The sequence below is a fragment of the Eleginops maclovinus genome, chromosome 13 (assembly GCF_036324505.1).
Source record: "Eleginops maclovinus isolate JMC-PN-2008 ecotype Puerto Natales chromosome 13, JC_Emac_rtc_rv5, whole genome shotgun sequence".
Classification (NCBI taxonomy): Eukaryota; Metazoa; Chordata; class Actinopteri; order Perciformes; family Eleginopidae; genus Eleginops; species Eleginops maclovinus.
The window spans coordinates 17027603-17098280 of NC_086361.1; the positions used below are offsets into that span (position 1 = coordinate 17027603).

Genomic DNA, 70678 nt, shown 5'->3' on the forward strand with positions numbered 1-70678 from the left:
ATTCTCTCGACTGGGCAAATAATTAGTCGCATAGGATATATATTTAATACCGATGTCAACCATCAATCATTGCTCCAGTCTGCTCAAGTATGTCTGACATTTTGAAGCAACTGTCAAAACAGGTTTTGATGGTTTAGTAAATCAACTCCCTGACTTGTTTTTATATTTGATCTACAATCTGATAAAATTGTGATCAAATAGACACACCGAAGTACATTTCTTCAAACAATGAATCTTTAATAGCACAATTATACAATACAATCAACATGCCCTCCCCCAACTGTACTTTTATGTTTCACAGATGATAACTCTGGATAAACTATTTACAATTTTCTGGCACAGACTTTAAGCAGTTGTGACTGTAGCTGATAAATGAGGAGGAGGGGGTTGACTATATGTGGTGGCTCATAAAGGTAAAAGGAGCGGAGGCAGGGTGGTAATTTTGTGTAGGAGGGTATGTAGTGACGGGTGTGTAGAGGTCAGAATGTCAGCAGGGCAGCAGTGAGGTTGAGCCAACACTAGTGAAAGCATCACCACATTGATGGGTCATATCTGGTGAGAGAGAAGCAAAGGGCAAGGTCAGATTCATGTGAGAGTTACATCAATGTAGAGCTTTCACACATACAGTTTTACACACACCTCGACTGTGGGAGCGTGTCTGTGCTTTCCTTCAACAGCAGCTCTGAGACCAGTGTGTCCAGAATCTCAGGACTGGAGCGCTTTCCATACCTGAAACACAGAAAGGGAAAGACCGAGAATTAAATGGCTTTGCTCACCTTGACCTTTTGGCTGGCATATTAAAAAAAACATCACAGAGAAAAAGTTATTTATATGCTTGTCATTCATTCATAAGTCTAGTTAAGATTGAACACAGTAAGACTCAGACCCCGCAGGGGCAGAGAGGAGTTGCATTGCAGGGGGCCACATTTCATTTACTGTCCCTTAGATGATAAGCTGTGCCGGCACGCTTGTCCCCCCTAGGTGGCTAAACGCCTGCAGCTGGCATTCAAGCCACTGACATTCAGAAGAAAGCCATAAACAGTGGGGGATTGAACTGCCATGAAGTCACAGTCACTTTTAGATAGCTTGTTTTTTGTAGGTGGTAAAAGGGCAGAGAGTGTTCCCTGTTCTAGTCAGCCAAACTCCAACATACAAAACTAAGACTTTTTTGTCGCCCCCTGGTATGTTTGATGTCAAAAAAATTGGGCTTTATCATAAGATTAACATATGTCAAGATCCTAACTGATAAGTAAAACATTTGTGGAAAGCTTCTCTTTAGACCACTGTTGAATCTGAGAGCAAACACAATTTGACGTTATGTAAAAACATGTTTTTCTGCAGCCATGATGATAATTAACCAGCCAAAATAAAAACGTATATTCCTGCTCATTGGAAATTGTACAAAATTAAAGGCTATTAGAGAAAATCGCTCACAATAGGACCATACTGTAGCATCACTTAAGAAACAACCATATTTTATATTATAGTAGTCATTTCATTATATTAAGTGGTACACATTCTTAGAATTGGACAGAACATAATTAAATATAATACAAAATCCCAGCGATAGGACAACAATGCCTAACCCAGCCAGAAAAATGCAAAGTGCTCCTAATCAGTTTAAATAAAATAGACTCCAGCTCTGTTAATGAATGCGTTCTCTTCTATACTGTTCATGCAGAGAGGTGCGATTAGTCCGCCTACCTCTGTCTTGTGATGAGGTTGATGTAGTGTCTCAGGGCTGAGTAGTACTTGGCCAGCTCCTCCGCCGGGGCGTCCTCCCCGGGGTTCTCCGGTTTCACTGGGTATCCCTCCGTCAGGGCGCTAAGGCACAGCAGCGCCCACAGCAGGAAGCCCAGAGTCCCCAGCCAGCTCACCAAGTTAGGATGCATCTGACAGCGAAATAATACAAAAACGTAAAACGTTTAGTCTATCACTGGCCACTTCATCCACTGTGTTTAAAATGTCCCCTTTCTGTTTTTAAATAAGGCTTCACTGATATAATTAATTGAAGATTCAAAGCTAGAGCCAATGCTTAAGAGTTTAAAAGGTAGAAGTAAAAATACGCACATTATTGGTAATAGATTTTCATTAATAATGCAGCTACAAAACAATCATCAAAAGTCATGTCGTAAGACTTTGAGTAAGTTTCACAACAATAAGAGTCAAGGTTTTTGCAAATCAAATATCAAGGCACTTACTTTGACCAGAGTTTTGAGGGATGTTCTCGTGCTGTTCCTGAGGCTCTCTTCTGCTCTTCTGGGTGCTTGGTGCACGCTGGGTTTTATATCTGTGTGCGGCACACGCGCTAGAGAAAAACGCGTCAGAGCTGCGTTTAGCGAGTCTTTCTTCACGTGAACGTCACCGGTGATGCTGTCATTAGAGTGCTTTAAAGCAAAGCTGTTTACACACATTTAAACGTTAAAAAAACTATGTAAACTAAAAATAGAATCAGTTAATAACATTTTTTTGCAATCATTCAAGAGAGATTAGTGAGGAAGTCGTTTTTTAAAGAGTAGGACCAATAACATTTAAGGATACTAATCAAACAGATTAAAGCCCAATTGATATTGCAGTAATTATATTATAACAAATCTGAGGAGTTCACTACAAAGTCACAAATGAGCCCTGATGCACAATATTCCATTTGGAAATATTAATATGTAGTTCATGTAACAAATATTATATAGGTGTGTGCACGCATTTGGCACACAGTCTCTTAAAATCTGTGGCATTCAAACACACACTGCCAAAGAGATTGATACACACATGCTGAGTTTGATGTTTGGGTGTTTATGAGGCTTTTTTATGAGGAAGAAGGTGATCAATTATTTCACAATCAAGTAGTGATTCTTTTTCATAAGGAGATCAATAATCCCATCTGAAGTCCCGCAAAAAAATGGCAGTGATGTGACTCCTTGGGCGAACATCAAATGAATCTTTCTTAGCCTACCAAAGGATGCTCCAATGAGGACGCTTCGGGTGATCTGGAAAAAACAAGATCTCAGAAAGACTCACATATACATGAGCCCTTTTTATTCTGTTCAACTGAATCAGTCAACTAATTTCGCTTTGCAGTTCAATCCATCAGGAAAGAGAGACTGGCACACTGAATGTGAACAAAAGGCCTAAATATGAATCAAGGCTTGTCAGTCAAAGAAGAGCCCAATCTCCAACTTAATAAAAAAAAAAACCAAATAGCACTTTAAATGAATATCACCAAGTGCTTCATTTACTTCCTATTCATAAACCTTTTGTATACTGGCTCGCAGCCATATAATCTATCAAAACCCGTATTCTTCAGCACTGCTGCTTTTTAAGTTGCGAAAAGGATGCGTTAAGGGCTTTTTGTGTAGCACAGGATGTTGAGAGGCAGATGAGGAATGAGACACGAGTGTGAGAACATGGAGCACAAAGTCATGACTGAATCATGATGATCGCAGGCAGGAATCAGAACTTCTAGTCCTCCTCGGGGGATATACACACTCAGGGGCTCACTTCAATAGGTATCACACCTTTTTCAAGGAAACAGCTTGTGTAAGTGTCTGACATGTGAATGAAGCTGATGTATAAAGCATTAAAACTAAGTTAAGAGGTCAGTAAATGTTTGCTTAAACGTGACCAAACCCAATGAGATTATTTCGAAAAGATGCATCTGCTCAGCGTTAAAGAGATGACAAATAAAAATTTGGCTAAATGATCATCCTTTGAATGCAAAAGTCATCTATCCTTGAAGCAGATAAAGCTAATATGGAAGAGGCTAGTTAAGGTTAGCTAAAAACAAACAACACTAAGACTCTTCACTCATGCCAGCAGCTTTGTGAGGCTGTGCTTACAGCAGTGCATTGAGCTAAATGCTAACGGTATCTTGGCAACATGCTTAAAATGAGGACCTGATGCTGGCATGCTGATGTCAAGCAGGCAAGCTATGATGTTACCCATAGTCCCCATTTTAGAATAGAATTTAGTAATTAGAGAATTAGTACTAAGTACCAAGAATGCCCTTCATTAAGCAGGTATTTGGCCAGAAACTACATTTAATTGTGGACCTGCTGATGGCATTATATAAAAATGTAGACGATAATCAAAGTTATTAAAGTTAATACTGAAGGAAATATGAATGTTTTAAAATCCATCCTGCAAAAGTGGAGATATTGAGGGAGACTGGGGGCAATTTGGTGTTATGATGGCATTACTCGAAGACCTCTTTGACTAGTATCAAGTTTTATGTAGACTTGTTTTTTCAGTTTGAATTTTTATTCATCAAATGTTTTTACAAGCAATGTTAAAGTTACAATATTGATCGAGGAATTACATCTCAAATGTCACATCTGCCCCCTCTTGCCTCTTCTAAAAACACACACATAGTCCCTTCAAATAAATACCAAGGCCAACAATTAACTCCCAATAATTCAGACGTAGTTAAACTATTTAATATTCCTTGAACAATTAATTACTTTCATTCATCAAATCCACGAGGGGGACGTATTTTAACTTTTTGAACAGCATGCATCTTACCAGTCAAACAGCCTTTAGAACGTCAAAATGGGAAGTAGATAAAAAATGATGAACAAAGGAAGAAATAACTCTTGATGTCAGTGCTGCTTCTGGAGATGAAACATTTTAACTTAACATCAATGAATCACCACGTTCATTGTGGGACATTAGTGAAATTTCCTTCGATGCACAATGACATCCAGACTCAGCGTTGGTCTTACGCTTTAAATTTCACACTGATATTGAGTTAAACATAAGCAAACTAATACAAGGTAATCAAAAAAAGTCAGGACCATGCAGTTAGAAGACATTTCATTTGGTTGTTTGCAGCTTTATTATCAGTGCACATAAAGTGTATTGATTCATGCTTAGGGTGGTATCAGTCTAATTGATGAAGAAGCTCCTGTAGACCAAAGGCAGATGTGACAGGTGCAGATGGAGTTCAGGGGAATTATGGTCATTAATATTAATCAACATCCGCTCTAACAATCAATGCTATTAAAAAGAGTGCTGCCAATCATCTCCACTACGGTTGTTTATGCTAACTAGACCAATTTAAATAATCACAATTAATGTAACAATGATGTATCGCTTCTCTAATGGTAGCACCTTCAAGATAAGGTAAAATACACCTTTATTAAGGGGAATTCAGGTGTCAAAGAAGCAAAAGCATAAGAGTGGAATACAAGTAAGAGTTCACACCACAAAAGGATAACAAGAATAAAACATGAAAGGATAAGTATTACTAAAAATAAGGACAATAGGGTTTGATAAGCTAAATGCTGCCTACAGGAGGTATTTTCTTTTGAACTTTATTCGTCGTAACCAGAAACAATTTCTTTAATGAATGAGAACTTAAGAGAGCGAGCTGCTTAAATTCAAATGTGTTTCTCCCTCTTCCCATCAGGCGCCTGGTTTGGACAAGAAGTTCTCTTTCGAGATTTGTTGAAGATGAAAAGGCCTGTAATCTTCTGCTGCCGTGAGTCTCAATTTTCACAACTGTAAAAGAAAATACAGACAAGAAGGGTGCTCTATCGGGCAATTTACAGAAAAACTGGAAAAAACAAGTGAGAAAAGGGCAAATTTGCTGTAACACCTGTTATATACAGACGTCTGACATGTAAATTGCTGCTTCTACCACGCTATTGTGCTATGGTGACAATGTGTTACTTCTGGTAAGCAAGCACTACTATTACTAAGAGCATCGGCAGCTCCCTGTATGGAAACGTGGGCCGAAGCTTCAATGGTTATTTAAGTAAAGAGGTCTTTATACTGTATAAGGTTCATATTGTGGTTTTAAGGGTCACTATCATTGTTTAAATCAACTGAAATTACACTATTACCTAACTTTATTAAAGAAAACCTAATGTTTTTTTAGCTAAGTTGCTTTGTCAAATCAAGTAGAAAATGCACATCTTTTAGATTGCATTACTGGTTCAACGTTATTTGCATAAATTATAACTATAATTGGCTTGTTTTTACAGAATTGGTCTTCAACCCAAGGAGTATAATTTCTGCAATCCACTTTGCAGAGCCGTTTGCTATCAAGCAGCAATTCCCTAAATTGCACTCCGTTGTTTTGGATTTGACATTAGTTGACAGCCTTCAAAAGAAATTACTGAACCTTATGAAATCTTGGAGAGCTCATGCTTTTTACCACTCTCAGTTCAGAGCAAAAAACATTCTGACAACTGCTAAATGAGGAAATATCAAGAAATTATGTCTTTTGTCATACTCTCCTTTATTCTGTTATTGCTCTAATTAAGCCCTGTCTGCAGTTTGAATCATCTTATGGTGTCACCTGTTTTTTTCATCTTCTCTCAATATCCCTTGCTGTTTTTCTGTGATCTGTTTGTCTGTCTCTGTGTGTTTGTGTGAATGTGTCTTTGCCACATCTGCTCCTGGGGAGAATGTGACATCATGAAAGGTCTTGTGATTGACAGATGAACAAAAGGTCAAGCCACCACGCCGCGACAGGTTTGCTTGGCTCAGGTGTGCAGGTCATAGTCCTGAGACCCTGATATGAAGAAACCTGATGAACGTTGTTGCTGTGTCAAAGGCCACTAAACTTTAGTTAAATAACTCCTGTGATCTATGTGAGACCAAAATAGTCTGGATACATCACTGTGATGTCAGGTAGTGTGTATTTATTGAACCCCTAAGACATTTAATATTCATAAACATGAATTCAAATGCGAATCAAGCTCACATTGCCTATCAGGAACACATCCTAGATACCTTTTATGTTTTAATTCAGTGGTGTTTCTTGCAATAGGATGCATTGCTTTAAATGAATCTACTAAGTTTAAATTACTGAAATCCTCCAGTCAACAATAACAGTTTCCTAAAAACTACAAAATAGTTTAAATTGCTTAACCTACTTAAGAAGTTATAGCAGGTTATGGCAATTTTTTTACTTAGTTTTTATTTCAGTTCCAGCAAATACAAACATCTTCCCACTTCTACATACACTTTTGCATATTGTTTTTCCATTTTTTCAACAACTGTATCAGCATATTTTATACAAGTAGTTACGGCAATTTTGATTTAAGAAGCAGACCTTAATCTACAAAATGCAAGTAGGAAAACCCATCAAGACACTTAAACGTTTAATGGGGAATTAATGTAATTGAACACAAGACAAATGAAGGATGTCACGATGCCCAAATCACGTCACCGTTTTGGTTTAACATTCTAAAATGTCTGCTGAATAACATTTTGACAGCCCCTTTTCAGCTATTTAACATATTCAAAGTCTGAAAAGTTAATTTGATAACCACCCGCGCTGCCAAGTTACATTTATTACCAGCATGTTAGACAGCATACGAGATGCATTCCTCACCGGATAATGGAGGGGAAATGTACGACTGAAGCAGTCCACCTAATGCATTAGAAAACTGTTCATAAAGGAACACATTTCTCCACATGGTTGTCAATCAGCCGTTGAGTGTGTTCAAATACTTATGCTGCAAATTAAAAAACATTTCCAAATGTAATGTTATTATTCACATGCATAATGATGAATTTCTGTGAGCACGAGCAGTTGCACTCAAGGAGCACACTACACTCTCACACTGAAGCAACAGCTACAGATACATTTTAAAAGCAAGTGCAGAATTGTTATTAGAAGGAGCGTTTATCTCCAATTTCAAGTGATGCATATGTGCTTTACTGATCAGTAATTGTACTGTGTTTAAAGGAGATACACAGAAAGCTGTGATATGGATCATTTGACCCTCTAATAAAATAATATTAACTTGATTTTATCACGGCTTATTGTCTACTACCCTTTGTAATTGACTTGGTACTTTTAAAAATAACTATAACTTATACGCCCCTTTACTAGTGCCTTACAAGCTGCACTGATAACACTGCCGATTTCAAGCAGGAATTATTAGCAGAAATGCATCTCTGTCAAACAAACAGTATGCCATGTGTGTTTCTGCTCATATGCACTCTCTTAATGTGTATACGTTTATGTGCTGCATGTCTTTAAACACACTCTTTAGCCAAACATGACTATTGATTTAACCCAGCTGTACAGCATCCCATTCTGTGTGTTATCAATTTGCTTTGTGAAAAAGCCAAATCTATTTCTCACGACTTGCTCTCCAACCCCCTCTCGGAGTCTGTCGGCACCGGAGGGGATTGAAGCAGAGCCTCTATGAAGTCGCTACACTGTCAATTTCCCACTGTTTCTACCACAAAAGAGAAGGCAGCACATACACATGTCCAATGTGTCAAAGTCACACATAGGATTGTGCTTCGCTTTTAGGAGATTGTGATGGGTTTTTTGTTCTTTTTAGAAACAGAACAAGCTGTAATTTGTTCAAGTCAGCTCTGTCCTAAATGGAAAAAAGATTGATTAGTCTGTTGGTGTGGTACTTGGAGGAGATAGGAATATTCAGAAACTGTGAAAACCGGATCTAATGATGTTTGGAATTAGCAGGGAGGTCCAATGTTGAAAGATTGGATATGAGGTATATCTTGTAGCGATGTTTGTGAAGATGATGAAGAAGTCTCTGGAGACACCAACTTGTATATGATAAGGTTTATTACAACAGCATAGTATCATACACCAACACGGGCAATACGAGGTTCCCAGAGCCAATTGTGGAAGTCCTCCTGAACTGTCTTTGTGCATGCAATTTATAGGAAAAAATGTGTGTGTGTGTCCAAAGTGTTTGTGCTCAAAGGGGGTAGTCAATAACAATGCATGCCCCCCAAAGTGACATGTGTCTGTTCATAGGGGACCCATAACATATTCCAGATGTTGTTTTTCACCCAACATTCCTCTTACCCATCCTATGACCTCAGAGAGTATCTACCTTTGTATATGTCCAGATTTAATACACCACAGCTACTACAGAAAGCTGTTGGGAAAAGACATATGTAAATGCAAAGGCTGCTCATATAAGTAATGGTGTTTAACAAATAAATACATTCTGCTTTCCTTATATTTTCAAACTGACTATTGAGATTTTTAGTGCTGCTACTGAGAAGGCTCTTTCTCCAAAACGTTTTCGGCGTGGTGGTGGGAACAGATGTTGATCTGTAGATCTGAGGGACCAAGCTGTACTGTATGAGGATAGATTTTCTGAAATACATCTCGAGGCGAGGTGATACAGGGTTTTAGAAACAAACCTAAAAATCTTGCAGAGAATTCAATACGAATCGGGAGCCAGTGAAAGATGCCTGTACAGGCATAATATGTTTCCTGTTTTTTAAGGTTTGCACAGGAGTCTCAGCCAGGCAACATACCAGTTGTTGCCTGGCTGATACCAAAATAAGGGAAGTTGCAACGATCGACCCTTACAGATATTAGAGCATGGACATGTTTTTCTAAATATTGAGATGATAATGAGATCCTTATCTTGGATGTAACTAGTGCTGGGGTGATGGGTTAGCCGGCCTCATGGTCCATCTGTTCACTTTCTTTTAACTCTGTTTTGGGTCTCCACCACCTACTGAGGGACTGGTTAGGCTCTTTAACTGCTGAATACCATGCTACATTAACCAGCTAGCCCGTTAATCTCTACTGCCTAATGTTTCGTGCTCGGCAAGTAGCGATCAGTGTGTTTGTTGCTTATTTTTGCTTTTATACTGAGGGAGTTAGTAAGAGTCAACACTAAAAATTGTATATTTGCAAGATGGAAATAATTAGAAGCTCACCAGATTTCGTTGACTCCCAAGCTATTTGTTGCAGTTTGTACATCCAGATGGGCAATGAAAGCTATGGTCTCTTTTTATGAAGTTGCGAAAATTAGGTTTTTGCATTTTGAAAATCTTCAGTTTTAATTTATCTTGATGAGAACATTCTGGTTTGATCTGATTTGTCAGTACCTATCAGTCTTTAGTGAATCCTGTGCACCTGAGTTTTTGTCACCTCTCTCTCTGTCTTTGGGGAAATTAGGGAAGTGTGTTCTTTGCTTCAGTGTGTGCTCGTGGTAAATATCACTGAGGTGATTAAGTGCATCCTTGCGCAGTAATTGCCAATTTATCCTTCTGTGTTTGTGTCCTGATTTGTAGTGTTGCATCTGTCAGTCAAGCTGGGCATGGTTTCCATGGGGATAAGGGAAGCGGAGTAGTCATTCCCTTCAACCGATGGTCAAGGTAAATCACCTTCAGTTGCCCAAGTTGCTATGGAGAGGCAAATACCCTAAATTGTAATGTGCCAGACTAATGAGTCAGGCCTTTACCTCTTAAATTGATTGGGTTTTTGTCTCTGAGAAAAAATGTTGAAGGGTAAGCAGTAGAAACAGGTCAAGTGTTTTTTTTAAAGCGTGCTTGATTTTAGAAGTCAATTAAGGTCTATTTGGTAGTGAATGGGGAACATCATTGGTTAAAAGTGAGTATGCGACTGCGAATGTGTGTTTACATACTTTATCTGCCAGCAACCGGATGCCATGGTCATTGTAGATCTGAAGGGTTGGCAATCAGATGGGACCCCTTCCTCTTGTTTCCTACTCAGCATCCAGCTGCATGCAGAGACCCAGGTGCATCTATTCCCTTTTTCTGATGTAGCCCTACTTCCTTTCCCTCGTCACCACCTGTTCAACTCACTAGCAAACACACACACACACACACACACACACACACACACACACACACACACACACACACACACACACACACACACACACACACACACACACACACACACACACACACACACACTCACACTCACACTCACACACATACACCAAGTTCCCTCAGGTAGTATTTAGATGAAGACACCGGTGACTTCAGATGAACTGGTCAGCAACAGTGTAGAGGCTGATCCATTTTGACTTGTCGTCTTCACAGTGGAAACATGAGTGGGAGTAAATTCTCATTTAGATCCATGTTCTTAGTTAAAGACTTTAGAAAGTGGGCCGCCAATGGAGAATACATGACCCCCTTCATTTCCATTCAATGCGTGGATTAAATTAACTCTCTTCGCTGCTGATCTGCCGTGAGAAATGGGATTAATCAATTGAAGACAGTACATCGCTCTGTAAATTAAAAAAGGACGCTCTTCACTGAACACACAGATCTATGGTTCCAATGTTATTTTGGTGACATGGTGAGTGGGCGTCTTTCTTTCAGCAAGAGAACATCAATCACACAAACCTCAGATGTGTAAAATGACCGGCTTTGGGAATGTGTATCAAGAGAGAAATACAAAGCGTTGCTTAATAAAATGGAATCGATAAAATATAGGTTAGTTCATATCAAAATGCAGAAATACATGTTCCTTTATTGAACTGTGTATAAACAATACATTTACAATTTCTGGGTTAATTAAAGAATCCTGAAAAGTGAAATGTTTAAAAGAATGCAAAAATAAAAAAGACTGTCCATCTTACTTTTTAAAAAGACTTTGAACACACATACAGATGGGTTTTTTGGGGTTACTTTGACTGATTAGACCTCTGTTTAGGTTGAAGGTAAGTGGAGAGGCCAATAGCAGGTGCAAAAATAAGACTTGGTAAGATGTCAATCAATTCCAGTCAAGCCCACAGTCCTGAGAAGAGGCAGATTAACTGGAAACACACATGCTCTGTGGCTTTAATGGAAGTTCATTGTTTTGGTTAGCAATCAAGGAAACTGATATCATGATGAAGACTTGTAGCTTAAAAGCATCTTGGTTGAACAATGATTGATATTTAACTTACAATCAGAATGATCACATGTTTTCAGACTGCCAACCAAACCATAGACATTCAACAAAAAGTCAATGATTTTTTGTTCTTACTCGACTACTTGCCCTATTAATAAAGAGCACCTGATTTTGACGCCTCCATGCTGGCGGTATGCGAGACCTGAGGCATTATGTTTTCCGGTTACCCATCCATCTCACACATTCTAGTGAACAAGATCTCTCAGCAACGCCTGTAAGGAACTTCTCCAGTTTGGAACAAACGTGTATTCAGTCTCCAATTGAACTGATTCGTTTCGGTGGTTCACTGTGACCTAACGTCTGTATATTACTAATGACTCAAGGATTAACTGGTTAAAATTTGGTGGACAAAGATCAAGGTAACTTTGACCCCTCAAAAACTGATTTGGCCATAATGTAAGAATTCATATGCTAAATATGAAAATTTCACACAAATGTCTAATATGATATGATGATTACATGTTGGATGTACATTGATGTAAACTGATCCATGTCTAAACTGAGGCATACCACAGCATATTTCTTTTAATCAGGGCAGGACTTTTTTACACTGAAAGATTATTTTTAATTCTAAATATCATATGAACACTGTTTATCTCACAGACATACATGTGAGTTTAAGCATTTCTGAAGCTCACAAGGAAGCTAACATGTATAAAATTACCCAGATTAGATGTCCTAATCTAGTTTTACATCCAAATGTGGTAAATCCACCATTATTTCTCCTTGAGTTTGTATTTCAAAGTATTTAGGCTCTGTGAAACTGTATGGTCTTAAACATGTTCACAAATAACTGTCACACTTGTGAATATGACCCAGTAAAGCTCCACACACATGGGATCAATATGTTGTCAGTTCATTGTTTAGTTGTGGGATGGGATTTAATCACGACTATTACTCAATTGTTTTACGCCCCTGAAAAACACAGACACTTCACTGCAAAAGAAAACAGTTATCTGTGAAACAAACAAAATGTTCTCAAGATTTATTTAGAAAAAAATGTAATTGTATAAATCAGAAGATGTGTATGATTTATTCGTCAAGGTTAATATTGTCCAGCATTTAATGAACAGTTTCCCAAATGGACTATGAGAAGAGTTGCATTTCAATGTGTGTTGGTCTCTCCTTACAGTGAATAGAGCCAGATGCTCCAGTAGATGTTTTTTTTATCCTTGAGGCAGCGCATCTCTGCTGGCAGCCATCTTCTGTTTCTGGATCTGAAAACCATAGACAGCATAGATTATGAAAATCATGTGATGAGTACCTGCAGCGGATGTTGTGTACCTCACAGGTATGAACTGTATTTAAAAGAGACGTTTTGTGTATTTACTGTACCACGATTTGAAGGAAAGATGTTGTTTAAAGTAAAAGCTTGTATTCAATCTGCATTGCCTGATGATTATATAATCAATCAACCATACATTGCATTATTACTTTAACATGAGATTTTAAACTCTTAACTTAGGACCTTTGTTTTAGATAAGTAAATGCAAACATTGTGGAGTAATAAGTCAAAAGCTAATTTTATCACACATGGTAAACATTCAATTATAAATTACATTTCCAGGTTTTGAGGTTAAAGTTAAGTCTTATATAATTTTTAAGCTTAACTCAGCATGGAAAAGAGCCATTGATTACTCGGTTAAATTATATTAGATGTTCTCCTGACATCTAAATTCATGCAATAGAGATCTTTGTGCGATTTCTTCTACTGAAAATACACCTTAAATAGAGGAATTCTTAATCAACATCCCAGCATTAAGGCATGAATGTTTGCCTCCTCCACAGATACACAGATACTGGGTAAATGTAATGAGGTAATGAGAATGCTATACACTTTTGACCTGAACAAATCTCTAGTCTGCAGACTTCAACACTGATGCTGTGCTGCTCTTTGCTGCCCTCAGATGACTCTAAAAGGTACTTTCTTTACAATTAATGCAATGCATCAATCTATTCTCCTCAATGCTCTACATTTTAACAAAGGCTGGGTCACCAAAACATTGACTCCACTGGCTGAAAAATCACAAAAATGACTGGTATCTGTTCTAGCTATAGGGTAAATAGTCACTTCAAATGCATGGAATGTTGTTCCAGACTAACCAAACCAGAAGTAAAGAGTAGAGTACCTCTCACAAACTATGCATTCTCATAAACAAGTTTACAAATGGATCAATGGATTAACATTGCACATAAAATCAGTACATAGGCTTTGTACCTGAGCCACTGGCTTCCAAAGCGAGGTAACCATCCAACAGGGAGCTGTACCCCGTTAACCCCCCCATGGCAGCATAAGGGACATCTTTGCCTATAGGCTGACCACGAGCCTCCCTCTCTAGTTTTGTCTCAACCTGCGAAAAGGGATTTAATTTCAAGGTGTAAATCTTTATGTCTGTGGACAAATGGTAACACTATTGTTGATATATACCTAGCATTTTATCTAGTTTTTACACAAATGTTTTTGATGTTAACTCTACTCACCAGGGTCTGATGGGCAGAACTAGGCTGGCCACACCCACAGGTGTATGAGCTGTTGAACCCAGAACATGAGCTACCTGAAAAACAAATAATTAGGATACATGTTTGTGACAATCCTGTTGAACACTAGCTATATATATGACTTCTTATGCACAAGATGCTAAGCAGTTCCTGTGCTAGAATGTAACAAATTGTCTTAATGTTTAATTTTTTACTCACATTTATTGCACAAGTGGTCTGTAGCTTCACTGTGATCCTGGGGAAAGTGTTTACACCTGCAGCGGACAGGTATCAGCCCAATCTGGGGAACATACTGGTAAGCAGAACAATGACATCCTCTGACCTGGCATGGTAGGACCAGGGGTCGCTGAGAGGGAACCACTTCAAAGTCGGTCTTATGTTGCTTGTACCTGGACAAAATTATATTATTCACATATGTTTTTATTTATATTTGTTTACATCTCCAGTAGAGGAGAAGGATGTTTTTTTTGTCTTGTGTTATTGTGTAGTGTATTACCTATGTGTGCAGAAGCACTGAGTCTCAGGACCAATGAGTTTGCAGTCGATACCTCCTGGAACCCCAAAGCTCACATACAGCCTGTTATTCAGCCGCTGAGGGAGTAGTTTCCTCTTGTACTCCTCATATTCCTCTGGAGTGAACAGTTTCCCTCCATCATCATCACCCACAAGTCTTGAAAAGACAGTAAAAAAAGTAAAAACTGTTTATAACCAGTGTTGAAGAAATATTCAGATTCTTTACTTCAGTACAAATTCAATACAAAAATAATCCACTACAAGTAAAAGTCCTGATTTCAAAATGTTACTTAAGTACAAAAGTATTTGCATCCACATGCACTTAAAGTACCAAAAGTAAAAGTACTCATTCTAAACAATGACCCAATCCAGAATCATATAAAGTACAGAAGTATTATCACATAAATGTAGTTCAAGTATCAACAGTAAGTACCTGTTATACAGAATGGAACTTTTCATAGTATTATATTTTTATGATATTATCTTGTTTTTATACATGAGCATTTTAGTATTGTAGTTTTTCAATGTGGACCAAATGTAGATGCTTGAAATACTGTGTGGATTAGTAGAACAGTACTGCATTGTACTATATCAGCATATTATGTGTTTTACATGTATAAAGTAACTGTGAGTGTCAAATAATACAAAGTAAAGTACGAGATTTCCCTCTTAAGTGTACCAGAGTAGAAGTATAAAGTAGCTTTAAATGCAAATACTCAAGTAAAGTACAAATATGTAAAAACAGTACTTGAGTAAGTGTACTTACTTTCCACCACCTACAACAAAGGCTCATTGTGTTATCTTAGCATAGGACTTGTTCTACCATTTAGTTGGGTAGCATTAGTTGTGTCACTATCAGTTTGCAATGTATAAAACCCCTCTAGAGCCAAGTCAAAAACACAAGCATATAGTGTTACATTGAGACTAACCTTCTGTACTCACAGTAGTCATCCACTGCTTGTAAAGCTGATTTATCGACACAGATTCTCTCCATTGTCAAAAATGATAGCTTTGGATTTAAGTATCGCACAACTAGTGTTTACTAGATTAGTTGCCATGGAAATGTCTCTAGATGACCCTCTAACGGTCTAAACGTGAATTGCAACACAGATACACAAAGATAGAGAGAACAGAAGAGAAGTTCATATCTATACTACTTAATTATTAGAAAGCTAGCTAACTTTAATATTAGCAGACATGTAACTTAGCTAAGATCCCGAAGGCCATGCTTCCACAAACATAACTAGAGTGTATTGGGGGCTCTTTGTATATTTGTATTTGTATTGTATTTATGAGTGTATTCCACATATGGCAATTATTATAAAACAAAACATGTACACTTTATAAAACAAAACATGTACACTTTATAAAACAAAACATGTACACTTTACTTAGTTGTTGTGGCCCATGATGGAAAAGAGCAGGGATAAATAATCTTATTTTACCTGCCCCTTATTGTTTATATTTTATAATTAAGAAAATATAAAGGTTTGGTTGAACAGTTAACATTTACTGTATCTTACTATGTATGTTTTCTTTCCTCATCTTGGATCAAATTGAGAGCGAACAAGCAGTTACAGAAGAAACTACATTTCCCATAATGCCATAGTAATGACGCAGGCCGTAAACGTTCGGGGGATCCATGACAGTCTGCACAGTCGCATGCTTAAAATTCTAGCTACCGACTTTTGCTTGCTAGGACCTCGTCGTCTTCGGGACAGCATTAGAAGCCGAAATGACTGAAAGAGTGAGCTGACACCTTAACATGGAGCTCGACAGCTAACCTTATTACCGGAGACAGATATTCCTCCAGATATTTTCCCCAGCGACAACAGCGACAGCCCAGGATTGCCAAACAAAAACCATCATTCAGTGTCAGCCAGAGGAAGCAGCTGGAGCTCTCAGGCGCATCGTCCCTGTTCATTCGTGCTAAAGGTAGCTTCTCTGACAACGCACTGGGGTAACTATTCGGTTTTTTTTGGGTGTAATTTGCAAATAAAACGTAGCCTTTTTGTTGAATTTTAGTTTTGCGACGTAATATGTCGAGCTAATATGAGAGTGGATTTTGCAATAGCTTCAATTTAGCCTGAGCTGCTGCTTACATTTATTTAAAAATCAAAACTATTGTAGGTAGTAAAGCCTTGAACTAAGTATACTAAAGTAGTCCCTTTGTCAGTTTTGTCATTTATTCTGTTAGTTAACTTTTCAGTGCTGTAAAGTTATCAAGTACATTTACTCAAGCACTGTATTAAAGAAAATGAAATACTCTGCCTGAGTATTTTCATGTTGTGCTACTCTGTAATTTCACTCTTCTACATTTTGGAGGCAAATGTCTAATGTTTTTACAGATTTGGTTACTTTGCAGACTTAGATTGCTAATGCACAATATTAATTAACTAATACATTATTATATTTTGCTACCCAGTAGTATTCAAAGTAAATTAAATAAACCCCACCTTTGCCAAATGTATCATTGACGTGATGAACACATTAATGCATCAATAACTATAGTACAATAAAGAAAAACATATGGTGCATAAATGGGCCATCCTGCATAAGGAGTACTTTTACCTTTTGGTTCTTTAAGTATATTTTGATGCCTGTACAATTTTTTTAATGCATTACTTTTACTTGTAAGTGAGTATTTTTTATTTAGTATTGCTATCTTACTTAACTTAACAATTTGATTACTTCTTTCATCACTGCTTTCGATATGTGTAACTTGAAATTGTGTATTCACTGTAACTGGTTAAGTAAGTCAACAGTTGGGAAGTTGTCAGTCTGTGGTTTTGTACTCTGCTTGTGAAGTTGCTGTAACGTAGCTTGCATTATATCTTATATTAATTTCCTCTCCACCCTAACACTGTTGACACTTCAGTTTTTACTTAATACTGTTTACACTGATTAAATCTTGCCTAGGCGGCTTTCTGTTGAAACACACGTGACAGCTGTTGTGGTGAATATTTAACCCCTAGATTAGGTATTTTGACTGACGTGTGCCTTATCAGTTCTAAACAGTTCTCTATTGGAAGTGGAACATTAATTGTCTGAAGCACTGGCCTAAATGGTGTATCTTTACATGGAACAATGATTGTGATTTGCCTGACGTGACGGTAAGGACCGAATACTAAAACTGTTATAGATGGTGTCAACTTTAGGATTAAGCCACAAAGGTTGTATCTGTTTCCGGACATACGGAGGGCATACAGAACATTTTCCGGATGGTTTATTTTCCCTGGGGCGGGAATAGCTCACATAATTTTCTACCATGGCACAGATAAGTCACCCTTGTTTCATATAATCATATAATGAAAACAGAGTTCTCACTTTTCATGTTGTGAATGTTAAAACATTGCACAGCTGCGTACTGGGACTAGAAACTAAGCGTTGCAACAACTAAACTGGGTAGCTTAGCTTTCCAATTATTTGTCACAATGTGTTTTGCTTCATGGCATTTTCAACTGTTACTTTGATCATCTTTCTACACCTGGCTTTCTATTTCCTCTTTTGGCTGCTTATTCACAGTAACATGCAGGTAATTGAAAGGACATGTGTGCGGATAGATACAGGGATGCATTGCTGAACGTATTCCGTTACCTTTCTTTTCATAATTTATTCCCTCAGTCACTGTCCCTTCTCTGACCTCCATAGGAAGTGACACAACCACACCCCAGAGAGGCCGAGGCTACATAATATACTCGGTGACAAAGTTGCGAAATATGACAAACGATCGCCTAATTCCCCCTGCATGTGCTCTCACGGCCTATTTGTCAGTCAAATAACCATTGTGGAGGTCGGATTAGAGACTGAATGCCAATCTGTGCCTCTCTCTGTTGCTGTGTCTCATATCTGGTGCTGCAAAGTGGGTCCCATGAAATCTAAACTGGTAATCAGGTTTCTGGGCTAAAAAGCGCTGCTGATGAATGTGCTGTAGTGACCTCTGACCCAGAGTGGCAAATCAATTTCATCTCTTATAATGAATTATGTGGTGGTGGAAAATCTTACAATTATCTAGACTGAAATCTTCCCATGCATAATGAATATTAACCACAATGCTCAACAGCACTTTGAAGAAGCTACTATAGTACAGAGAAGACCCTTTCAGTGTGTGTGTGGCAGAACATCATTCTTTTCCATTTCATGACACTGTTCAATGACAAATTGAATTGGCAATTTCAGTCTTATCTCGTCGGAAGATAAATACTAAGTTCCCAAAAGTGCTGTGGGCCGCCATCTGATTTAACTTGCACTTGGCATGAGTCTGCACACGGTGAAAGTGAAAGCAGTTGGTTACCTCCCTGGAGATTTTTCAGGTGTGTTGCCTGCTGCTCTTCAGCTGACAGCTTACTTTGGCTGCTAATGACTGTTGCAGTTTCTCCCTGCATTATAGAAGAAATACTCAAAATGACTGCGTCTCCTGTGACTACACTCAGTCAGTACCTCGCCCCACTGCCATCCGGGCGCAGGTACAGGACATTGAAATGGGGAAGGGCTCACTTTGTTTCCTGCAGCCATTGCTGCCTTAAATAACAGGCCTCGCTGAGTGTAGCTGCCATGTGTGTTGCTAGCTGTTGTTGTTGTTGTTGATTATATGTTGTGGGGACAATAAATCTAATCTACTTCAAAATAAAAGTCAAGTTGTGTTAAGCCAGTTAATTGTAAAGCTGCAGCAGAAAGACATGTACAGTATTGGCAGCAGCTTAATACAGCATTTTCCCTGGACAGTTGCCACAGTTTGTCGTACTGCAAATATATAAATAATGGAATATTCTGATCAGTGGGATAAAGGCTCCGTCGCAATTGTGTTACCTCATTCTGCAATAGTGATTTATCAGGCAACAAAAATAAGAATAAAACTATGTTAAGTTAACCTCTAAAAGTTGACAGAAACAATTGTCTCTCTGTATGTCTTTCTTGTTGCTAACTGTATCTCTCCTGTCTTTTTATCTACTTCTCCAACACAGACAATAATGCCTGCGAACCCCCTGCATCAACGCCCAGTCTGCATTGGTGATTTGGTGATAGACATCTTGCAACCAAAGCACCTTTCTAAAAATCCCTGACTGCCTGTGTGGGCGTCAGCTTCCTTCTAGTTTTACTTCCTGTCATTTGCTGTTGCTCAGCCTTTTCTCATCTTCTCTGACGGGGTGGGGTGGGGGGGGGGCAGGATGCCTTTGGTTTTAAAAGAAACTTCTGCTGCTGTACGTGTATAATGCAAGCATATAACCTGCTGGAGTTTACTAGAGGGAGGCACTGAATCCCACTCTAGGAATGCTTTGCAGTGGACTTTGAACACCGACCTCTGCAGATACAGTGAGCTGAAAAAAGAAATCTCCCTGCAGGTATAAAGCAATTGTCCCCCTATCAATTTATTGGTGCATCCACACCCAAATAAAGACCTTTAGCCTCACACCGGGCCTCTGCAGCTCCCTTCCCCTTTGCTATCCCCAGTACCATGCTGGGTACATTCCTGCGGAGGAACATGTCTCAGAAGCTGAGTGTGCTGCTGATGGTATTCGGCCTGGCGTGGGGACTTATGCTGTTACGCTACACTGTGCAGCAGCCACGCCATCAGAGCAGCGCCCAGTTACGTGAGCAGATCCTGGAGCTCAGCCGACGATATGTCAAGGTGCTGACAGAGGAGAACCAGAATGCACCAGGAGGGCCGCAGGGAACCTCCATGGCTGGTTATGGTAAGCTTTCAAGAGGCAATTGCCGAATGGTCTTCCATATATTAGTTATTTCACGCACATTCGATTATTTGCTGACTCCTTTAGGAAGTTTTGATTTATTTCCTTACGTTTTCTCTTCATGTCTTTCCCTTTTCCCACAGCTGATCTGAAGAGGACTATCGCTGTGCTACTGGACGACATTTTGACACGGCTGATCAAACTTGAGGGGAAAATTGACTTGGCGGTCAATTCCTCTTCCACTAACACCTCCCACACAGCAGGGGGCATACTTGACTCTGCGGCCGCCGCCCTACAGAAGTCCTCAAAGCTGGAGTCACCTGGCAGCCACCCAGGGAGGTCCCGCCTTCACCCACACATCCCTAATAGGCCTCGGCCACACCAAGGAGCATAGTTTTGAAAGACGTATTGATTTTGTTATTTTTAGCACATCCCACTTTTCCAGCTTTTATCACTGATGTTACCGCATCAGACCAACGAAAAGCAATAGAGAGACATACGGACATCCGGAAAAATAAAATGCAGGATGCTTCATTAGAAATGTTCAGCCAACTCAGAATGAAGAAGGAGGACTTCTTAAGGCTCTGTACTATCATATGCTGATATTTATTTATTTTTATATTCTCATTGCTGATTTGTTTTGGCTTAGATCTTTAGCATTTTTTTCAATAATGCCATATCTGAATCCTATGACTGTTCACGCAAAACAAAGGGGAATAAATACTCTTGGAACTGAACCAGATTCACATATGCTTTATCATAAAAGTGGCTTGAAATACTCCCCTATCTACATTGTAATCTATTTTACAATACTGCTTAAATATATCTAAATGCTGAACCAGTACACTCATGATAGTTAGGAATAGCTGTATTGTCAGTTTAGCTGGTGCTGTTGTTAATTACTATAGAAGGAAGATTCTACTTATAACTTACTCATAGTCTTAAGAATAATTAATAGTTTGCCTGTAAGAGATAATCCAAAGAATGTTATTTGCACTCCATCTGCAGGTGGGATAGTTGTGTATTTACAATTGCTGCAAGACAGTTTGAGTTTTATGCAGAATTTAAATGGATGATGCCTATTTTGCCACTGTAAACATGAGTGTGACATGTCTTATTGAAATCCTATGGTTCCCTTGCCCGGTGTTGAGAAATGTTTAAACTAAGGTGTGTAGCAGATTGAATGTACTGTGTAGTCAGTATTTAGCCCTTTAGTGCTGTTAAGATGACTGACATACTGCTTACACATGTTCAGGGTTCATGTTGCACTGTGACAAGACTGTTTTCTAAAAATACTGGGCTCGCCCAACATTGACTTGATGGATATTTTAGGATGTGAGAGCTCTTCAATATTCCTTCTTCTGAATATGGTTTCCATGATACCAATAAACTCTGGTGCCTACCCAGAGGAAATGGATCTTTGCACATCATGGAGCTCATTAACATGATGGGTCTGGGAACGAATAAAGACAATACTTTCATCGATACTGCTTTGGGATTGTATGAGACAAAGTCAATGTTGGTGATACTATAGGAGGAGGAAATGTATCACAATGTTGCTTTCACATTACAGATGATATAAATCAAGGCCTTTAGACTGGATTGTCCAACTGTGGTATGACTCTTTCTGCATTGTGTGATGCCATAAATGTACTTTGCTTCATAATGCATAAGTTGAAAGATGTTGAGCCAGTGAGCTGCTGTGAGATGACTTCATTAATAAATTGACTTTATGGAAAGAAATAGTTCTCCTCATTTAACTGAACTCTTGTTGTTATTCAATATTTAAATGCCATGGGAAATATATGCCTAGTGTTCTTCACAGGACAATGAATCAAGATGTTTTTTGCCTTGTCCATTAATTCAGCCTGTGATTCACACAGAAGGCATCTTGCATAAGGGGGTTGTGAATGTCTAAGTGAAAACACAATAAACAACTTTTCAGTTTGTTAGAGCCAGTATTTGATTTATTAAAAAGGCCACCTAATGGTGACGTTGTAGTCCAAAAGGTATGAAGGACTACAAGTCCCACAGTGCCACCCTCTAAGAGATAGATGGGTAACCCGTGTAAAGGACGCTGTCCAGGAACAGTTTTTAACCGTTTTGTTTCTAAGTTATATACGCCTATTAAATAGAAAGAAATACAGAAAAGAACTATACCTAAGTTTTTTGTTATTTTATTAGAGTTTTGCTCCTTTGTTTGATTTATTTTCTGACTATGGTAAAAGCCTATTTTCTTTGTAGCTATGTGTCAAAAGTTTGTTATTATATTTTGAGCAAACATTTCTCAGCATTAACACCAACATCGGAGGCCAAGCAAGTCGGCAACAACTGTGAGTAAAGCAAATATAAACAAGGGACAAACGAGTTAGAAACATGACTGTTCAAGGCGTCTAGTGGCAATATTGGAAAAATATAGAAGGAAGCCACGACACAGTTCATTAAATTCAACTGATCATACTGCAAAACCCTGAGGGATTTGATTGTATACTTTACATCCCAAAACATGTCTACTGTGGTGAAAAATAACATCTCAAACATTACCAAAGTACACTTTTACTTAACTGAGGGTTTCCATTTTACTTCAACTCCTTGTCAATTGCTTCTTGTTTAATGTAAATAAATGCAACTTGAAGGTCAAGGATTTAACTTAAGGAAATTGTCAGCTTATATGTTTAAAGATAAAGCTTCACAACAGTATAGGGGTTAAATCTAGCCAAATATAACCAGCATCAAAATGTAGATGCTATTCACTGAATAATTTGACATACCCTCAGTAGCCTCTTTGTTCCGAGTTCTGATTTTAAGTCTATTCATTGAATATACTTTTATAATGTTGAGTTTGTCGCTGGGATGTTTACTTTATTGTAACTTTTAACATTCGGATCGTAGTTTGTGATTGTGTTTGTACTAAACTACATTATATCCAGAGCTGTTTCTAATAATCTGCCCTTTATAAACATGATAAGTATCCTACTAAATAGGTCATTCTCTACGTAGTGGAGGACTTCGTTTTAATTGGTTTATCGTTATTATGTAATGTCGTAACTTCCGCTGCTGATCATCACGGGACGTTGAAGTAGTTTATGAGACGTTCAAGTCCCTTGTTTTTGCATCAAGGGGGCGCGGGAGACAGGAAGTGACGTTGGATTCTGCGGTACATAAACATACCAGGAAGCTCCCGCGCCATCTTCTAGCTAATAAGCGGCCACAATAAATCATTGTGTTAAACTTCTTCGCTGCTATCCAAATACTCGTTTGCTTTAGCTAAAAACTGAACAATGAGTGATATTGAGGATGGAAACTACGAGGGACGGGTACGTAATCACATCGAGTGGTATAAAATATCTGTATTTTCTTCCTGTTCCTTCCGTGTGGCTGTCGATTAGGAACCACTAATGGAGCTAATGTAACAGCTAACTTAATAGCTCAAGAAATTACAATCTTTTTTTGGTTAACGTCACCTGAGAGGCAACTACGTGTTGTGGTTTTACATCAATTCAAGTATTCTGAAATGTATTCTCTATATAAACCTTTCCTATCTGCTAGGTAAAAGGCTCCAAACAGCCTCCTTCAATGCTAGCTAGCATGCTAGCTACGGTTAGCTTAAAATAAACGTGGTTAGACCTTTTTGTATTTGCAGTGGTGGAAGAAGTATTCCGATGCTTTACATGAGTAAAAGCGCATTATTATCTTAAAACTTCATATCAATTAAAAGCCCTGCATTCAAATTAGTAATTAAAAGTACACATGTATTTTCAGCTAGATCTACCAGCTGTATAACAAGTAAAAGTAATCATTGTGCACTTCAAAGCCTTTGTTTGTATGTCACTATATTTATAGATGAGAGATTTCTCGATAACATTGTTACGAGTAGCATTTTACTGTTGTAATTAAACGAAGTTCTGATTTGACTTTTTGTAATATATTTAAATAATTTGACTCTTGTGACAAAAGAGTTAAACTAGTTAGTGAAGGATGAGTACACAGTAAAGTGGAAATACTCAAGCAAAGTACAAGTGTCTAAAACATTTTACTTAAGTAGTACAGTACTTGAGTAGATGGACCTAGTTACTTTCCACCTGTGCATTTTCTCCCATTGGTTACCTTGTGAACATAATATATTGCACCTATATCCGTTGCTTATAAAATTAAATATGAGTTATCTACAACCTTCCTATATCATCCCTCTGTGCAGATATAAATCCTGCTGCCTTTTTCTCAGTCTGACTACCTGAATAGTATTCTTTTCCCAGGTCTATCAGAGGTGAAAAAAGTACTCAGAGGTTGTACTAAAGTAAAAGTACAAGAGTGTAGGAATACCCTGTTACAAGTAAAAGTCCTGCATTCAAAATAGTACTTAGAAGTAGAAAAGTATTGGCCTCAAAATACACTTAAAGTAAAAGTACTCTATATTATGTGTTCATAAAGGTGCAGCTAATTTGAATTACTTTGTATGCCGCAGGGTAACTTGTGCAGTAACTCCGGGTGTAAATAAAGTCTTACTAACTGAAGTCTTGTCTATATTTCACACCGTTAAACAAAATCTGCGCAGTAACTAAAGGTAATGGAGTAAAAGTACACTATTTACCTATGACGTTTTGTGGGGTAGAAGTACAAAGTAGCAAAATATTCCAATGAAAAGTAAATGAAGTTAATTTCTTTACACCACTGCACGATGGCAACTGGAATATTTGTTTCTCCTGATCTATTAATAAATTACGAGGTAACTTTAGTCCTAAGCATCTCTTCCTTCCCTGCTTTCTTGCTCTTATTTAGCAAATGGAAACTTTGCTATTTTTAATTATCTTAGGTTTTTACTTGTAATCATTTAGCCTACATTGTTGTTTCTCTTTCATTTACTTAGATTTTGGAATATTTCAACTTAATGTAGCAACAATGTAATTGTACTGCATTCAGTGTTACTTTTTTATTTCATTTAAACCTTTCTCAAACCTATGATCTTAATTTTATTGAATGTTCTTTTTTCATTAAGGTTATTGATCGTGAAGGATTTGAAGAGTTTTATCCAAGAATGATGAAGAAAAAATTCAAGATAAAAGAAGGCTAATGAAAACATGTACAGAGCAGAACATAGAAGTGGAAAGGGAGAAAATGTGACGGAAGAATGGTGTCAGATAGAGGCGCTTGCAGTGTAATGGCTAAAATGAAACTGGTTTCAGTTTGGGTGGAAGAGATGAAAAACAGACCTGGAATCAGAAAATGAGAAAACTGAAAAAAGAAGAACGAAGAAGGATAGAAATCCTGAGAAAAGAGAGAAGGGTGTAAAGAATCTGGAAGAATGAATGTGTCCCTAGGTTAAGTAAATATACTGTTTGTGTCAAACTGTCTTCTCTTTACTTCCTTTATTTAACTGGAAAATGCATGTCTTATTATCCCTTGACTTGCCCAGGTGGACATGAAAAATAGACCTGTCATGTACTTTTCTTTTAATGGTTAACAATTGGCTGAATTTTAAACCAAATATATATTAATTGGAAATCTAAGATTACTAACCCTTTTCTCCACAGTACATAAGCTGTACGTTTTAGACAGGTGTACTGTATGTGTCCAACATACTCTACCACACTTCTGTGCTTTATTTGTGTTTCTGTGTTAAGAAATACATGTTTTTGTCCATGAAAAAGTGGTTGACATTCTGTTATGGCTACAGGCATCACGCTCCCCATCTAAATCGGATCGTGGGAGTCCGGTTAGGGCCAAGTCGGGAAGCAGGTCCGGCTCCCAGAGCCCAGCCCGGGCCTCCAAACGCTCCGAGTCCAGATCCCGCTCCCGATCAAAATCTAGGTAAGTTGTTGTCTTGATGAAATCCATTGTGATACTGTGATCAAAACAAATAAATGCTCACTTGCAGGGTACTTTTCCACCTCAATTTTATTCACGGACGATCACCTATAACTTTGTCGTCTGATAGGTGCCTGTCCTCAAATGTCTTACCCTTCTCAGGTCTCGTTCTAGGCGCCACTCAAACCGCCGCTATAGCCGCTCACGCTCTCGGTCCCATTCCCACCGGAGGAAGTCCCGCTCTCGCACCTACAGCCCGGAGTACCGCCGCAAGAAGAGCCCCAGCGCTTCCCCCATGTCCAAAAGGGGCCGTCATTCTGGCAACAAGGTACATGTGATGAGATCTGAGGTGGGCACGGTACATTAGCATGTAGGAAGAGAAACTGGACATCACTTTTTCATTCTCATACACATCTTTTTAACAGTAGTTGTGGAGATACAAAATGTGTCAGGCTCAACATGTTTTGAAAGAGAGACTTTTATTGTGAAATATATCGTAATCAAGTAAACGATGGGACCCGATTGTTCATGTGGAAGAGCTGTGAAGCTCACTTGCATTGTACAGGAAGAAAGAACTGACTCGCCCAATGTCGTTTTTTCTCTCCATAACATGTAAGGTAGAGGGATTGCAGTTTATTTGAGGGAGTTTAAGCAAATGTTTTTGTGATTATGAAGATTATCTAACTTCAGTCATTTTCCATATGGCTTTAAGTTGATTTATTGAACGTAATTACAAGGATTATATGATTTGTATGTAACAGTTGAAAATCAAGAACCAGTACATTTGTCATTCCTTTCATGCAAGTGTGTTTTCCCCTGATGATTGTGGTTAATGCTTTGGGAAACCACACATGTAATAACCCTTATTTTCCTGTCATTATATCAACAGAGCCATGACTTCCCAAAAGAAGCAAACAGTCAAGGCGCAGATGGCGACGTTAGGGTATCTAGACTTTCTGACATATTTCGGGCAATGTAATGTTTGTGTGTGGGTTGAGGTGCTGCTCGGTGAAACACTAGATAAATATAACCCGATGTTGATCACAAACATCTTTTGATATTTGGTTTCATTTGTGTTTAAACAGCTATAGATTTATTTCATTGAATCATTTTAGTATTTAATTTGTTCCTCCATTTTTCAATAGCAAGCAACATATGAATCCAGAAAGAAATGTAGACTCAATGTGTTTACTCAAGTTGCAGTCTCGAATGTTTTCATAACCGATATTCAACTATTTATCTGAAATAGTTTTTAGGAGGGAAGATGCAAGATTAATTCTGTTTTGATAACATTTAACCCTTCAATCAACCTTGTTTATTAATAAATCATGGCAGGACATTTTAGATACCATGTTAGACCTCAGTTTGTGTAATACCCACAAGACTGTTTATAGTGCACTGCAGGTTTGCATGTGATAATGCAATGCAGGCATTAAGTGAGATTAAAAAGCAAACAATAGGCAAGTAAAATGGTTTTGGACATGTTTGCTGCTTCCAGGGGCATCCTTTTTGAAAGCTGTTCAAAGTAATAGTTCCAATGTTTTGAAGTGGGGATTTACGAGCGACTTATTCATTGTCAGTGTTTAACCCACAGATGATGGTTTGCACGCCACCAGTGAGGAGAATAACACCGGAGTTACTACACGGAGTTTAAGCAATATGCTGCTTTGACGATGACGTTAACAAAACATATTCTATCCACCTAAAAGAAAGGCCAAGCAAAAAGAACGCTTTATTCAGAGTTTTTTTTTTTTACCCTGCCGTGAGACTACTACACAGTTGATGTGATCTGAGGCCATTATCTTAGTCCCGTCCCGGCTTTTAAAAAAATAAGTCACTTTACATTGCAAAGCAGTGGCTGGGTTACTGCTGCCTTGATTGTGGTCAGCTTTATGTATTACTGTGAAACCTAACTAACCAAAATCAGACAATAACAAGAACGACCTGATTAAAGTCTGCCGTACACCTGAAATTCTGGCCTGCGGGGTACAATTATAATATATATTTTTTAGTCATGGTGCATTTGAAAAGAGCATATAATCTTAATGCGTACTATGGATGGTCATTTCACCCCACTTCAAACATCCAAAACTTTCTCTTTTTAAGGGTAGATGTTTAAAGGGGGAAAAATGTGGTATCTAGTTGTAAAAAATGACAGAGGTTCTTAACTTTAGGCTGTTCACAGTACCTACAGTAGTTGAACTCGTAATGTACAGTGAAAACCGATCTGAAGACACAAACGTATATATATAAGAGGAACTTTTAGCTCTGTATTAATAATCCATAATATTGTCTTGGTCCAGTATTATTATTGTTTTGCAGACTTTGTGCTCAATGCACACAATGCTGCTGTTTGCACGAACAACTATGTTTTGCATACTAAATCATGACATGGATTTTATACGCAAATCATTAGATGTAGTGGATGCGGTAAGCAACATGTCGCCAACTCTTATCCTCTTGTTGACTCTTCCAGGCGAACCCTGACCCCAGCAAATGTTTGGGAGTGTTTGGCCTGAGCCTGTACACCACAGAGAGGGACCTCAGGGAGGTGTTTTCACGCTACGGTCCTTTGGCCGGGGTCAACGTGGTGTACGACCAGCGCACAGGACGCTCCCGAGGCTTTGCCTTCGTTTACTTCGAGAGAATTGACGATTCGAAAGAGGTATGGGGGATGCACTGATTCGTCTTTGTGTTTAATAGCTTTATTCCTCATCCATGGCCCTGATCCTCTATTTTTGTCTCCCCTGTGATGTGGTTTATTGCTTTTATCAGGATCATATTTTCCACTGTTCAGATGGCATAGGTGCAAAGTCTCATGGCTGAAGATCCTGAAAACAAGCAGTATTAATATTAAGTAATATAAAAGTCTAATCCAAGTATGTTTCATTGCCTATTGCCACTTTGTAGTTCTTTTTATCGTACTCTCTCACAGGGATTCAAACTTAAAACCTCTTTTTATTTGAATTAAGTGTGATTGCATAGGTACGCCACTAGGTGTCTGCCTTGCTACAAATTCCCTCCCTTTTCAGTCATGCATGTAGTAGCTAAATGTAGTGATTTAGGGGGCCCTTTGTGAATCAATGATAGGTAACAATAATCTGATAACATGTCTGACTTCTCCCTCTTCCTGTATTCCTTAGGCGATGGAGCAAGCCAATGGCATGGAGCTGGACGGGAGGCGCATCAGAGTGGACTTTTCCATTACTAAGCGTGCTCACACCCCCACACCAGGCATCTACATGGGCCGACCAACTCAGTGAGTCCACTTTTGTCAAGTCTTGAACATTTCGTGTGTGGAATTGTATATTTATTAAGTTGGTGAACACCGTCAGATCCGTAAATGTACATTGGAGCCATTAGGAGCTGTCACCCCAATGCACATGACATCTGTTATACTGCATATTTTCTGCAGTGTTGCTGCTGCTGCTGCTAATGATGTATTTTATAGATATCATTTTACTTCATAAAGCCTGTATTTTCTACTGTTTCATTACCTTTTTTCTCTTTCATTTTTTATCTATTCCTCGTAAATGTGCACCAAACTGCAGCGTTGTTTTCCTTGTATAATGACAATAAAGTTATTGAAAATAAAACAGGAATGGTGAAATGTCAGAGCTCGCTCCTATCATTTTTGTATGTCTTTTGCATCCTTACATGAAACATATGTGTGATTTGTTACAATTTATATCAGTTTGACATGGTACTGTGTTTCCCAACAGATAAGATACCTTAACGACATGGCTTTCATTTTTTATTTTACAGTAACGGCGGCAGCAGCAGTGGTGGGGGTGGCGGCGGCGGTGGTGGTGGTGGAAGCAGCAGGGACGGCGGAAGGAGACGGCGGCGGAAGGGACGGCGGCGGAAGAGACGGCGGAAGGGACGGCGGCAGGGACGGCGGCAGGGACGGCGGCGGCAGCAGGAGGGGGAGAGACTCGCATTACGACCGTGGCTATGAGCGTGGCTACGACAGATATGAAGAGTACGATTATAGGTACAGGTGAGTGAAAATTTGTGAGAAGAAATACAACGGTACTGTTTTACGTGGAAGTTAATTTATTAAATTTTCCTTGCAGTCGCAGACGATCTCCATCACCGTACTACAATCGATACAGGTCTCGCTCAAGGTCTCGCTCCTACAGCCCACGTAAGTATAAAGAGAAAGGCACAAAGTAGTCTTACTGCTTTTTAAGATGTAAACACTTGTGTGTGTATATTGATCACTGGTGAAAGTTTATTGAATCTTACTGACTGCTAATGTAAAAATCTCTTCTTTTTTTTGCAGGGAGATACTAAGATCCTTCTTTCAACGCTCTCCTTCCCTCCAATAATTGATGGTGTGTGACTCCTCAAGGTGTTTCTAAGGGGATTTTTTAAAATTAGCATGTCTATATTAACAGAAATGTTAAGTTTGAGATTGTTCTTGTTTACATGCAATAGATGTCTTAATTTTGTAGACGTTTTGATGCATCCATGTTGAGTGTGAGCCAAGAACTCTGCAACTCTTGCTTCATTCTTAGACTCGCATCCCTTCTTCCAACTTCACTTTCATTACAATGATACATCCTTCTTCCTTGCACTGAGGACTTTCATGATGGGGGAAATAAACTGGGTTTTAGTAAAAAAAATGAATAAATGGTAAGACTTATTTTACAACCTGTTTTGATGAAATGTAACAGTCTTTAAACAGTCAACTGCAGAGGATTGTTTGTTTCCTACTTACCGAGCTTACCGGTAAGTAGCAGGTAAAACCGGCTGTAAGATGTTGCCACCATCAGTGGTCAGTTCTCTGCTCACATTGTTTTTTCGTTGTCAAGGAAGTCATCATTTGAGTTTTTCCAGAGTTTTATTATCGTGTATTGCATTTTTTATTGTTTCTTTGTATGGAAATACAGATTTATGAAAACTTCAAAGTTTGCAATGTGTTTTTCTGACTTAACAAGCATCACATTAAAGTTGAGCGTTTGTCGTAAAGGTGGGAGTGGATGTTTTTAAGTGGAGTGGGTGAAGTGGGAAAACAAGCTGAGTTTTACAGAATAACACCAACGCCAGGATGTTGTGCATAATAAGTTTATGTTCACACACATTTAAATGAAATTGATTTGGAGCCAGCACGAGATCGCTCCATTATTTGAGTCTCTCTTGTTCAGGTTACACCAATGAAACATGCGAAGAACAACCTTTACCAAGCTTTTATTGGGTGTCTTTCTTTACATAAGATACAAAGTTCACATGTTAGAAAACCAACTATTATTCATAGTGTTTGGTCGGGCGTATTTCTCAATATTTGTTTGCAAGAACAACAAAGTGCTTTCCTTAGGTTAATGTGATTTGATGAGCTTCACCTCCGTAATGACTACTAGAGCTACCCATAAGTAGTCAAATATGTGCTTTACGATACTTGAAAGATAACAATGCACCGAAGTTTGTTCTACATGAGACAATGCTACCTGTCACATGTTCCTGCATCTAACAAACCATGCAGATTTCATCAACAAATGATCGGGTTTGGTCCCGAAAGTTGAAAATAGGGATCTTGAAGATGAGTGGCTAATCACAAAAGTAAACTGGCTGTGGGAGTGGGATGACACTTTATCTGTAGACCTTTGCTTGAATAATAAGGCACGTCATTCAAATGGGGCTGATACTCACCACTGAAATGTCATGGGGCCCCTCTGAGTTATGTGTTTATTCACAGACTCCAAGATAATGCTTAAGGAAGGATACAAGGGTCAAAGTGTGAGGTCTTTGTCAATAGAGTCAACACTCAAAGTCTTCGTCTGATGTGTTTTCTACACATTTAGATCATATATGAATTTTAATTGCGGATTCTGTTTCTCTTTTCTGTACCAATGTTTAATGAAAATGTGTTCCACTAATTTAGAGCCTTGTGCAATTACTTCTAAGCCATTTCTTGAAGAAAAGATGGGCTGTCTGAAGAAAATGCCTCTGATTTTATGGGTGCACGAGAGGTGATATTTCTTTTTTTGTGTGTTCGCTGAAATTGCACAGTATGTCGTGGCAGGAGCCATCTACCAATAGGTTGACCAGTAGGGGACAGAATGGGTGTTTAGCTTGATGATATTGCGTTTGCATGAACCAACATCTCCCCTATAGAATGTCCATTTGAACGTTCAGAAAGATAGAAAAAAGGGCATTATTTCCTAGTTTAAAGAAAACAGACATATTGAACAATTAATGAGTCACATTTTTGTTGCAATCTGGGTCCGTTCTGATTCTTTATAAAGTAAACTACTCTCATATTTTCTCTCAGTTCGCCATACAGGTTCTCATGTTGTTGTGCCGTGGAGGTTTTATAGTAGAGAGCCAAAGGTCCACACAAGGTGCAACCTACAGCTTTAACATCATGTATTCAAAACAGGGTACACTCCTAATGTACAAGACAATGTCTGAAGGTTAATATGCAACAGCATGTTCATGTTCTCCACATGGTTTGAACACAGGGTGACGGGAGGGGCTGTAGGCTTGAATTCCCCACCTCTGAGTTGTCCTGAGCAGTAAACATGAGGCTACATTTAAAAAAAAAAAGAAACATTAACAGCACATTTTTAATCTTACTGATCAGAGTCCTTTTGATGATTTTATTTGAGGATAATCTTAAATTCTTGATATAAATCAGTGGAGGTTGGAGTGTAATGCATGTATCTGTAAAGCTTTTTAATATGTCTGAAGAAACCCTAGAAGTATAGTTGTTCACTGCTTCAGAAATATGTTTTAATGCTCTTTTAACTGGAGGCTGGTGTGTTTCAATACTATACAATATTTCAGCATACATTTAAAAACAGTTTGAAACTTATACAAATGTTGTACGATACACAGGAGGCAAAAAAGGTCATTTATCTGCCATAACACTTTAAATCCACATCAAGTAATGTGCATTTCTTTACTGAAGTTAGTAAGCAAAATCATCAAGTTTATTTCCTCAAGCCAGTATTCAAATACAGTAAGTAAAAGCTATTTTTTAAACAAAGAAATACAAAATAAAAAACACGTGGGACAACAAACATTGTTTCCTTTCCAGCATTTTATTTTTGCAATAAACATAAAAAAACCTTGAAGCACAACAGATCATGTTTCTCTTTTATTTTTGTTTCAAAAGCCTTTATCAACAATAATCCCGGTGTAACTAATCAATTAATGTGCAAAAAACAGCAGCCATGAAGGGAATTATTCAGAGAAGACAGACAAATACATGCATGCATTCAGTAGGATAAAGATGCAATGTGTGACCAAGTCTGCAAATATTCATGTGACTGTGTCTGAAAACACCCACTTTCTCATCTGGCTTTTTAAATTACCTCAACATGTGGTGTTAATTTCAACAAATGATCAAAAACAATATATATATATTATTTTAAGATATAAAAAAACTAAAATTCAACAGATGTTTATTACAAATATATATTTTTGTTGAAATAATGTCAAAAAGACCAAATCAAAATGTCTAACTGTTCAGTTTACACTCTACATCGTGTGGAATGCAGTGTGTGCAGAATTTAATTAAATGATCTGTAATTGAACACACGTTTAACTTAAATATTAGAAAATATGGAGAGATTGTGCCACTTGTGGAACAAAACAATTGTATGACGGTTAAGGTTTGCCTGCTATGAATTGTTTTTTGGAGTTGTTCTAAACAAAAAAAAGGACTCCAATAATTTCCTTTAAAATTTCCACACATTTAAATAATATTTCCTGAAGCTGTTGATATAGATTGAGTCTACTTTCTCGTCATAATTTCAAGGATAGGACTTTTGTTTGAAGAATGTAGGTGTACGTGACGAGAAAACGATAAAATACTACATTTCCTCCACTTGAATTATTCTTTAAAAATAGGAAAGATTTATGTTAAAAATGTGTGCAATTTCTGTACTCCACCAGTTTTTATTAACTCGTTGTTTACTGTTAAAAACAAAGCCTCCTTGGCATGTGTTTTGAGGGGGCACAAACCGCCATTTTCTAATGAGATGAAGGGTGTCATCACACAGCAGAATCTGTGAGGAAAACACTTCCTATTTGTGTTGTTTTGGTGCATGAATGAAACTCCCTGATGTAAAGAGGAAACACATGTCTGGACATAAAATAAAACATTGCGTTTACATCGATAAGAAGCTTGTTTCTAGCAGAAACTGTTCCCTGTTGAGGCTCCAGATTCTCCTCAACATGGCGTTCACCACTGTGTTCCCTGACTCTGTCCGAAGCGGTCATTCAGAGGATGTAATGCTTCCAATTCAAGTGGGGGAAAAAACACATTGTTATAGATTAGAATCGCTTTGCAATAAATACGAAATAAAGCAATCTCACCGGAAAACAGAATCCATTGAATGAGCATAACGGTTTTTGTGAAAGAGCCTTGCACTTGGCGACGTATACTATCTATATCGCTTGGAGTGAGACCAGCAGCCCAAAGTTGGGCTATAAATGCGTTTTACTTAAACAATCCTACATCCCCTTCTCCTTCCCTTCAAGAAATTCCCTAGACTATGTTTAACCAGATCGATTTTGTCAGTTCTTTTACCTGCACAGAAATCTTCCCACATAGGATGCAGTCTAGTCTGAAACTTTATGTCAGTTTGCCCCTATGGAATTTGTCTATAGCGAGGAGTCCTGAAACTGGGGGCGGGGAGACTTTCTGTACATTCCTAAGCGATACATTCACTTCTCCCCCTGCAGAGGCCACACACACACACACACACACACACACACACACACACACACACACACACACACACACACACACACACACACACACACACACACACACACACACACACACACACACACACACACACACAGGCTGCAGCCATGCATCAATTCATTTAAACCGACACAGTCAAGCGAGCACTCACATGACTGCTGTCTCCATCCTATATACTGTACAAATGCATCTATAAGGTGCTATATGCAGCAGACAGGAGAACTATGCAGACAGTTCCTGCTGTGCGATTCGTTATTTAATTTGCAGTGAACATCATTAAGGCCAGATAAACCAGGTTATTAAAAATTGTATGCGCCTGTTTAGGCCGACGGAAAGCGTCGAGCTTTATTCAAATTCTATGGGTCAATGCAAAAAGGATATGGATCTAAACATTGAGTTAAAAGTTGTGAGGAAACTCCTGCAGGCGAAACAAATTATTAAAAGTAAAAAGGGGGTGCACTTAAAGCGGAATTTAAAACATTCTCTTTTACTCCTTTATAATTTAACCTATTTATAGGAGCACAGCTTCTATGTAAACACACCTTAAACTTGTTGAAAAGTTGAAAAGAGTTCTGAAAGTCCTGCAGAATTGGCTGCTGGTTCGTGTTTCGTTATATCTTTATGGCGTATGACAAAGCCCAGCAGAGGAAACATGGGGAGTAATGCATAATTGGCGCGCTGATTCATATAGAATAGTCGCGTCGAGCAGCCAATGAATGAGCGCGTTGAGGCCGAGCCAGCAGCAGTAGTACGGAGCCCGGCTGCAGCACTCTGATTTGTCAGCCTGACCGACCAATCAGAGAGCGCTGTGTGTTTGATCAGCAGCAGAGGAGTAAACCAACTGAGACAGCCATGGCCCCAGCCTGAGCTAGAGGCTGAAGGGCCCACTAAACCAACACTCTCTTTGTAACCTGCCTTACATGAGCATGCACACCTAGGCCTATTCATTAGCAAACACTGCAGGGACACAGTACTATCATTTGAGCTCAAAGCATAGCTCTTTGCAGGGGCAATTGCAGGGCTGCAGCGAAGGTTATTCCCACCTAAACTTTCCATCTCTTTCTTTTCTTCGTGAAATACAGTTTACATTTCTGACTCCAACTGTTCAAAGTAAATTACTTAGCAAACAGTAGTGTAAAGTAACTAGGTACATTTGCTCAAGTACTGTAGTTAAGTAACACTTTCAGAAACTTGTAGTTCTCTTGAGTATTTCCATTTTTTTCTTCTACTTCACTGCAATTTAGAGGATTATCGCATACTTTTACTCAACTACATTTATTTATTACCTTTAGTTACTTTGCAGATATGGATTTATGGTGTTAAATATAACCAACACTTAAATTAGACTAGTTACACCTGGAGAAAATTCACAAGCTACCCTATAAAGGAAATAAAACTAGCTGCACCTTTACCAGCTTTCATAAACTTTAATACATCAACATTTATCATCAAAACATATGATTTATATTATTATGAAAAGGACCAATCTTCATACAGAGTACTTTTATTTTGAGTGCTTTAAGTATATGCTAATACTTTCTACTTAACTTGAGTAACATTTTGAATGCAGGACTTTTCCTTGAACAGAGTATTCCTACACTCTGGTACTTCTACTTTTACCTACAAGATCTGAGTACTTCTCCCACATCAGTTAGCAAATGATATATGTAGGTTGCAAAGAAAACCAGAAAAAACAAATGACATAATAGTTTATAGTTTTTCCAATTTAGTTTTTTTATTTGCCATTAATGACACACTTAACTAACACACTTAACTGTAATTATAGGAACTAAATTATACTCACAAATGATGACACACCTCATAAATGATATTGTCACAACATGCTCTGTGTTTAGCACACCCAGGCAATTATATATCCCAACGCTTAGTCTGAAGATGTTTGGATTGAGTTTATATTCTAGTTGTCTTAGTGTAAAAAAATTAACCAAGTTTACAAATCTGAATGTGATGCAGTCCTATACAACAATTCTAGAAAAAAGTATACCTTCATGAAGTTTACAAAGTCAGAGGTGTTGATTTTACTTATTATATTTTGGCAACTACATTTTTTGTGCAGTAACCAAGTATGGCCACATTTGTACTAAGACGTTTTTTTAACATTTTGTTCACCTTGAGTATCACACAATGCAGTTCAGCAGCACTGCAAAATGCAACCTCGATACTAACCATTAAAGCAAGAATTGATTGAAGGACGGTTGCATCAGATTGCACCAGGTTTATTTGTGTACCTAACTGGCTTTGAGTGAGGATAGAAAGATAGATAAAGATATAGATTGAAACTGTAAAAAGTCTAGGCCAGATCTTTCATTCTTAATATTTATATACTTAATTTATATTTGTAACATTAGATAACAACTGTGAGACTTGATAAACACGCCAATTTTCATTTTCTGGTTCTTGGGTGTTGAAAAATTGAAGGCAGTTTTGCCCCGACAGGGTAACGACATCTGTGCCATCAACAGGTACGGATTAAACTGCACATTTCTCCTGTAAATGTGGCACTTTTCTTGCGGAGTGATTTATGCGGAATCTATCGGCCTTCGCCTGTGATTTACAAAAGATGTTATGGACACTAGTGTACTATTTCAGACATGGATTCCACACGTTATTGAATTGGGCTGTGCGTTACGTTACATAGGACGCTAGGGGCACTTTTGTGTGTAGAAGACCCCTCCCTCCCTTCCTCCCTCCCTCAGTGAATGCAGATCCATGCCGGAGGTATAGCAGAGAGGATTCGCCATGTGCATTCGGCCCGCATGGCCAACGCCTCCTCGTTGTGCCAAACGGTTGGAAAGTTGAATAAAACAAATGGAGGGAGCACTAATCTCACCCAAAGACACCCCCCTCAAATTATTTTGTGTGGCCACGGGCAAATCGGGCCTGCTGTTGGACTTTGAGTTGTGGATCAGGGAGGGCATGGCTCCACTCTAGTTGGAGAAGATGGATGCCGTCATGTGGATAGTAGTACGTGTCATTCCCATATTGCGCGGAGGCCCGAGGAGTGGCGCAGGGCCCACCCTAGTCAAGTTTCTCAAAATTAAATGTGCCCAGCTTTCAATTTAACAATATAGTGCAACATCATTTATGAATGGTCCCACCCCCTTTCCTGCTCCTGTGTCATCAGTACAGCGCATTTAGCACAGCCGTGCGCACAAGCCCCCGCAATATCAGCGTCTTTCCTGCTATGGGCGTGCGTGAGCGCATAGCCGTTTTACTATTCCTCCGCCGACCAATGAGAATCAAGCGTTTGCAGAGAAAGGCACACGAATGTGATTCTAGTAAAGATACACTGGGTTCTCACGGAATCCCTTTACGCACATAGCTCGCCAGGTTTTTTCCCCAACACCAATCCACTCTTCCCCTCCTTTTTTCTCCACTCCCCTCTGCTGTCCCCACCCCAGATTCCCGTGCAATTTTCCCCAATCCCAAACACTTAATTGAGCAATTGGGATTCCTCACGTGTGGGCTGATTTGTAGTTTGAACACGTGGCTCATTCAAAAAAGCCGGAATAGCGGAGGATTTTTTTCACCCCCTTCTTCTTCTTCTTATTCTAGGCTCTAGACTTAGAGGCGGGCGCCAGCCTTACCGTGTGTGACATTCTCTGTCTCTTTGCCAAGGGGTTTGGAGGAAGACACAAAGTAGTTTCTCCTCCTTTTCACCCAACGCGCCATCGTTTGGAGACACGAGATTAATAATTGAGCATTTATTTATTGCGCGATAGAGACAGAGGGGCGAGGGAGAGCGAACGCACAGTGAGGCTGCCAGTTTAAATCTATCTGTGGCTTGAACGACCGTGAAGCACGCCACAGCCTCTCCGTAGTAGTAACGGCGATTTAGGCTACTCAAAATACGGCACATCCGTGAGAGCAAACAACTATCTCTCCCTCAGCGTAAAGATTGTCCCTTTTCGGCGCAAAACATGAATAAGCTATACATTGGCAACGTGAGCGCTGAGGCGAGCGAGGAGGACTTCGAAACTATCTTTGAGCAGTGGAAGATCCCGCACAGTGGTCCGTTTCTTGTCAAAACGGGCTATGCATTTGTGGATTGCCCGGACGAGAAAGCTGCAATGAAGGCCATCGATGTTCTTTCAGGTGAGAAATGTTGGTTAAATTAAATAAAAAGTCGCGATTGGAAAGACGCACTAAACTGCTGCAATTGTTTGAAGATTGCTTTTACTTGGGTCCTGTGGGGTGGGGGTGTATCCAACCATTTCTTTCTCTCGCACAACCTTTACTTGGCCTTTTGACACTGTGGGTTCAGAAAAAATAGCTGCCATGGCTTCGAGTGAAATTCTGCACCTTAATTTAACTGAGTGTAGCTTGATAAATTGGTCGAGTAAACCCAATCATGGGGATAAGAAAGAAATACCAAGGCTTCCCTGTTGTGTGGCGTTCAGGGCTGTGGGGCTCGTAGGCAGCGGGCTGTGGACGCCGTGTAGTGAACCTCATTGTGGGCTTTATCTCACGGCTCACTGTGGCATGATTTTGAACAGAAGCCGTAGTGTGTTGTTGCTTTTTATAAGCTTCAGTTTGAACTCACACACACGTCCAGGTTCCAAACTATAGGCCTTCTCTTGTGGCCACAACTTGCTACATTGTGAAGCCATTTCGCCCATGCTGACACACCAGGTGGTTTAATTGTGTTGGTCAAATGTAGGCCAACTAACTGAGCCAAACGACTATCTGCCTTTGAAAATAATTCACTTAGTATGATGGTTTGTCATTCAATTCTACTATAGCCTACTCACAACAGAACACGTAAGAATTTAACTAAACGCGTATCATTTTACGTATTGCCTGGCTTGTGTAGTGGCTCGCACACTTCTGAGCATTTTAGGTTGCTAATTTCGAATTGTACTGACATTATTTACTACATTGTGTACGTATGCCTGTTTAGATGTAAGTCCACTGCACACCACGAGAAGCAAACTACTCCTGAATACATTTCCACGAGCAGGAAAAGAGGCCTGTTGTTTAGGAGGTCAAATGATTAATGACACTAATAGTTGTGCCTTTTTTGTTTTGTTTTTTTTAGGTAAAGTTGAACTTCATGGGAAACTTTTGGAAGTGGAGCACTCGGTCCCTAAACGTCAAAGGTAGGTCGTTTTTACAATATACTGTGTTTTTGGTTCAACTCGTGGGAGCTGCAGTTTTTTTTCCTTCCAATTACCGTTTTCTTCAGAAAGCTTTTATTTTTTTCGGATCTGTGTGTTAAACATTGCCGTGCTACATTAATTCAGTATTTTAATTTGGCTAAAATAAGGTGTTTTTTCCCCCCCTGAATGCTCTGGGGTCAAATGAAAGGGGCGTATGGTGGTGTACTCCCTCCTTTCGCCATGACTGTGTGGGGTGCTCCTAAAACCGTCGTGCATTAAGGTTTTAAACAGCCTATATTCTCTCGCTTGCACATAGTATATGTTCAGTACTTGATATTATTTCAGCTCCAACTTCGGGGCGATTAGTTAAAAGCCTGAGTGTGCAGGGTAGAAATGTGTGTGCAGGCTGTGTTTGAGGCGTACAGGCCTTGTGGAGTCGTCCATTTGAGAAGGATCTGCCCGTCATTCTCCCTGCCTGCCCTGTGCTTCCGCCCTCCTCTGCACATTGTGCTGCTGTTGCATGAGATGGACTCCTAAACGCGAGTGGAATGGGAGGTTTGGGGCCCAAGTCACGGAAAACCGTAGTTTCGGAGTTAGAGCCCATGTAGGCACACTTGGTCAGTCGTCTTACTTCAAAATATTTCGTAAAAAGTGAAATATAAATGTGTTTCTGTGAGATGTCTACGTAATGTCCTGAGGACGTAAAATACCGAGGCTTTTTGCCATTGTATGTGTGTTTTAAGGTGGTGACGCAATTCGGCCGTAATTAATCATTCTTTTGATTTAAATTAGCATGTCTCTCACTTGGTAATTGGTGTAATGTTTTCGAAGTCGTGTTACACGTAATATGCATGGTTAAGTTGCTTTTTAAAGTTTAATTGAATGATCAGCTCTTTTACGCAAAGTCAGAAAGGCGAGGTGAATCACGTAGGCTTGTGGACTGTTATATGTTGTTTGAGATAGAAATTGCTTGGCGGTTAAAAGGATAAAGCAGAGATTTAGATTTTTTTTCAAAACATTACGTGAAATGTACTTTCCACCAACAAGCTTCCCCTGGCCACTTGGTAGGCTGCTGGTTTAAATGGTGCCATGGATAAATAAACCAGGTAAAGCTAAATAATAATTTTGCGTCAAATCTTGAGACACATTTTTCAGATAACGAAAAAACTGGTGACGTTGCTCTGTCTTTTGAGTGCCTGCTGTGGTGGCTATGGTAGCAGCAGAGTCGAGTTTCAGCCACACTTTAAAAAAAGTAAAACGTGCCCTCCCTTTACAACATGGAACATAGCAGTAGTCAATGGGAACAGTATTCTGAGTTTGGGATACACACTTGGACGCTGGGGCCCCTCTTTGCATTCCAACCTGCACATATTAACTGGGGTCTCAGCCAATCGCCATGGCTTAACCTTTGAACCGTTCAGCAAGGGGAAGTGCTGCAGCAGACAGACGAAGGTGGCTACAGTTTTGGGCTCCTGAAGATTAAAATGTGTAGAATGACATGCTGAGCAGTGTGGCTTTTTCACATGGGTAACATGTAATCAAACATGTTGATTTGCATTCTTCTAAATTTGTCATGGACATGGCAATAAACCCCAATATATAAAATATGTCCAATGCACTAGCTAAAACATCTGCTGCTGCATTCAATAGTGATTCCAGGAAATGTGTGTTAACAGTTTAACCCCCAAAAATTCAGTTAATTAAAAACATATGGTCCAGCAATGCATTGTTAGTAGTATTATAGTTATAACTTTTTCAGACATTTACATTGATTTGAAAATGTGCTGTGCTTGGATTTGTTTTTTTGTATTTGGCATTTAAAGTGGGACACCCACATGTTCCTGACTAAAAAAATGTATAGCTTAAATTTCTTACTCGGGAAGCATGTACATACACATAGATACAATACAAAACCAAGAATAAATCAGAATCTTCCAGGTGTATTTTCATTTCAGGTAAAGCTGTTTAAAGTGGCAATTATAGTTTCACTTTTGATTCAGATTTTTACATGTGTATTAAAGAGCTTTTTAATGCAAGCCACTGGGCCCCATAATTTTTATTCTGGCTAACAGTCTATCATTGACCAGTAAATGTTTTATTTAATTAATTGTTAGCTTAATAAGATGCAGCAGTTTATTATGTTGTACACTGACTAGACTTCCTCAGTCAGCTTGTGCTCCCCTTGTTGGATTAAAAAAAAACAATCTATGTAGCCCATCCCCATATGCACATGTTCAGAAGGAAAGGAAATGGCATGGCTGAAGGAAGAGTGGCAGCAACTGCCTGCGAGAGGGGAAGCTGTTGTTAAACATACTTTGTCCATAGGTGAATAACTTTGTTTTATTTAAGAACATGCAAGAGTGTATCAAATGTTCTCAGTCAGTGGTGTAAAGTTACAGCTGTTTTTTATATATATATATATTTTACACCTCATTATAAAATACTCAATGAATTTACCCAATAGTGTAGATCGTATCAGTGCTGCTTATGGAAATGGCTCCTGGCTCTTATTTCAAGAATATCAGGTCATGGGGTCACAGTGGAGCCCCACCTGCAGAAACAGGGATTTAGGACAGAGACTTGGGGTGCCAGAGAATTATGACTGTGGCCCCTTGTTTCACCCAGACTGCAAGAAAAGACTCCTTAACTCTTCCTCCTGCAAGGTCAAATCAGAATGACATTGTGCTTGTGCTTCTTCTTGCATGTATATAAAATGGTAACTAAAAAGTAGCTGGGTAGTGGACACAATTGTGTATTAGTGTTTGCAGAAGTTGATTAATTTCTAACTGTTGATATTCAACTCATTGTAATTCTCTGTGGGAATAACCAATCTATCCAAATGTTGAATTTAGCTTATTGGTTGCACCGTCAGTGTGCATATAAGGCCTGTGAGAAGGCAGCAGAAACCAGGCTGTGGAGTTCAGTCATTCAGAACCTCTGCATACTGAATAGTTGATAGCTGTGGATGGGCGTTGAGCACAGGTCCCAAACCAGATAGTGTTGAGTGCTTCAGTGAGCTTTTGGAAATGGAGATGAATACAGGTGTGTAGCAGTCTCATTGTGAATCCTTTTGTCTTAAATGGCTGCAAGCTCGTGTGTTTAATACACTCACTTGTGTGCATTACGTCCACGCTGCAGGCCTGTAGGTATTAGCTGAGAGGCTAAGGAACCGGGCGACCATGTTGAATATTGGCCCATTTTTAAAAGTAAATAAGGAGACCGGCCTCCTCCTGGCCATCACATGACAAGCCAACCCTAGTCACTCCTGTCCCTCCCCCTCCCACTTTTAACCCCGCACTACATGTTCCTGTCAGTGGACTTGTCCGTGTCCACGGTAACAGGGCCCCACCCCCACAGGGCAGAGAGGGCCCTTGTTACCCTTGCCTGAAACAGGGTTAGTCCCCCCACCTCCCCCCACTCCCCACCCTCACAAACGCCACACCCCACTCACACACATCCCCCCCCCCCTCCCCAAATCAAAGGCTTGGACTAGGGAATGTATACCAACCCCCACCCCACACCCTGGCTGACTTCTTCTGTGTGGAGCTATAGGTTAATCCGACTGGAAGTGCTCGGTGCATTTGCACATTTCGCATGGCGTTCCCACCGCAATGCAGAGCATACAGAATGTGTGGGGAGAGGGGGCCGGATCAGCCAGGAATGGCACAGTGGGCCGGAAAGGGCTGGAATTCCTCTTGGAAGTTATTTGGGAATTTTCTTTATAATTTGCCCATTTAGAATTAAGTATTTTCCTAATGTCTTCAAATAAATATGTTTGTTGAACTGCTGCTCACTTGATTGAGGTCTTGGTGGCTAAACTGAGGAATTTAAACTACTGCGGCCCTTGTTGCACATGTGCAGTATGCTTTTACTGCATAGATGTTCTTGTGTGATTAAAAAAATAAAAGTACCTTTTTTTTTTTTAAAGCACCTTCTTTTTTTTTATTGAAATGTGAGTTAATTTACTAAGGAGTACGTTTTAAAATGCTGCATGGTTTCTCACCAGCAGATTAGAAAACAACCAATAGCGGTGGAGCTGTTTGTACAAGATGAGCTGGATCTAAGTCTCTTTTAACAGCTCAGTGAAATCTTATGGAAAATAACAAAAAATGCAACTCGTATGCATCCTTTTTTTGTGAGTTCATTTACTAAGGAGACATTTTAAAAATGCTGCATGGTGTAATTTGATGGAGCTGTTTTTTTTAATGAGCTCAGTGATTATTATTTTTAGGGATAAGAACAGATCTTCACTATACAAAAATAAAGTTTGGACACAAGAGATGTCCACACACAAAGCAGTTTAAATGACATGCATATGTATGAGGTCCATAAGTTGTGAGCGTAAGGCTGGTGTGAAAATGGGTAGGGGTCAGGGTTTGTGATTCCACTGTGTGTGTTCATGCTTCACCTCCCAGCCATATGTACATTTTGTTCCTTTAGATCTCTTCGTATCAACGTGCAGCGGACTTTGGAGTGGCCTGGGTTTTTCTCACATTTGTGAAACTCTGTGACTCATTGATCCAGAAGTTCCTTGTCGGCATGACCTCCACATTTAGCCAGTATACTCATGATGCTTTCCACAATGTGTGACTGAATTTGGGAACCTTCATGCTAAAAGGATGAATCTGGGATTTCTGTCCTTGTTTGATTCTAGTGACGAGGCACAGCAGCACCTTTTTTTGTTGATACTGGTTTCCACTTGCTTCTGCTGTATGCACACACTCTAAGAAGAGCATGAATTTTGATTCTTGCTATTGAGTGTGACGCTGCAAACAGAGGTTCCCTTTGGTTTCCGTTTGGCACCTGCAGCACCGCTCCCTCCCTTCCATTTTTTTTAATACAGCAGCTGATACTCCTGAATCAGTGTATGTTGTAGTTGGGAAGAGTGGGGTTGGCCCTTGCACTGGTTGATACCTCGTCATGCAATGCTATAGAGCAAATGATTGACTCTAAAATTGCGTATACACAACCTTCAGATGCATCTTTTTCTTTCCGATTTAATTTTATTCCCCTCTGCTCTCACCTTGATGCCGCTTTATGCCTTCTTTCACAACTCTTCCTTCACACTTGTGACACAATCTGTGATTTGGGACAAAAGGGTGTGGTATGCGTTTTAAAACAATAAAATATCTAGGTGTCTTTTCACCCATTTTAGGCCACCCAGTTGAGATTCCAAATCGCCCCTTTACCCTTTTTTCCCCCATCACTTCCTCCCACGCTTTACCCAGGGTGTCTCATTGCACCTGCTGGGTTAGGAATGAAATTAAAGCAGTAGTCATATCTGCTGCTCCTCAATCGTGGTCTTTCTTGCTAGATGGAGTGAATGAACATCTTTTTTTATTATTTTTCAATGAAAATGCCTTTTTTTTTTCATTGTACTCATTGTATTGTCGGCTACTAACTGAAAATCTCCCATCTCTTTTCCCCATCAACCTTCTTTATCTATTTCTCTCCCTCCTCCATTATCCATCCCCCACCTTCTTCCTCCCTTGTTCTCTCTCCAGGAGCTGTAAGATGCAGATCAGGAACATCCCGCCTCACATGCAGTGGGAGGTGAGTGCTAACAGGCTGCTAACTGTTCCAGGGCGGGGCACAATTGGGCAGCCTAACTGGGCTCTAATTTAGTGGACTCCGGAGTCACCTTGCCTACCTGTTTTTTTTTTTTTGGGGGGGGGGGGGGGTTTCAATTGAGCATGTGATTCAAAATTATTTTCAGCAAGGGTACAAGGTCAGGCCAGAGAAACGCACCAACCAGTGGGTGGAACTGTGGTTGATGAAGAAGAAATTAATTCAAATACTAAAGTGATTTCTAAAAGTTGAAGTTGTATAAACTATTGGAAGAATTAAAAGAGTAAGGTCTCGAGGATTTGGCTGAGTCGGGCAAACGAGGAAAATTTAAGCAGTTACTACTTTGTAGTGTTGAATGTGTTGGCAACCTAATAGGCTTGTATCTTAAAGCATTTTGAAAAAGCTTACTGTTTTTTTAATTCATTATTTATATACATAAGAACAGCTGTCGTAAAATGGCAAACAGGACTTAGTTGTGCTGTTATGGTGTCTCTCAACACTGATCAAATGTTCTGGTTTGAAAGTGAATGGCTCTTCACACTGTCTTTTCTTGCATATAACACTTCTGGTAAGGAAATATAATTAAACCAAGTGTTTTATCTGCTGTGTTGTGAAACATTTCACACAACGGGGGTTTTGATGTGGCCCCCTGGCCAAGCCATGTGTGTAACCCCTAATACGGTTCAAGGAAATATTAAAAAAAAAAAAAAAAATGTACTTTGTGGTTTTTGGTGTGTTTTGTTGATGAAATTATTCTGGAAATGAAGTGAATGAATTTCATTTATTTACTAGCGGCTAGAAACATTACATGGCCAAAGTTTTTCATTTTGGAGTTTAGAGATCAACTGTATCCTAATTTAAGTATTTAGTTTATGCTCAGCAATAATATATTATCATGTATTTCTACTGGTGAAGTACAATGGTATAAACTCTACAAAAGTACTTTTACACTTTTGTATAGAGCACAATACAGCTGAAACAAGATTCTACAATAATCTGTTGTCTGCTTTCACATTCATTCACATACAAGTTACCCAACACTAAAGGGAAAAACAAGGATAGGATAGTTCACACAACTGAGCATCATTTTTGAGTTCTTGGAGAAAGCCTGGAAGTGACCGTTAAAATGTTAAGCAAATTTACACTTGCACATTTTCTGCAACAAACTAACAGAAAACCATGTTTGAACTGATCATGCTAAGCTGTGCTCAGGTGCACTGAAAGAACTCTGAGTTGATTGAATGTTCTACAGAGGATTTAAAGTGAATTTAAGTATCAACACTGGCACTCAAGGTCAGTGTAAAATCTCAAATCAAAATTATGTTTTGTATTAATTAAAAGGTAAACGGAAAAAAATACGTCACACAAATTCAATCAATTAAAAGGAGCTGTAAAATGTTAGTTTCACCAATAAGGCGGTGGCCTTGTAATCTGACTAAGTGTTGAGCAACAGTCGCGTTTGTGTGTCCTTGCAATGCATTTTTTTCCCTTTGCATTGATAAGCATTTAATTTAAAACTATTTAGTATTCAGTGTTGGTTATACATTCTTTGAGCACACACTGATTTACTATGCAGACGTAAATTCATCTGGAATTAAATGTTAAGATTTTAAAGTTACCTGACTAATTTCACTAGCTTTTTCTTATAAATCCTTTTTGTCAAACACAACATCCCAGCTTTAACCTCCATGTTGAATCTCATGTGGCTGTAACACAGCTTTACGTGACTTTTTTTTCTTCCCTTCCCTCTGCAGAGGTTTAGCTGTGCCTGTAGTTTCGTTCAGTTGAATTTCTGCTCCTAAACGCTATCGGAGCTACTAAGCATTATCTCATTGAATTGCACAATTGTTCAGTATTGTTCTAAATTGTAAGGTTAATACATGGCTTTAGATTTCAGCCTGATTCACTCAGTGTGATCAAATGGCCACGGACTGTGTTTTGTAATGGTGGGCTCGCTTTGCCTACGCATGTCCCTCAACTGCAGATCCAACCATGTTCCTAGCATGTAGCGAGCGAGCTGTTTGCTTTTTTTCAAAAGGTGACATGGAGGGTTCTCCCTCTCAGCGGGGGAGGGGTAAGAAGAATGGAGCAACAGAAAAGAATGGGCTCTTTTGATGCAAAGGCCTTGTATGTATCTTATCAGGTAGATAAGACAATGGGTCGTGGTGTGTGTAGCCCTGCAGCAAGAGTAGTGGCGTGTTCACAGGCTGTAGTGGGTGGGTGGGCCTGGACTCCCTTCCCTTCCATGTGCTCCGATTCACAGAATGTGTAGCATGAACTCGCACCCCTCCCCCAGCCACTGCTTCCTGCTGGAATGTACCCCACCCTTTCCTGAGTGGCCTGGATTCCCATTGGCTGGGAATGTTAGACAGGCAGGCAGACAGTCCAGTTATTACCCGGCAACTCTTGGCTTAAGGGAACTTGTATAAGCGCATGAGCAGCCAATGATGGGCAGCGGAGATGGCAGGGAGGCGGGAGGTTGAATGGTTGGTGGGTTGGTGGAGTAGGGGGGCAGGGACGCAGCCTTGTTGGCTAAAAAGTGGGGTTGAGCTCTTGGGGGTGTGGCCTCAGATTCAACTGAGCATGGTCGGATGTCTTAGCTTAGTTTAGAACCCTCGCTCCCCCTCTCGCTCACATTTGATCAGTCTATGAATTAAAATCCTGTGGTTTCCAGATTGAGGCAGGTGGCTATTGGGTTTGGCGTTTTTTATTTTGAATGCATTTTCAATAAAGCAACACGTTTGAAAAATGATTTAATCATTTTGCCAATATTTTAAATGTCTCAAAAGAAAAGTTACCAAGATGAGCGGTCTGCTGTTTTTCTACATTAAATACATGACCTTGAACATGCAAGAACCTTGAAGGCAAAATAATAATTTGAGGTAGACAGGCATTCACAAGAAGGCATTTAATGTATCCATGTAACTTGACATTAAGCTCCAGGATTAATGGACTGTGTCCTTGCAGCATGAGGGGCTGGTTCCCACAGACGAGCTTCTGCTCACCAACAAGTTCTGATCAAACGCTTTCAATGTTTGGGTAATCATTTTATTTTCTTAATTTCAGGTTTTGGATGGTATGCTTGCTCAGTATGGTACAGTGGAGAGCTGTGAACAAGGTAAATACGGACTTTAGTTTAAGCTGTGTCGCAATTACAGCGACAGATTCTTCCATTACCTTGCCTCAAAACACCTTTTTATGCTGCATTCAGAATTGCTGTTATTTTACATCTAGACAATCTTGTTTAAGTTGCCTCATTTAAAAAAACAAATTGGATTTCCTTTGTTTATAACTGTTTTGCCATGTGAAATTAGCTACTTGTGATGGATTACATCACTGAATCTGTGGATTGACTGTGCTGTGCCGTCCTACAGTAAACACTGACACAGAGACTGCAGTAGTCAACGTCCGATATGGAGCTAAGGACCAGGCCCGGCTGTGAGTACACGCGTACACGCACATGCAGTGTATTAACATCATTAACCTCCATCTCATCGCTCTTCATGTCTTTGACAAGGATCCGCTCAAGTTTTTCACTTTACCCAGCATTCTTTGTTGCAAATGACATCCGCCTCCCCTGTTTAGTCTTCTCCCATGCACCTGATTTCCTCCTTACAAAAAACAGTCCAGTTTAATTTGACATGCAATGTTGATAGGTGGAGGTGGGTGGGTGTTGGAAAAGAAAGAGGGTGGGGGGGGTTAAATTAACCATATGGTGCCCCCTGGTGTACATAAGTCATACTACAATGTTTCTCCATACACAAGTGGTTGTAGAAATCTCCAGACAATTGATGGGTTTACTGTAAATCTTAATTCTTGAGGCTGTAGAGGCAGATGTATATTAAGTGTTAATGCTATTTTAAGTTAATTTCAAGTAGCTCACCAGCATTGATGCCACTGCCTCTCGGTATACTGGGCTTTTAAGAAGCTTTTACCTCTTTGTTGCTTCTTAGTTTTAAATGCCCCCTTTCCTTTGATTTTTCCCATTGATAAGAGCATTCATGTGTTTGCAACCAAGTCATTCAGAGTTGTGACTGTCTAAAAGCCTTCCGGACTGACATCTCTTTATGATCTCCAGGGCGATGGAAAAACTGAATGGATCTATGATGGAGAACTATGCTTTGAAAGTGTCGTATATCCCAGACGAGACGGCTGCAGCAGAGGGGCCTTCAGGGGGAGGCCGGAGAGGCTTTAACGCCCGTGGAACCCCTCGTTCCGGTTCTCCAGGTCTGGGTGCCCGGCCCAAAATGCAGTCAGACATCCCACTGCGCATGCTGGTTCCCACACAGTTTGTTGGGGCAATTATCGGCAAGGAAGGTGCCACTATCCGCAACATCACCAAACAGACCCACTCAAAGTAGGTACCCAAATGTCAGGAGGCTCAAACACTCAGCCTTGGTACCTTGAGTTTAGGAAAATACGTTGCCTTGCATACCTCCAGAGCGAAAAGAGAACCAAAAAACGTTATTGAGTAAACGGGGTCAGCAACTCTTCAACAAAACATTAGTTAACAAACTCTAGCACAACTTGTCCAAGTCTCTCGTATGTATTTTGGCGAAGGCTCACGACTTCCTGAACACATGCCTTTTTGCTCAAATATTAATGGTTGAAACATGAGAGTCGGATTATTGTGCATAGAGATGGTACATTAATGTTTGGATAGTTTTGCTGTAGTTAACATAATTTCTTCAATAATTTTCAGCATTTTCAGTCTCTTTTTGTACAGTGTTGAGGCCTAATTACAAAAACATTAGCTTACACAAGTTAATACACAAATGACTGCTTTTGGGGTGACGTATTGTGATGTAGCGTCATTTTTAATGAATCTTTCCTTGCCTTTCACTATAAGGTAAAAGCAGTAACATGACACAACTTATCAACCATGTAACCTTGGTATTCTTTGTATACTAACTCTCATTTGTGCATTTGGCAGGCTGAACCACAACATATTTTTAAACTGACTGAGAAACTGGGTAGCAGTTAAGGCACATTCCTAAACTGGTTTTGCGTTCAGTAATTGCAAAAACCCTCAGATGCTTAAGCCTCTTTTCTTCAAAGTCTACACATTGCCACCACCGCAGCAAATACCAAATTGTATCATAATTATGTAGACACTGCATCACTTATCAAACCATACTGACAGGTGACTTTGGTCCCCTACAAAAACTAAGTTGGTAGAAGTTAGTAGATTGGGTTTGCCAATATTTTCTCCGGTTAAACAAAAATCAAGAGTTTGAACTGAGCAAACCATTTAATGGTCACTTCTCCTTTCTAACACTAAGACCAAAAACTATTCATTAAACCTTCTAGTAGTCCTTGTCTTCGACCCAAACATATCTACGTTTCATTAGGCTCACCTACTGTAAAAATCTCAAGCAGCTGATTCAAAGTGCTTCTGTCTAGTATGAAAATGCTTGCTCTGGCTATCTGTTGAAGTCCCATTTTGGTTTATAAGGCAGTGATCAATATCTGAAACAAATGCCCCAAAAAATGGAAATCTGTTCCAACGTGCTTTTTTAAAATCAAGGCGTAAGACTTGCCACCACATTTGATTTGCTTATTAATTTAGGACAATTTATTCATATCTAACACTGATCCCATCATTAGTATTCTGTTGTCGTTTAATCTTTTAATTTTTCACTGTGAATCAATCTGGGTTATTGTATCATTTTATAAATCTAAGGTTGTTTATCCTTATTTCTTTCATATCTTGTCTAAATGCCTTCATGTCTTGTTGCGGAAAAAGTGCTTAACAAATGTGTCTTGTCTGTACTCCAGGATTGACATCCACAGGAAAGAAAATGCAGGTGCAGCAGAGAAGCCCATCACAATTCACTCCACTCCTGAAGGTTGTTCGAACGCTTGTATGACCATCATGGAGATCATGCAGAAGGAAGCTATCGACACAAAGTTGTAAGTTTTCCCCTGAAAAAGAGCCAGGATATTGACTTGGGTTCAACTTGGTTCTTATAAATGTGCTGCATGTTTTTAAAAGTCTTGTAAAAGAAAATAATTGGTCATTTTATTAAACACACTCTTGGCTGATATAATCATTAGTAGTCAAAATTGCTCCATTCTCTTTAAATTAAGTATTTTTCTCACATGATGATGATGTCACAGCCAGTTGTGTCTGGTAATAATTGCCACATCTTGAGGTATAAATACTTCACTTTCTTTAAAGTATTTGCTTTTACAGCTTATAAATGGGATTCGAAATGTACATTATGCAAGGTTTGACATTTGCACATGCAGACAAAATGTCATGGCTAAGAGGTCTGATCTGGATGTTGTCTTTGAGTTTCTCTTTAGCATTTAACGAAACATCCCATCTATTTTGTGCAGTACTGAGGCGATCCCACTGAAGATACTTGCACACAACAACTTTGTAGGAAGATTAATTGGAAAGGAAGGACGCAACTTGAAGAAAATTGAGCAGGATACGGGGACCAAGATCACAATCTCTGCGTAAGTTCTTAGATCCCACGTTTTTTTTTATTGTCATATATATGCAGTTATTTATAATATGCTTTAGTGTCATCGAGATGTAATGTATCCCCTCTCACTTCCCTCCATTGTTCTGTCCAGTCTCCTCGACCTGACAATGTACAACCCAGAGAGGACCATAACAATAAGCGGCACCAAGGAGGATTGTGGTACCGCTCAGAAGGAAATCTCGAAGAAGCTCACAGAATCGTATGAGAGTGACATGGCCGCTATGAACGTAAGGTTTTTGTTATGGATACTCTATTTCCTGGGAGAAGTGTAAACAATTTGTTTTCTAAAGGAACATTTCTTAAATACCGTAACTTAAAAGCGTAGTTGTCAGTCTGCTCCAGTAAAAACGTACTGTCATGAAGTAATAAAAACAGGAAACTAGAAAATGTGATTTTTAGGAAGGGAAATTCAAAACATGCACAACAGTTATCTGGAATAGCCATAGCAGCACTTTCATATCCTGTATTATCTTTTCATATAAATACACTTCAATTTTGTCCTTTTTAATATCTGTGGTTGCACACAGCTCGCGCGTAGGAACAATTCTGTTTTAGGAACATGTCGTTTATCTCATGTTGACGCCCCTTTGGACCTTTCTGAAATATTAAGGACAAACTGAGGCGTGTATTTTAGAATTCTAGGGGCTACAAATACTTCTGTTGGGATTTAGCTTACAGTGCCTGGTCCAGACACGAATAATCTGAGGATAATAGTTTGGAAAAATGAAACTTTTTACAGTGTGCATGTGGTGCAGACAATGCTTGAAGAGTCTGTGGATAGGCTGACGTCTAGGTTAATAAAAGTGCTCAAATAAAACAGATGTTCCTCTGAGCTTTATATTTAACGTTCAATTCTTATCTGAAGTCCTGTGTATTAAACGTATGTATTGCTCTTTTTTACTAGACTACTGGCGTCAATGAGCAAGCATACAACCTGTGATGTGAGTTGTATTAAGCGATATGTTCCCATTTCTCTCCAGCTCCAGTCCAACCTGATTCCAGGCTTGAATCTGAACGCTCTGGGTTTGTTCCCCAGCGGAGCACCAGGCATGGGCCCCTCCATGTCTGGAGTCCCGCCTCCTGGAGCCCACGGTGGATCAGCATATGGAGTAAGTGACAGTCTTCTTTTCACATCCACTACAGTATATCCTCAAAACCAAGAAATCACTGTTTACTTTATTTTTAGCTTTATTCTGCAGCTTTTTGGGCGAGGGTTGTAAACACACGTTATATTTAGTCTGTAGCAACTCTACCTCATGTTGCTTTTTTCCTTTAGTGCAGTCCTTATGGTGGTGAGGGGACATTTTGGGCTTCTTCGCTCTCTGCGAGCAGCCAGCCCTTTTCTGTAAGTCCCCCGTCCCACAGTGCTCTGCACGGCTTGTGACTGCTCGCTGCGGGATTAGTGGGGCAAGGTTTGCTAGTGACTAAAGTTCTTCTCCTTCTGCCCCTTGATCTTTGACCTTTCTTAGTTAGACGCTGATCTGTGTGTGTGTGTGTAGGGAAACACAAATCTCGGAGGCCAACAGCAGCTTGGCTTCTAGCCCTATTTTAAATGTTCTACAGTGTTATTTCTGCAAAATATGCTGCATTTGCACTTTTGTTGGAAGGTGAATGTCTTTCAAACTAAATTTCCTCTGCAGTAAAAGCCCATCTCCAGATTTAGAGGCTGCCAAAACAAGTTGTTATAGTCCCAGCAGCTGACAAATTGACTGAATTATTGGGTTCAATCCAAAATCAACAGTGTAGACTTGTTGTCCCACCTAGTCGATATACACCAGAGCTCGAATCAATCACAAATGCACCCTCTCCAATAAGACATGAAATCATATACAGTACAAGTACACTGTGGTTTTTTCTTCTTAAAAGTTTATAATATTATGCATGTTGCTTATTAGGATTGTGGCTTTGGATAACAAATAAAAACATTAAGCAAAGTAAGAAGATTCCCTCTGAACATATGGGGAAAACTCCCCTGAATCTCCAAGAACTAAAAAGCTTTGCTGGATCCACGGTCTGCACTTCTGAAGTTGGTTGTCTGCAGGTGTTCGCAGTTGTACTAACACCTTTTCTTTCCAGCAGGGACACCCAGAGTCGGAGACTGTTCATCTGTTCATCCCTGCACTTGCGGTGGGAGCCATCATTGGAAAACAGGGTCAACACATCAAACAGCTGTCACACTTTGCCGGAGCCTCAATCAAGGTGAGTGTTGGACAGGAAGTGAAGTTGGGAATCTCAGTGACGTGTTTGACGGCAGTCTACCTGTTGTCCCTTTACTGATAGGAAACATAAGTGAAGGTTGCAGTTTGTTAATTTATGCTGGCCGTTTGCCCTCTTCAGATTGCCCCTGCAGAAGAAAAGGACTCCATTCATCGGGTTGTGATCATCATCGGAACACCAGAGGCTCAGTTTAAGGTGTTGTACCTCTTCACATCCATAAAAACACATAAAACCCTCTTAGTAGTTAGAACAGAGTGGGGACGCATAGCAACGTTTTATGGTAGCAGCTGTTTGACTTCTGCAGACATAATGTTCTTGTTTCCTTTATGGCTTTTTTTTATCAGTGTTACTGCCTGTTGACAGGGTTATTTTTTCTGTAAAAATGCTCCCTTTCATAAATGCAGCATGAGTAATCTATGCTTTTCCGGTTGCAGGCTCAATGTCGCATCTTTGGCAAGCTGAAGGAAGAGAATTTCTTTGGACCCAAAGAAGAGGTGAAGCTGGAGGCTCACATCAAGGTCCCTTCCTTTGCTGCTGGACGTGTCATCGGGAAGGGTGGAAAAACGGTAAAAAGGGCTATGACTTATTAATCATTATACTAGCTGTACAAACCCAAGCCAGCTGCTGACAAAGCTAAACTTGGCACTAAATGGAAAATTATCTCATGAAATGAAAAGTTTTGAATAGAGTTTGAATCCATTTATTTGCTCCATGAGTTGCAATTATTGTATCCCTTTGTGGCTGCAGGTGAACGAGCTGCAGAACCTGACCTGTGCAGAGGTGGTGGTGCCCAGGGACCAGACGCCTGATGAGAACGACCAGGTTATCGTCAAGATCATCGGACACTTCTTTGCGTGCCAGGTGGGTTTTTCTGTGATTCCACAGAGGCACATAAGGCATTGTTTTTCTTTGAATCTGCATTTGAATAAAGGTCCTACTAAAGTAGTTCGAGAGCCGTCATCCCGTACATGCTAAAAAATAGCATCAGACATCTCTTAAGGATTTCTTGATCAGATCCCTTTCTTTTAAGGACTCTAATGCTGATAACGTTGATCTTATCTCAACATATTTTTTGTCATCCAGCTGGCCCAGAGAAAGATCCAGGAGATCCTGGCCCAGGTGAGGAGGCAACAGCAGCCTAAGCCTACATCTGGAGCCCAACCGCCACAGCCCCGCAGGAAGTAAATCTCCAGCGGACCTGGAGGAACGGTGACTGAATCTGCCAGAAGACTTGACAGACAGACAGACAGATGCAGCAGAGTCCAGGGGGAGAACAAGACAAGGGGTTGAAACGCTCATCTCAGGGGTCAAAGATTATCAGAACCCAACCAAACATCCACCCCTCCTTGTCTTACTTGATGAACTTTCAAGTGTGGATAATAAGAGACCATCCACCTCTTAACCTCCACCCACCTCACCTCTCTGCATCTCTGTGAGAATGTACTTCTGAGGGCTCCCAACTACGTCACCTGCCCTCACATGTACGCACCCCTCGACCGCTCTCCTCCTCCCCCCACGGGTGTGTTCAAAAGATTTTTTTTTGTCCTCTTTTTACACTAGAAACACAAAGAAGAAATAAGGATCCCCCCCTCCTATCAGCTACTTGATGTGGTACTTCAAACCTGACAAGATTTTTTTGGTAGACTTCAGAATTAGTTTGTTTTCTTTTTAAGTGTTTAATTGGTTGATGAAGCTTTCTCATGAGTTTTCTGTGGAAAGGAAAAGGCATTGCTATCAAGGTCCTGGTTGGACCAACAGAGGTTTATTTTGGGGGAGGGTTGGCTCAGATTGGGTGGGCCATGTTTAGGGGAAAGATTCTTGTTTCAGGACAGGACCCCTGAAAGGGTGGATTATATTGGGTGTCCTGCCCTAGTAATGATAGTGGCATTTTATAAATTTGGATGCATTTTATAGATAGACCTATATACATAGATGAATATATATTTAGAGGTGAGGGCAGCGCCACGACTGACACTTAGGGAAAACGGTGCCGAACTGCTGCTGCCCAGGAAAACCAATTTAATATGCATTTTACTTAACTACCTCAGGATCTAGTACCTCAGAAGAGAAAAAGAAAATGATTATATATATGAAAAAATGTTCCTTTCTTTTTTATTTTGCTTTTGTGGTATTTTGTATACTTTATAAAGCTGATAGTCTTTGAACATTTTTATTTTTTTAAGAAAATTTAAAATTTGGTCAGCTGCCAACTGACCTTGCCTTCAACTCTGGTGCTTTAGGTGGCGTTGTTCATGTGTATGTGTGACTTAAGATGACCCTGTACATAAAGTCTATTTGTACATAGCAGCCCCGGAGCAAGAGTTGGCGCCCCCTCAGCTGGCGGCTGACAGGAGTATCGAGAGAAAATCGCCTCAGTTTTTCCCCTGAGGGTCCACCATCTTCTGAAAAAAAAAAAGTACAAAACTGCAACTTGCAAATAATGCCAACCGTACATAATTGCAGCAATGCCGTTTAGTTTTGGGATTGACATGGTTATTGGTAACGGTACTTTAATTTGTCAAAAAAAATCTTTTTTGCCTTCCTAGGAGGGCTGTGTTCGGGGCAGCGCAGTGTGGACTTTAAGGGTCTGCTCTGTCGCTGCCCTACAGTCAGCAGAGCGTCTGTTTTTTCGTCTGTTTGTTCCCAGACCATCTGCCACCTTCTTGACGTCGGTGTCTTAGCAAGGTCCAAGCCGGACTAGGTTTTTTTTTCATAGAGCAAGCTTTGTCAGTTCGCAGTGGCCCTTGTAGCCAGGCCATCAAGTCAATGTAAACATCGTTCACTGCATGGTGAGTGGAGGAGACTCACTGATAGACGCATATTCTTCTTTTTTTTTGCGCTATAGAAAATTGATTTAAACAAAAACATTCTCTGTAATCCACAAATGTAACTTGATGTTGATTTGTCCAAACAGGGAAAAGGCCAGAAAAGGCAAAATACTGAATGACCCTCCCGACTTGGGTGGGGTAAGAAAAGAGGAAAGGAATCCAAAACTTAAATACACAATTTATTTCATTTGTCTCTTTATGCCGAATGTAAATATGTTGATTGTGGTAAAAGTGCTCGAGTGTATCCATGCTTCCACAGTAGAACGCCGTCTACCTCAGCTGAGGGGGTGGGGGGGTTGTTGTGGGACGAGTCACCCCACCCTGCCCCCACTGAGCGCCAGCGCGCACCGATACCTCAATCCCCCGAACACTTCTTTCTACATGGGCGCGCCATCCTAACACCACGCTTAACTGAGGGGCACAAGTGATACTTAAAAATATCCCCGACACCTCCCAATTCTGTGCTTCCTTCCTGCCAAACCACCCTCCCCATCCCTCCCCCCGCAGTTTGTTTTGATCTACCTCTTTAGACGCGTATTTGAAGTAGAGGCATTCTTCTATTTGTTAGAATTTAGCCCCCCACCCCCTCCTTTATGCCTCCCTATGCTTCCCCCCAGATATGAATGAAAACGTAAACTAAAATCATGTACTCTTTAGAATTTGAGAGAATAATCGAGAAAAAAAAGTGATCAAAAATATTTTCTTTGCCAGTGTTTATATGTACTCTTTTTGGCTTAATTGAAATCCTCCAACGATGGTCATTTCTTTCTGCTTTCTATTTTTGGTGGTGTGGCTTACATGTATTTGAACTTTTGCTTGGGTTTTTTTTTTGTGAGTCAAATCACGTGTTTGATTTTGCATTCAATAGTTAAAATGAGAAAAAAAAAATACAGATAAAAAAAAAAGGGCCTTACCTTTTTTGTTTCTGATTTGTAAGACTTCAAAATAGATACAAGTCCTGTCTTTCTTTCCCTTTTGTCTTTCACTGATGCTACACTCTCGCTGATTTGGTAGCTCTATTCTTCTGTTAGCATTTATTGGCTGTGTAACGTGAAACATCCTGGTATAAGACAGATATGAGGGACTGGGTCTCTGAGTTTTTTTGGAAAAGTGATCTAACTTCAGCATGATATTCCCTTCACCTCCTCTGCAACCATGCTTGTGCCCCTTCACCTCCCCTTCACACACAGCTCCACTTGTCAAATGCCTCTGAATAAAAAAAAAAACAATTAAATTGTGGTAGTTTGGTTTTTTAAGAGGACAAACACTGTTTCGCTTGTGGGATATGGGTGTTATATATCGGAAGAGATCTATTGGATTACATTTATTAACGAGGATAGCTTTGTGGCACGAAAAGGTCTCTTTTTGGTCAATGTTGGAGCCTGAAATCATACACAACGTCAGTGACTTTATTTTGTTACAATTTGATATGTTCCTTCTCAGTTAGGATTAAAGATAAGACTTAAATCTAACACTCTCAATTCCCTCCCAATCTTATCAATATTTGCTTAAAAACCTTGAGGGTTAACATTGTGGAGCTACAGTACGTTGTGCAATAGACGGCTATATCCAAAAATCTCACTAAATAATTGTGTATAATATACCACGTAATACTCATAGCTTACTTTTAACACACTGAATATACACTGCCTGGCCAAAAAAAGGTCACACACTCTAACATTCGTTGGACCGCCTTTAGCTTTGATTACGGCACGCATTCGCTGTGGCATCGTTTCCACAAGCTTCTCCAATGTCACAACATTTAGTTCTGTCCAAGATGTTGCATCGATGACGGGAGATTCGGACCACTGCAAAGTCTTCTCCAGCACATCCCAAATATTCTCAATCAGGTTCAGGTCTGGACTCTGGTGGCCAGTCCATATGTGAAGATGATGTCTCATGCTCCCTGAACCACTCTTTCACAATTTGAGCCCGATGGATCCTGGCATTGTCCTCTTGGAACATGCCCGTGCCATCAGGGAAGAAAAAATCCATTAATGGAATAACCTGGTCCTTCAGTATATTCAGGTAGTCAGCTGACCTCATTCTTTGGGCACATAACGTTGCTGAACCTAGACCAGACCAACTGCAGCAACCCCAGATCATAGCACTGCCCCCCACAGGCTTGTGACCTTTTTTTTCGGCCGGTTAGTGTATAACAAGCAACACACTTATACAAATATGGGTGGGGTATTTCTTTAGTTTTTTTTAGGAGGAAACTGAATTCAGACTGATGAAAAAAGAAAGATTGCATAATGACAATTCTGAGATTTTCAACAACCATCCATAATATTTGTTAACAGCTTTGAGAGGCACTCTCATTTGCTTTGTGAATTGCATTTGGGGAAAAGTGCACTTCAACAGCACACTTTTGTATTTGTCTTGAAGGATCCCTGAAAATTGCGAAGCTTCGATAATATCTAATGAGACTCCCTTCCAAACAACCCATCCTCACTTTAACCACCTTGCAAGAGTTTTACAGATTTAAGGTAATGTAGACGCAGCCTTCTCTTGGAGTGTAAATACATAATACAAACCTTTTTAGACTATGCAGTGTGTACTTTGGAAACGTCTATAACAGCTAGTGTTATGTTTAGAACATGAGAACACGTGTTTATCCATACGTATCCTGGTGAGGGAGTAGAACGTTTGTCAAGAATACTCAAGGTACTGCCATGGTAGACTTTGTTACCATCAAATGCTTTCAAACGCTACAACCTTGAGATAAAGTGATTTTATTGAATGGTAAAAAAGAGATTTCTACCATTTGTGAGAAGCAAGGTCGGATAAATAATGAATTCCCCCGTACAAAAACATGAAGAGAAATTACTGAATGTCGTCAAAGCAGGGGTGGTTAGTTCACAACCTTTATTAAAGTCATCAGAAGTAAAGTTTGCCAGTAAAATCGATTGATTAGCGTCTTACAGTTAAAATTCAACTGAGGAACAACATGCACATTTCACTAATAGTATAGATTTTATATTGGAAAACCATCTCAAGGATTTCATACCTAACTGTTGATTATATTATAGTATAAGGCACACTGTACTGTAAAGCAGCACTTGGCACAAAGTTTGCTCAAAAGCGATTCACTTGAAGACTAAACGGTTGAGTCAGAACACAGGAAATCAAAAGGAGCAGCGCCTCATTTGGACATTTGATACTAATTTCTTGAAAACACCCTGCCAATCATTCACTGCAGTAGCTTTAGCCAACATTTAACGACTAAATTAAGACACAGAACTCATTATTTACTACCATTTCTCTACAGACATGAAAGTAATTCTGCTTTCTTTACTTTTTAATGAATAAACTCTTTGCACATTTTCTTAGCATTGAGGGCTGAAATGCTTTGGTGCAGCATTATGGAGCCTACAGGGGGCGTCTCTCAGTCAGCAGGTGATGGGTCTCCTCGCTGGAGGGGAACAGAGCCTCCCTCAAACGAACCATGCGACCTCCGTCCCCAACATGGCCGCAGGCATCCTCCACCAGTGACCTACGAATTGGTCGGTACACCTTGTATCGCCTTTGAGAGAGGGAGGAGTGCGACAAGGGGTGAGAGGATAGAAGGAATATTTGGTGGTTATATCAGACAGAGAGTAATGGCAATTGTTAAATATCTGTGTATGTGGAGGCACACACTACTCACTTGCAGACCATATAAGCAATGAATGCAAAGACAGCTACCAGCACAGCGGTTGAAGAGAGCACCACCTCTGCAGGGTGTGAAGTCTTGGAAACTGCAGGATGGAAAAAACAGTAATGAAGACAAACAAGAAACATCAATCTGTCCACTTCCTAAAAATCTGCAAGATAAAGAGAAAGATTGTGAAGATTCATAGTAAAAAATGTCTTTGTGTAACCGACCAGGTTGATCCTGGGACTTGTTGATGGTGACGGTGGTGGTGGTCAGGGTCAGGCTCCTGGAGTCCTCCAGGGTGATGTTAACACAGTAGGTGCCCGGCTCTGGAAATGATCGCATGAGACGAACTTCACACTCTGATGATGGCGGCACATCGTCGCACATGATGCTGCGCACCTGAGTGCAGGTGTCGTCTGACACAATGGTGCAGGCTGAAGTGGGGATGCTGAGGGAATTGAAAGTCAAACAATTATCCTTTTAATAGAATATTTTTCAAACTTTATTCTACTTTTCACTAATAGTCCTTGAGTTGTGATCCAAATTGACTCTCTCAAAGATCTGATGACTCTAATTTCCTTGAAAACATGAAAAATGTGATTTCATATCAACACACTGAAAGTCATTCATCTCTTTCTTGTATTCATTCTTTTTTATGAGATAGAAATGTTTAAAACATAATTTATATGGAGTTACTGACTTATAACGTGTCAGTTTAAACATTTGAAAGCTGTCTAAAACGAATTTAGATTTCACCCAGTGTTTGAGAGGAAACAATTCACCTAAATGTGTGTGTGTGTGTTTGCAGACCAAACACAGAAGTGCTGCTCTTGCCATCTCACAGCAGTCAGGAAGATACTAATAAAATGTAAGTCTGTTTAACAAAGTTGATAATACAATAATTATATACTCACTTGCCCAGACATTTCACTAGGAAGCTTATGTCGCTGTTGGTCACTCTGGCAGCGGAGACTTCCACAATGCGGCTGTTTGGTTGGCTGCTTAGTGTGTGCTTGGGCTCTGCGGAGAACAGATTCATGTAATGGTTTTAGATGTATAATCATCTTCTCACAACATGAAAATGACGGTGTGTGATTCAACATATACAGGCGAAAAAATGTGATAATAATAATAACAATAATAATAGCAATAATGATAATGACTGAGAATTTGGATATAAAACTATAATTCTACTTCCTTATAGAAATATGGATTCAATATTCTGGATTGTTTTACTTTAGGTTTTTTAAACAAAATGAAACGACAAATACTTTAAATAATTAGTTCTGAAGATATTTGGTCATTAACTTTAGAACACTGGAGAAATAAAGGTTTTGGCCTAATAATGGTAACAAAAACATTGAGATTTATCCTCTGGAGACCATCATTGATAACACTTTTTAAAGGCAATCCATTCAATGGTTAAATAATTATAATTTGGACCACGGTAGGGCCCATACCAACTAAATAAATGATAAAAAGTCAATATAATATAAACTGATCTAAACTTCTTTTTTTTTTAAATGTCCAATTATATTATAAAGCCCCTATGTATTCAATGTAAAAATGCCTGACTTTGGCGACATCTGGTGCTGGTATCGTCAATGACACGTAACGGACTGCTTTGAAAACACAGACTAAGGTTCTAATTTGAACTATTGTGAATCCTGGCAGTCCTTCACTTACCAATAATGGTAATGTTGCCCATGAAGGTCCCATGGGCATAGTGGTAGCACTCGTTGCTGTTGCGGCGCTTATTGCGAAGCCAGGCCAGGGCGGTGGGGTCCGACTCCTGTGCATTGGAAAGAGTAGGGGGGAGGGGCTCTGTCGTGGGGATACCTGTTGTAGTGGCAATGGGAGCAGATGAGGAAGCCAGGGGCTGGCTTGTGCTGGTCCTGTAGCTGGTGCTTGTCTTTGAAGGCACTGAAAGATGAAGACAGAAGAAAGTGATGAAAAAAATACCTCTGAATGGATAAGGGTGTGTGTGTGTGTGTGTGTGTGTGTGTGTGTGTGTGTGTGTGTGTGTGTGTGTGTGTGTGTGTGTGTGTGTGTGTGTGTGTGTGTGTGATGCTCATATTCTGTCTTCTTGGTCTTCATGAGTATTTATTGTGTTCCTGCTCAGATACACAGGCTCCCTCAGTCTCTCTTGCTCTCTTTCACTCCTAAAGACACATAAACAAACACACTGACAGCTGTGGTACTCACCCTGGGTGGTCTCCATCTTGACAGTAACAGCATGAGTAATGAGCGAAGGTGTGGGAGCCTCTGGAGGAAGAGACACAAGAATACAATTATGACACATCTACTTTTGTGAGGCAACACTTCAATGATCGGTGCAGGGAAAGTCACTTCTTGCTTTGTCTCGTGCATCAAGGTCAGACAGCAATACAAGGACTAGTCATGTGACAGCAGCGATCTGGTGTCCTGATCAAAGTTAACAGCCCTGGTCAGTTTACCCGAAATACAAAAACACATATATACTTTTTCTTAATGGCAACCATCATTTGGATGCCTGTTTGGCAGGGGGTAATGGCCCTGTGGCTCCCTTAACAAGACAACATGTTCAAACTCAACCTGCATTTTGGTGTCAATGTGAATTGTATGTCTGTTCCTGAATGTGTGACTTGGTGTGAAAAAATGAAATATCAGAACTTGTTTCAAACACAGGGTAGTGACATTCTTTATTGTCAATTTAACTTTAAAGCCACCATGGGTAGGATTTGAAATATTTGCACCTAGGGCCACATCTCTGTGCCTGTGTCCAGTACCAGAGTGAGGTGGTAAAGTGGAGCTCGTCTGTGTTGGCGTGGAAGCGGGAGGCGGACACTCCACAGGGAATGCTGCCTCCACCACCATCTTCACACTCATGCTCCCCAGGGCACTGTAGGTGTGTGTGGTCACATCTCGGTGTGTCACCAGCTGGTTGCCATCTTTGAAGTCCCAGATGTAGTCAATGGCAGGCCGCGGTTTTGAGGTAGCCGCTGGGGTCATGGAGCTGTACTGTGAAGACCACGTCCTCACCGCGGAAGAAAACATTCTGGGACTGGTTGACCGCAGCCTTCTGGGAAATATCGACTGCCACGGGGATCTTATCTAAGAGAAAGAGTGAGTTAAGAGAGTAGCAAACAAATCTCGTTTATTATTTTTTGTGTTTGCTACTGTCTGCCAGAAAGTTATATAAATTAAATTAGCTTAATCGTGTGAGTTTGTCTCAACCTGTTACATAGAAGACGGTGTTGTCAGTGGTAAGGGGGCTGTACTTCCTGCGTTCACGTTTCCTGTAGACCATGACCTCAATGACCTCTGCCCCCAGAGGGATGTTGGTGGTGTTGATGGTCAAACTGGAAGAAGAGCCGTCACATGTCTCGTGGTACTGGCCTAAAGAGAAAACGAGAGTCACTTATTTTGCTTTCCACATGCATGTGTGCAAATCTGTAAACCTGCATGTCTCACCCATTGCGTGCCACACGTAGACATAGCTCTTGTGGCTCCAGTCATTGCTCTGAGGGAAAGGTTTTCCATCGGGGAAGACATTGCATTTCGCCGCATCTGGACACTTTCCAAAGCCATAGTCGTCCAACCAGGAAGTCCAGTTGTACACGTGACCAGTACGCACCTGTCCATTGGCTGCTCAGAAGAGAAGAGACTGCAGTTGTGTTATTCAAAAACTTTAAATAATAAACCTGCGCTCATTTGTATTCAAATTACTACTCTGGAAAGGGATTGCTTGTATGACACATCGCACAGATAATGATCCCTAAACATGGAGCTCTATGGATTATTTGAGCCTCTTTCAGCTTATGTTTTGGTTTTGCAGTCTGCATATTATTTGGTTCAATATCCCCCTATTGTTTTTAGCAACAACAGACAGTTTTTTCAGCAAAAATATCCTCAATAAATCAACTGAGTTACAGAGTTAGCTACTAAAGAGCCAGATATTTTCCTCAGGAGAAACAAACAAACTTAAAAGGAGATGGACGATAAGAAATCCAAATGATTGCTAATGGTGCTCTTTGTCTCTTGAATATGTTGAATTGCAAATATAAATTCATCATATTTACTTTATAAATTGATATGTTGGCATAGGATTTAGAGTTGTTGCAATTAAATTAACTAATGCCACTGTAAGCATGCCTGTAGATCAACTTTTAAGGACTACAATCCTGTGTCTGATGTGATGCAGTGGTGTTTTTAAGGTCTACAGTGATGTAATGCGTGTGGGTGCGTGGCCTGGTCTGGCTTTTTGGCAGCACCTGAGGCCTCGAGCTCCGTACCATCCTCGCAGTGATCATCCCATACAAGGTCCCCATTAGCATCCTCCTTCTGGCATGGTGGGTACTCCAGCTTCGCAGTGAATGTGATACAAGAGCCATTGAGAGCCGGACTGTCACTGGTCAGACGAACCTTTGGTTTACCTACAGAAGAATTGATGTTGTTGGTGAAAAATAATCAAAACGTAACAGAAAGAATTGAGAGGAGAAAGCTGGCTTAACTCACCTTTGTGGTGCATGAGCTCTTTTGGCTTTGGGTTTAATGGAGGGTAGAGGTAATCATCCCATGGGTTGGTATCAGGATCCCAACCAGGAATTGGTGGAATTGGAAATGGTATCTTCCCTGCCATGGCATGCTTGTGGGGGAACATGTCAGCATAGGCTGGCAAAAGAGAACAAAACAAATGTTAGGACCCCATGGCCATAAAGAAGTTTGGATCCCTGAGGGAAACTGAAACTTGTGGGATGCTCTAGCAAAAAAGTACATATTTGTGTTATTCTGTAGTTTTAAAATAAAGAAAAGAAGTTAAAAACTGATCACTGGAGATGAAAAGAAAAATAATCTGATCCTAACAAATGTATTGTATCTGTTTGTTCTGTAACTCCATTCCTTTGTTTCTGGATGCTGTCTACATTTTTCTGAAAAGTATGAATTACATATTCTAGGAGGATAACATAAACGAAAACAACAAATTCCATCGTTGTAATTCAATTAAAGGGGGAAAAAATCCAGATATTTGAGGAAACATTTTCCTGTAAGCAGACACATGCAGATACACAGCTCATCACTTCACAATAAGTATATGAAACTACATAAACAGTTGTAATTAAAAAATATATGAGGATGTTATTTTCATATGACGACTGATGAATATGACGACTGATGAAAACCAGTTTTGCTCAGTTGGAATCCTATGTAAACATATTATTGTCAACTAAATAAATGTATAAAGATATATAATATATTTATGACATTTCCTGTGGGAAGTTTTTTTCTGACCGGACACCGTTAGCCAGGGTGCGTCTTAATTAAACTCATGAGACTCTGCGTGCATGGATCTGAAGACAGAGCAGGTAAAACAGAAACTGTGACATTGAGCATCACACGTAAATCAATCCCTTGATAACTACTGTGACATTTAAATTAAAAAGCCAGCGCCATTAACATTGAAACATTTTTGTCATTTTTTGTGTAAATATTTTCATGTACATTTAGGAAACACATGATAAGTCTGCAGTTAATATTTGACATTTAGTCAGACTTACTGATCAAGACAGTATGAAATAATTTCAATTAGAAAAGCTGACTGACTCTGAAGTACTTACTTTTGCGTCCATCAGCTTGAAAAACAACGCAGGCACAAACCAGGAGAAAATCGAATAGCAAGCCTTCCATTTCCACTCCTCAGCAGGAAAGTGTCTTGTCAAAATCTATTATTAAAAAAGTGCTTATCAAATACACAAAATATCTAATAATATGTTGTTCACCGACAGAGCTTGTCCCTCTCTCTGCCCTTCTAGCTCTCCAAAGTGATCCTCCTGCTTGTCCTTCTGTCCAATAATTTAATCTGGGGCCGCTGAGCGCACAAACATGTGATGTTTCCTAACAAGACGCATCTCATCCCTCATTAGTCTGCTTTACGCAGGAAACTCATGAGAGATGCACACGGCACGCCTCCTCCCTCTGACCTGATAAAATAAAGCTTTTAATTCTAAGGAGCATTCATTCAACAATATAAAGTTATTGTTAGCTTACGAATTTTTATATTTGTGTATTTTGAAAAATAACGTTTAACGTATTTCATTTGTGAATCAATGTAATGTACAAATTCCTGTCCACACTTTCGTTTTTGAAATAGTTGTCCTCAATTTACAGGATTTTATCCAAAATCTTGCTGAACTAAAAATAAATATTGTTACATTTTACATTTAAATAAGCTTTATTTTAGTAACAAATACAGTTTGCCACCTTTTCAGTCTTTTGATCCTTTCCGGAGAAAAATGTTAAATAAAAACTGATCGGGTGACAACGTGCCTGAATAAGACATTTACATTTATAGACTACATAAAAAACAATCACAAACCGTGTGCTTACATTTTCCTCAGTGATATTTCGCAGAGTATGGCTACGAATCGTAAATGTAATATAATTACATAATTGAGTTATCGATATTATTTTGATTTTGAGTTGTAGGCCTATTCCTAGTTTGATGATAACCTTGAATCCTGACATCCAAGCACATGACCGTCTTTACTATTGAATACTTTGGTCTGATCGAGCTGTGTCACGGTGAAACGCACAGCACAGATGTGAAGTCTGAGCGGTGATTGCGCCACAGCTGCAGCACAAAAAGCAGAAGGAAAGCGTATGATGTGCAGCCGAGGCGCGTTCGTTTTCAACACCATCCAACATGTGATGATTAATTCAGCGGGTCTGCTGCTGTCACGAGGAGAGTTTAGTAACTGCAGCAAAGGTAACAAAAAAGGTGGCGAAACTCATACTCACTCACATTCAAATTACTGTGCAAAAAACATATGTATCAAGAAAACTTTGATTTATGTTCAGAATAAACATCTCTTGTGTGGAATTTCTGTAAAGGATTCACAATATTTAATCTCCAACATACGAATAAAGCTGCTGCTCCACTCAGGGCGAGGTTTAAGAGTTCCTAGAAAAACATTTATAAAGAATATTTGATCCAAAATGCAGTCAATGTGGTCAACAAACTATAGCTTACACTTTGATATTAAAGTGTCAGAAATATTGTGTCTGTTGTGTCTTATGTCATATGTGAGTTATTTTGTACAATTATAATACAATAGTCCAGTTAAAGTCATTGTTTGTCTTGTGTTCATGGTTTTTGTGTTTAGTTTCTTTCTGTGTAAGAACAAAGACACTTTTGCAGCCTTGACTAGACAATGAAGTTGGCTTTATTGTATTCTTAAAAAATGCACTGTGGGTGCAAAATATTTTAGGAAGAAATTAGAATGTGAACATGAAACGGGGGAAGAACAATAATATGTTTCTCAAAATGAATTAAATAATAAACGAGAGAGAAACTTTAAACTTTGAAACAGCAGATAGCAACTTAATATTACAGTATGTGACATAAATTAGTCCTTAGCTGTCAAGAATCGAAAAACCAAACAATGCAATGATAGTAGTACCAATGAACTTCATCTACGAGTTTTTTGTTCACCGTGAGAAAGCTACACTGTTATTCAAAACGTAAGGTTATCATGAAAATACATTTCAATTATAAAAGATGAAACCCATAAAAGAGCTGCCTGAAATCCTATCAAATGGTGATCTCAAGCTCTGATTGGCTTTGCTGTTGGTATTTTAGTAAAATACACTCAGTCAGACGGTAACAATTTACTAATTTATCTGCATGTGCACCATCACGTGTTATGAGTGATGTTAATAATTGTGGAGGTTTTTTTCTGGGAAACATTTCAGAAACATCATTAAGATCCACGTTGAGTCGTCTCCGTCTCCAATAATATTAAGCCATCTCCATGCTCCTATAAAGGCCAATAAGTGTAACAGACAGCCCCGGATGTCATCTAGGAGGTGATACAGTTTTTTCCCCCCGTCAAATACACATGACATGTAGAAAAAAGGTGTGTTTACGTCAATAATTCTCATCCTCCAGTAGAGGGCAGCACCACTCCGCTGCTTCTCATGTTGGAAAGCTGGAAAGTGAGTGCAAGGGGCCCTTCTAGAATATTTTCTACTGATGTAGATGGAAATACTGGATTATAAATATTGATTATTTAATCATATGTCATTAAGTATAATTTTGAAAAAATCCAGTAAAAAGTGTATTAAAGTAATCTGAAAGTTCAAAGTAAAAAGTGTAAAGAGGCATCAAATGGAAACAGGCCGCCACCTCTGACTAAAATACACCAATGTGCAGAATGGGTCCTTTAACTTGTTTTATGTGTCAATCTACTTTTACTACTTTTACTTAAGCAAAAAAGGACAACTTAAGCCCAAGTTTTTGCTCAAAAAGATAGAACAGAGTATAATTTCTTCAGGATCCAGACACCAATGGTTGTAAAACAGAACAAAAATGAATGAACAACAACCCAGAAATGTATAGAGCTGCCAAAAGTCACTGTTATTCTCCCTCTCTGTCTCCCTCTCTGTCTCTCTTTGGATCTGGATGGGTGCCCCCGCGCGCGCGTGCGCGCGTGCACGTGCGTGTGTGTGTGTGAGGGGAGGAAGCTAGCGAGTGCTTGTCGTGCCTTCTCATTTACTACCCTGGCTTCTGGTCGAATATAGGAATGCAGGCTCATTCCTACAGAGTACATGGACTGGACTTTCAGTTTGTGTGTGTGTGTGTGTGTGTGTGTGTGTGTGTGTGTGTGTGTGTGTGTGTGTGTGTGTGTGTGTGTGTGTGTGTGTGTGTGTGTGTGTGTGTGTGTGTGTGTGTGTGTGTGTGTGTGTCTGTCTGTCCATGGTCCATTTATGTTTATGTGTGTGTCTGCAAATGTGCTGGCCGTGGAAACTCCAATTCAGTGTGTGTTTTGGCTGCAGGTTGGGACATATGGGAGTGTTCACTGTGCAGCACTGGAAAGACATGAGGACTTTCTTTCTTTTCAATCTTGAGGCTTATAAACGTATTCCCACAAGAAGACAGAAGAACCGGTCACTTCTAAACTCTATCCGTCTCTGTGATGTTTCATGTCTCTGTCATTTCCACCCTCTTTGCAACACCGTCATCTTGCTGCTCTGAAGCCCTCCTTTACTCTTTCAACTTCTCAATCTGTCTCTCCAGGTGTCCCACTCCCCCTCTGTAATCATAATCATCACAAGCCATTCTGCCCTGTCATCCTGAGCAGAGGGGAGGTGAGTGTCTTTGAGAACAATGGGAGGAAGGCAGTGAGTTGCTAATCCCATCCAGACACCCACCACCACTGTCAGGGTGGGGTACTGATCTCTGGCTGCAGCTTTCAAAGCTCCCACTGCTGGCTGCACTGCCAAGCTGCCTTTCACAGCTCCAGCCAGCCACAACACAGAGCAGAGTGTGTGAAACAGGCTGACACAGATGGTCTTCATTTGTAGTGATGTGGTGAAGACAATTTGGGTACAGTCTGACCTCTTGTTGGCCATCTCCATTAAAAAAAAAAGCATCACCCGGAGGCCACTTTGTAACAGCATTAGGAAAGTTTTTCCTTTTCCATTCCTTACCTCACTTTTTAGGGCGTTTTAACTTTTCTCTAAACATGCTATTTCAGTGGCATTATGTAAAAGTATATGTGATAATTAGGAAAAACTATCTCCACTAATCAAAAAGGAAAATTCAAATAAAGATGGACCAAGGTCGTTGTCTCAACTCAGTTGAAAACAGCATACTGGGCTGCCAAAACTCCTCGGAGAACCGGGGACCTATTTTACCACCGCCCCGCTTCCCAGCATCGACAGCCGGTCATGGGACTGCGAGGCCCGCCGCCAGCTGGCCGGAGATAGCATCTTTGATGTGTGACGCACCGGGGAGACGCCTCCACCAAGCCGATTCTCACATGCAAGAACTGAAGAAGAATAAAAACACTGTCTCATTTCACTGCAATATGGACTTATTTATAACACACTGTTTTTGTTGTTGTCTTGCACAGTTTTGAAAGAGAGCTACTGGCGCCATATTATAT

The 70678-nt window shown here is 39.8% G+C and overlaps 6 protein-coding genes across 10 annotated transcripts; 3 read left to right on the top strand and 3 right to left on the bottom strand.

The window, feature by feature from the left end:
* Positions 1-216: 216 nt before the first annotated feature.
* npy (neuropeptide Y) lies at positions 217-2370 on the bottom strand. Its single transcript, XM_063899415.1, has 4 exons — positions 2202-2370; positions 1705-1892; positions 640-729; positions 217-552 (listed from the first exon to the last, which is right to left on the bottom strand). The coding sequence occupies exons 2-4, from the start codon at positions 1890-1892 to the stop codon at positions 531-533; spliced, it is 300 nt and encodes a 99-aa protein (XP_063755485.1). The 5' UTR covers positions 2202-2370; the 3' UTR covers positions 217-530.
* A 10015-nt stretch (positions 2371-12385) lies between these two features.
* On the bottom strand, positions 12386-15723 carry fam221a (family with sequence similarity 221 member A). The gene is made up of 6 exons (XM_063899816.1): positions 15601-15723; positions 14655-14828; positions 14357-14547; positions 14141-14214; positions 13878-14010; positions 12386-12876 (listed from the first exon to the last, which is right to left on the bottom strand). Exons 1-6 carry the CDS (start codon positions 15663-15665, stop codon positions 12746-12748), a joined length of 768 nt encoding a protein of 255 aa, XP_063755886.1. The 5' UTR covers positions 15666-15723; the 3' UTR covers positions 12386-12745.
* A 570-nt stretch (positions 15724-16293) lies between these two features.
* Positions 16294-22104, top strand: ccdc126 (coiled-coil domain containing 126). Of its 3 annotated transcripts, none has more exons than XM_063899659.1 (3): positions 16294-16631; positions 19636-20364; positions 20505-22104. In XM_063899659.1, the coding sequence occupies exons 2-3, from the start codon at positions 20127-20129 to the stop codon at positions 20753-20755; spliced, it is 489 nt and encodes a 162-aa protein (XP_063755729.1). In that variant the 5' UTR covers positions 16294-16631; positions 19636-20126; the 3' UTR covers positions 20756-22104. The 3 variants fall into 3 exon arrangements, with proteins under 3 accessions (XP_063755729.1, XP_063755730.1, XP_063755731.1); XM_063899660.1 differs by having other exon boundaries at positions 16294-16606; XM_063899661.1 differs by lacking the exon at positions 16294-16631 and adding an exon at positions 16683-17784.
* A 1350-nt stretch (positions 22105-23454) lies between these two features.
* tra2a (transformer 2 alpha homolog) lies at positions 23455-31079 on the top strand. The gene is given in 10 exon segments (XM_063899115.1): positions 23455-23678; positions 26036-26169; positions 26329-26494; positions 27056-27109; positions 28643-28831; positions 29310-29425; positions 29932-30003; positions 30005-30166; positions 30243-30313; positions 30452-31079. Coding segments are annotated over 10 exon segments (1011 nt in total). The 5' UTR covers positions 23455-23642; the 3' UTR covers positions 30463-31079.
* A 7137-nt stretch (positions 31080-38216) lies between these two features.
* igf2bp3 (insulin-like growth factor 2 mRNA binding protein 3) lies at positions 38217-58346 on the top strand. Of its 3 annotated transcripts, XM_063899803.1 has the most exons (16): positions 38217-39001; positions 39945-40005; positions 45510-45558; positions 48640-48691; positions 48948-49011; positions 49652-49930; positions 51352-51486; positions 51916-52038; positions 52159-52294; positions 53048-53176; positions 53344-53412; positions 54147-54266; positions 54405-54479; positions 54719-54850; positions 55032-55145; positions 55368-58346. In XM_063899803.1, exons 1-16 carry the CDS (start codon positions 38827-38829, stop codon positions 55467-55469), a joined length of 1815 nt encoding a protein of 604 aa, XP_063755873.1. In that variant the 5' UTR covers positions 38217-38826; the 3' UTR covers positions 55470-58346. The 3 variants fall into 3 exon arrangements, with proteins under 3 accessions (XP_063755873.1, XP_063755874.1, XP_063755875.1); XM_063899804.1 differs by lacking the exon at positions 53344-53412 and having other exon boundaries at positions 38218-39001; positions 54144-54266; XM_063899805.1 differs by lacking the exon at positions 53344-53412 and having other exon boundaries at positions 38218-39001.
* A 1615-nt stretch (positions 58347-59961) lies between these two features.
* gpnmb (glycoprotein (transmembrane) nmb) lies at positions 59962-66778 on the bottom strand. Its single transcript, XM_063898549.1, is given in 13 exon segments — positions 59962-60638; positions 60762-60852; positions 60980-61200; positions 61667-61772; positions 62439-62675; positions 62958-63017; positions 63488-63710; positions 63712-63845; positions 63969-64130; positions 64206-64379; positions 65027-65167; positions 65250-65405; positions 66350-66778. Coding segments are annotated over 13 exon segments (1929 nt in total). The 5' UTR covers positions 66420-66778; the 3' UTR covers positions 59962-60484.
* Between the last annotated feature and the right edge of the window lie 3900 nt (positions 66779-70678).

Coding starts and splice junctions, on each gene's coding strand:
- npy (XM_063899415.1), bottom strand. CDS start 1,892: ATGCATCCTAACTTGGTGAGCTGGCTGGGGACTCTGGGCTTCCTGCTG. Junction 730..1,704: donor AACCTCATCACAAGACAGAG/GTAGGCGGACTA, acceptor TCTGTGTTTCAG/GTATGGAAAGCGCTCCAGTC. Junction 553..639: donor GACACGCTCCCACAGTCGAG/GTGTGTGTAAAA, acceptor CTCTCTCACCAG/ATATGACCCATCAATGTGGT.
- fam221a (XM_063899816.1), bottom strand. CDS start 15,665: ATGGAGAGAATCTGTGTCGATAAATCAGCTTTACAAGCAGTGGATGAC. Junction 14,548..14,654: donor CAGTGCTTCTGCACACATAG/GTAATACACTAC, acceptor AATTTTGTCCAG/GTACAAGCAACATAAGACCG. Junction 14,011..14,140: donor GTTCTGCCCATCAGACCCTG/GTGAGTAGAGTT, acceptor CCCTTTTCGCAG/GTTGAGACAAAACTAGAGAG.
- ccdc126 (XM_063899659.1), top strand. CDS start 20,127: ATGCTGGGTACATTCCTGCGGAGGAACATGTCTCAGAAGCTGAGTGTG. Junction 20,365..20,504: donor AACCTCCATGGCTGGTTATG/GTAAGCTTTCAA, acceptor CTTTTCCCACAG/CTGATCTGAAGAGGACTATC.
- igf2bp3 (XM_063899803.1), top strand. CDS start 38,827: ATGAATAAGCTATACATTGGCAACGTGAGCGCTGAGGCGAGCGAGGAG. Junction 53,413..54,146: donor CGAGCAGCCAGCCCTTTTCT/GTAAGTCCCCCG, acceptor TCTTTCCAGCAG/GGACACCCAGAGTCGGAGAC. Junction 55,146..55,367: donor GACACTTCTTTGCGTGCCAG/GTGGGTTTTTCT, acceptor TTTGTCATCCAG/CTGGCCCAGAGAAAGATCCA.